General features: G+C 41.0%; 2 protein-coding genes across 2 annotated transcripts in view; both read right to left on the reverse strand.

The window, feature by feature from the left end:
- Positions 1 to 4,124: 4,124 nt before the first annotated feature.
- Positions 4,125 to 36,621, reverse strand: GUCA1C (guanylate cyclase activator 1C). The gene is given in 5 exon segments (XM_044914050.1): positions 4,125 to 4,233; positions 12,383 to 12,522; positions 16,928 to 16,950; positions 16,953 to 17,076; positions 36,418 to 36,621. Coding segments are annotated over 5 exon segments (600 nt in total).
- A 5,173-nt stretch (positions 36,622 to 41,794) lies between these two features.
- Positions 41,795 to 72,089, reverse strand: part of MORC1 (MORC family CW-type zinc finger 1) — a 170,298-nt gene continuing 140,003 nt past the window's right edge. The window contains exons 22-27 of the mRNA XM_021692684.1: positions 70,038 to 70,104; positions 64,922 to 65,068; positions 57,079 to 57,166; positions 55,453 to 55,506; positions 44,918 to 45,112; positions 41,795 to 41,938 (exon numbers count right to left, since the gene is read on the reverse strand). Coding sequence (XP_021548359.1) covers positions 41,795 to 41,938; positions 44,918 to 45,112; positions 55,453 to 55,506; positions 57,079 to 57,166; positions 64,922 to 65,068; positions 70,038 to 70,104 — 695 coding nt within the window. The remainder of the gene's footprint in view (positions 41,939 to 44,917; positions 45,113 to 55,452; positions 55,507 to 57,078; positions 57,167 to 64,921; positions 65,069 to 70,037; positions 70,105 to 72,089) is intronic.

The following is a 72,089-nucleotide window of genomic DNA, read 5'->3' on the forward strand; positions in this document are numbered from 1 at the left end:
GTATGTAACATGCCAGGCACTGTGCTAGGTGCTTACATATGTTATCTCATGTCATGTCATGTGGAAACTCAGACTTACTGGAGTAAATGATTTATCAAGGTTAGTACAGTTGAGTGAGTGATGGAGGCAAGAATTAAAATAGTGTGCATGTGTACAAGTCTGTGACCTTTTTGCTATATCTCACAAATGAAGTATGCACGCGTAACTCTAGGAAACTCAAAAGGTCAATGCTAGGAGAAAGAGTATAGATGGACACTGGCCGTTTTCAGGGTGACCCTAGAGAAGGGTCTCTCATAAAAGACATGGCTGTGGTTTTTATACCTGGCCATGCATTAGAATCACCAGGGATGGGGCACCTGGGTAGCTCAGATGGTTAAGCATCTGCCTTCGGCTCGGGTCATGATCCTGGGGTCCTTGCTGGGCGGGGAGTCTACTTCTCCCTCTGCCCCTCCCCCACCCCCCAGCTCATGCTCTCTCTCTCTCATGCTCTCTTTCTCTCTCAAATAAATAAATAAACAAACAAACAAAAGAATTACCAGGGATATAAATTTTTTTATTCTGAAAAAGACTTTCAAGTGACTTCCAAGTAGGAAGTCTATCATTAGCCCACTGTTCTATGCATGATGAAGAACCACCCAGAATGAGGGGTAGGAACAAAAAGTAACAACTGGAAACAACATAGAGCTTATAGGTAGCAACCTGAAACTCACTGGCCATGAGTAAAAAAAAAAAAAAAAAATCTGGGCTTCATGCAATTTGTATCAAATACAGTTTGTTCCATAAATTTTGTTTCTAAGTAACTAATAATCTTTTTGAGATACTGAGGTGTCATTCCCTACATTATGGAGGTTTCATGGAATCAAAAAAAAAATGGAGATGGAAGGGACCTCAGAGAATTGTCCCCTCTCTGGAGAACTGAGGAGGCCAAGACCCAGAGGGGCAAATGTCTTGTTGGAGGTCCCAAGAATCCACATGTGGTCTCAGTCCAGCGTTGACTCCATCAAGCAATTCTGCCTCCCTAAATATCTTTCTCAATGTTGTCAGTCATCCTACTGATAAAACTTGGTTTTCTCTGGCTTTTATTTGAATGTCCAATTTTGCTTACCTACAGCTGTCCCCAGAAAAAACTCTAAGTATTAAAAAAGCTATTCCCTGTCCACACAGTTTTAATGATTTAGATTTCTTCAGCAAGCATAAGACCCTAGCTTGGTTTTAAATGTCAAGACTTGTCTGTATTTCATTTTCATGTTTAAAGGTTATTCTAATATAAATGGGGGCTGGGGGTAGGCAGAGCAGGAGGCTCTCTCCAGCCCTCATGTTGTTTTGTTAATGTGCTAATCCTTCCTTTAGGTCTCTTCATTTTGCCTCTTCGTCATATATTTAATTTTAAACAAACCACTTTTCTCATTTAATTCCCCATTACATTTGTGCCAACACATTTTGGAAAGAAAAATAAAGGAAATATTTGCCCCAGTTAAACCATTCTCCTGCCCCCACAGCGTACCCTTGTGATCTAAACCAAGTTCTCTATCAGCAGATGTTTCTCTAGGTGGAATGTTCTGTGTCCCTACCAGAAAGAGCCAAGGCTTAATTGAAGGAGCAGCTGGTCACCAGCCACTGATGTGAGGAGAAAGAAATCATATTAGAGCTTGTTCTTATCTGGACCAGCTGCCATTCATTTCTTTTCCTCTTTTTCTTCCTTTATTTCTCAAGACTTTGGACCAAAGATGCAGGCCATCTTCCTGGTGCATCTTCAAATCTGTAGAGAGATGTAATATGACTTTAATCTCTTTGGGGGTAGGGGTGTCATTTTTATAAGGTTAAGATGATCAAATCTTTTAATACTTTCCATCCTTATCTCTTTTTAAAATAGTGTCTTTCCTTCAAAGCATCAAGGCATTGTAGGAACAAAGAGAAAAATGTGTTGGAGGATGTTGGTTCTCATTAGATGGTTACAATTTTGGTTGGATCGCTGCCTTTTGGTAAATGGGAGTGATAGTCTAGACATTAACCTAAGGTTGTTGAGGTTCTTCACACACTAGGCCCTCCTTGTCATAAAATTCCTTACTTGAAATTTTACTGTAAAATCATTGGGAGGAAACACATGGAATTCTGTTTAAATTAAAAAAAAAAACTACCTGAAAAATTAAAAAAAAAAAAGTCACTGGGCAGTAGGCTCTACTTAAAGCTTATCATCTGAAGGAGGAAGGAATTTATTTTAAAATCTCTAGTTCATTCAAGTAATATGACTTCGTATGTAGATTAGGACTATTTCCTGGACCAGGCTCATGGTGCTAAACTGCAGAGGAAAGCATGAAGAAGGAACATGACCTTGGGGAGACTGACCTTAAGAGATGGAGACTTGAGGGGGGTGCCTGGGTGGCTCAGTCGGTTAAGTCTCCCTCTTGATTTCGGCTCGGCTTGAGAAAGACATTGGAGGAGTGAAAAAGCAAAGGGAGGACACTGAAGAAGGAACACAGAAATGGCTGGAAGCAGCTACCCTCCTAGGCTGGAAGAACAAAGGGAAAATGTTGGAGTTATTAGGACATAGAAGGTTGGAAGGGGGCACTGGGACCCAGTTTTCTATGGAAAGGACACTAGGTGCCTCAGAGGAATGTGGGGGGTGGGGGTTGAAATCAACTGCCACCTGCCAGGATGGGGCTGTTGCTGGGGCAAGACTGTCATGATGTTTTCCTTTTCCCTTCTGCTGCTAGGAAGCTCAGAGTCCACTGTCAGCAAGTGAGTAGAACTTTGTGTCATTATGGCTGTGGTGATTTTTTTTTTTTTACTTTATTGGCAATACTTTTATTTCAACATATATTGTGCACTTCTTTGCAAATTTCCTCAAAATCTTTTGGGAAACCACTGAATATTTCTACGTCCATCTAGACTACCTTCATGTGCATCTTCATCTATACATTCAACTAAAACTTCTCTACCTACATTTATACTTCATTTCTACCGCCACGTATGTCCCATCTATACCTCTATCCAGATTTTTATCCGCATCAGTAACCATGAGGGAGACAGGGCCATCCAAGTCTGTCTTTGTAGTTTCAGTTGTGTGTGTTTAGCCCAAAATCTGAATATGAAAGCATAATTAGGAAGGTCTTAACATGAAGATAGCTCCCATCTGCTCTTCAGCCTCCACTGTGTTTCCATGAGAAAGCCTTGCATTGACAGATGTACTAATGGGCCTGTGATATAGAACCCCAAACTTAAAAAGTTCTAACCCATCAAGAAATCTCATTCATCATTTCATTTTTTGGAAAGGATATAAAAAATGAAATGTCAGAGCTATAATGTCAGGACTGTTTAAAATGTCAAGTGCTTGTTGTTCCATAGCCTGGCTGTCTCCTCTTCTGATCAAACCCCCAACTGGCATAATAATTATAGATGATGCATCACATTTTCATGCACAACTGGACCCAGATTTATAACAAATCAGCGGAAACGATCTCATTGCCCTGCCTGAAATTTTCTCCTTTTACTATATAGCTTAAGACTTTTCCTTTGGAGCAGAACATTATTACTGATTCAAGACAGGATTCAGGGTAAAGAATAAGGGAAAAAAGGGAAGAAGAAAGTTTCTCCATAGACCAGAACTCGGTCATTTATAATACAGAGATACAACGGGAGCCAAGAGACAGCAAACACATTTGCCGAACGCATGTTAAGAAGAATATTAAAGTATGGAGACACTGCCCAGATCATCCAGTTCTATTTCAAGACTCAGATTAATTTAGGTGTGCAAGGAAACATATATGTGAGCTCTATTTTGAACAGATATGGAGACAGTCCTTCAGGTTAATCATGTTTTAATCTGCAGAGAAAGTACTAATATATAGACAGAAAAGCAACAATTCTTTTGTCTGTGATCTTTATGGAAGTCTTCATGGGACTTAAGTGATGTATTCACAAGCCAATACCAATTATAATAAAAACCTGAAATCAATAGCATGTACGTGGGAGAATTTCATTTCTTCTCAACTGAAAGTCTTGTATCCACTGGAAGTCGGAAAAGGCATTCTCACGGCTCACCGCTGCTTCATTTCCCCCTTCCCTAGATCAGTCTTCTCACGTGGTTTGAAGGAAGCCTCCCTTCTGTGTCTGACTGTTTCTCATTATAGATTACTTTCAGTACGTTGGAAAAGTTAAAGCTCTTGGAAACAATCTCCAGAAGATCCTGATCTTTTTCTGTGCCATTGATAAATTCTTCTAAAGTCAATTCTCCTAGAAAATAATAAATGAACAATTAACAAGAGGCTTTGTTCATACCAATCACTGGTGTATACAATATATTCCCAGATACTTTCCTTGATATTCTTCTGACATTTTTTTCACCTCAACCAGACTCTAAATTCTTTGAATATCCTTATATAGAAAAGCATTCAATGGTAGGGTTGCCAATGAAAATGTAGACGACAAAAGCAGACTATTTTTTTTTTAAGAGAGAGAGAGGGAGGGAGAGAGTGCAAGCGGGGGTGGGGGGAGGGGCAGAGGGAGAGGGAGAGAGAGAATCTCAAGCAGGCTCCATGGCCAGCACAGAGCCTGATGCAGGGCTGAAATCATGACCTGAGCCAAAATCAAGAGTCAGACGCTTAACCAACTTAACGACCCAGGTGCCCCAAATACAAACTATTTTTAGGTTGAGAACATCAGCAATGCATTTGTGTTCACATACACATTCACGTCTCTACACAGTATTGATTATTTGACCTTTAATCTTGAAGATATGACCAAGTGATAGGAGCATGAATATTGCTGATTTCTAAGATCAGGAGGAAATGACATTGTGCAAGGCTGTTTTCAATATTCTTCTCTCAGGAAATAATTTCAGGGACTGTCCAAAGCTGTGAGGAAGGTTAAACATTTTTTTAAAAGATGTTATTTATTTATTTGAGAGAGTCAGAGACCGAGAGCATGAGCAGCGGGAGGGAGAAGGACGAGCAGATTCCACACTGAGCGTGGAGCCTGACTCGCGGCTCAATCTCAGGACCCTGAGATCATGACCTGAGCCGAAACTCAGAGTCACACACTTAACCGACTGAGCTACCCAGGCACCCCTAAAAAGGTTAAAAGATTTATTCATTCCATGTATAATTATTGGTCAGCCATTTTCTGATTTTTTTTTTTTTTAAGTAGGCTTCATGCCCAGCATGGGGCCCAATGTGGGACTTGAACTCATGACATTAAGATCAAGACCTGAGCCAAGATCAAGGGTTGCATGCTCAACTGACTGAGCCACTCAGGCTCCCCTCTCATTTTTGATTCCCAGTTTCATCAGCTTGACTTAAGCCATGGCTGCTATGTTTTGCCACTAGCATCATCCTACAAGATAACTTTTCAACATTTTGAGGGGATGGGGGGCTTCTCTGCTGACTCATTTGGATTGTAGTTATGAGCTTTATGGTACTCACTGGATAGCTAGTTCGTGTAAGCATACTCCAAATGCCCCTGTTAATCGCTATCTTGAAAATGTAGAGATCCCATCCTCCCTCTATATTCCCACCAAGCAGAATGTGCAGTGGAATGTGTTGTTTAGTGTTCAAGGTCAGGGGCTCTGGGGATGGCCAACCTGGAGTATCTCCCCTAAAACAGTGTCCAGGTGGCAGACCTTGGTTTCCTTGGAAGTGCTGTCCATGCAAGGAGGGGAGGGGCCCCTGAGAGTTGCTAGGTTAAATTGCTGTAATCCTAAACTTGCTGCATATAGATGCCAAAAGCAGATGCTCTGTCCAGTTGGCCACTGCTAGATTCCCTGTACATAAGTTCCCCTGATAAACCTATGTCTTGCCCCCCATCAGGCTCCCTGCTCAATGGGGAGTCTGCTTCTCCCTCTCCTTCTCCCTCTGCCCCTCCCCCCGCTCATGCTCACTTTCTCTCTCTCTCTCTCTCAAATAAATAAAATCTTAAAAATAATAATAATAATAACCTATGTTTTAATCGTTGTCTCCGGGTCTTTTCTTTGGTCTCACTGGACCACCACCCACCCTAGGCTTAGAGTCTGCTGGGACTTGGCTGCACATGACTGTCTTCAAGTCAAGGGGTAGAGATGTAGTTCCTGATCTCAAAGCGACTGTACCAAATAGGTTTTGTGGCTAGGTAGAAGGGCAGCCAAAGACGAGTCAAGAACATTCAGTAACTAGAGAATGTACATCTGGGGCAGAAAGTCAGCAGGACCTGAAATACTTTTTAGTGGATAAAGTCAAATATACAAAACACCATGAGAGTGATTCAAATATAAACAAGCATATAAAGAATCATCACATTCTCATAAGATACGTTCCCTTTGGTTTCAATGGCAAAATTCTAAAACATGTGTTTTAGAGGGAAATTGAATCTTTGTTCCTTATGTTTTCCTTATGCCAAAGAAGTTTGTGCAAAACCCACAGGGTAGGCATGGAGTCATCTATGTCTCACAGGGAATGTATAACCATGGAATGAGAAAAAGAAAACTGAAAACTGAGAGAAAACTGAAAATGAGGAGTAGTAAGTGTGGGGCTGGGGGACGGGCACATGGTGCGGAGTGGTGGGTCACAGAAACCATAAATAACAACAACAAAACAATCCTATGTTTTGCAAAGGGAAATCATAGCTGCTAAATTCCCCACGCAGAAGTTTTTCAAATTTCTAGGGGCTTCGCATGACCAAAAGAGAAATGAGAGTGCAGATGTGGGAACAGAAGTGCTTTTTGATTGCTCAGGTATAACACTTGTCCACGGTCACCAGTGCTGCTAGAAGGAGCTGTGTCTGAGGGTGTGGAGGGTAGAGTCACCATGTCAGGTGAAAAGCAACATCAGTTACTGGTGTGGCAAAGAAAGAAAAGATGGAATTTCTTTAAAAAACATTTTTTTCTAATCGGGATAGAATTGACATATAACATTGTTTCAGTTTAAGGTGTACAACATAATGATTAGATACATGTATATACTGCAACATCCATCACCTCACATAAATACACTTTACACTTTTTCTTTTTCTTGTGATGAGAACTTTTTCGTTCTACTCCCTTAGCAACTTAGAGGATGGAACTCTTCACTGTTGTTTTTTCACTTTTCTCAAAACCTGTGTGAACTCTGCATATTTGTTTTGTTTATGTTACCTAACCAGTTACCATAAAAAAAAATTCTTTTTGAAATTAAGCCAACTTCTACCTATAGCAACTTATAACTTTTACTATTTCTATTTAAAGTACTTACCTTGAAATTTTCCTCTTTTCCCTCTAGCACTTAGCATTCACTCATTTATTCATCAAACATGTATTAAGCCCCAGCTACAAGTGCCGTTTCCTCCAATGCTATGGTGCTGGAACGTGACAGGTGCTCAGAAAAAGTGCTGACAAATTGCTTCCCTTTATCTGATGTTCTTAAACATTGTTTCCTAATCCCTTTTAATTTGCCTGTGGATTTATGCCCAAACAAATTAAAAGGATGGTTTCTGAATCTGTCTAGAAAGAATCGCCTATGCAGGTCGTCTAGAAGCTTCCCCTCAAAAAATCTACCAGCAAGGAGCCAAAGCCAGTAAGAGGTGACTGAGCTGGAGATCACAGGGCTCAGAGGGATCTAAACCAATGGTTTGAGTTTGTATTATTTTGTTGTATATTTAAAGATACATTTCAGTGTTTGTAGGGCATAATTCAGAAAGTATACAATTTTATTTTTATATGTTAAAATATACATATACTCACCATTTATATCTACATGATTTAGTGTTTTTTGTTGTGTTTGCAGACACCTTCTCTCCTCCTGGGGACCCTGAAGGTCAATGCTCTCCCATCACTCACTACCAATTTCAGCAACTTCATTGATGATAGAGGCTACCTGTGGATATTTTCTTTAGCCTTGTTTTTGCAATCTGGTTATCTTGTTGCTATTCCTGGGTCCCGTGTTTCTTCCCATTAACATCTTATATTACCTTTCATAACAAAACAAAAAATGACCTCCTACCCCCCTCAAAAAAAAAAAAAGGCAAAATTTACTGTGCATGCTCACATTATCATTGTTGCTCTAAGGAAGTCAGCCTGGTTTTAAAAGAAACCAGCCTGCATAAAAGATTTTTTGTCAATTCTTCTAAATGAGAACGTGGTGAAACAGTGTAGCGGCTCTGGGAAATTAGCAGAGACAGGAATGGGGGTGGGTCTCAGGAGATGAGAATGACCAGATTTTCAAGGGCGGACGCCAGTGAAGATTTTATACGACACAGTTTTGTAGTCATAAGCAAGGTGGCACTAGCAGCATTTAGCAGCATTTTATAGCCGAGTTTTTAAGTGCAGGAGTTTCTTTTTTATACGAGAAAACCCGATTCCCCCTTCTCCCCTGGTAGTTCTGCTTCTCAGTTTGAGTCACTGTGACTTCCGTGGCTTTTCACAATGTTCCTTCTAGGTAACTGCTCAATAAAGTGTCTTCATGTCCTGCCCCTGTTTTCTTTTACCCAAAATATCTGCCCAATAATCACCTCTTCCATTTCGTCTTTGGCCTTGTTCTGTCTCTTTTCACTTTCATGGTTTATTATTATGAGCTACTTAAGTCTCCCCTGCCCCTGCGCTATTTGGCACTAGCTTAAACTTGCCTGGACACTTTCTGCACTTGATGTTGTGAACAGATTCTATAAATCTTCCTAAATCAGGTCAAGAATGACTCCTAGGCCGTGCATGGTAGAACGTGGTTGCTATTCTTCCTGCAGGAAAGGCTGCAGAATTCCATGCTTCATCATTTATCCTGACTTGTCTTGCTCTCCTGCCTCTTTTCATTCTTCAGTAACATTGACTATTGAACTTCAATCTTCTGTCATTGTGATTCTCTTCAAGGTTTTCTTCCTGATGCTTTTGTTCATAATATAAGGATAAAAATAGCTTGTTGAATTATTACCATAATACATGCTCGTGATATAAAACTTAAGCTCTACAAAAAAGTGTAATGAAGTGAAAGAAGTCCCCTGTAACCTCTTTCTGTCCCCCCGTTTCACTTTCCATTGGTAATTAACTCCTGCTAATCAATTGCACTTATATTTTGTGAAGTGGCAATGCATATGCACATACATGTTAATTTCCAAAATAGTCTAAACACCTTTCTTCCTACAGATAACATTGCACGTTGTGGGGCGCCTGGGTGGTTCAGTCGGTTGAGCTTCCGATTCTTGATTTCAGTTCAGGTCATGATCTCAGTGTCCTGGGATCGAGCCCTGCATTGGGCTCCCTGCTCAGTGAGGAGTCTGCTTGTCCCTCTCTCCCTCGGCCCCTTCCACCACTATTGTGTGTGCTCTCTCTCTCTCTCCCTCTCAAATAAATAAATCTTTAAAAAAAAAAACATTGTATGTTGTACTTGTTTCTTTTTTATATCTTCCTTCACTTTTCATAACATCTTCTTACCAGACATTCATTCATCTCACAACTATTCATAGAGTAACTGCTATGTGTCAGGAAGTGTGAGCCTGCAAGAAATACCGAAGTACATAAAACAGAAATAGTTCTTGCCCTCATGGAGTTTGTAGATACTCATTTTTTAAATTTTCATAGCATTTATCCTATGCCTCTCTTTTGATTAATCTTCTAACTTTGATTTGCTAACTATCATGATAATCATGTATAGAATACTTCATAGCTGTTGCGTATTTTTTTGTCCCAACATATTTGATGTTGGTCATTCTTTTGTAAACAATTTGCAGTTAAATTGGGATGTTCATATATGTTCCTAAAGTTCTATCCTGTTGTGTTGTGATCTTCTTCATCTTTGGTTTCAATATTCACTGGATTATCAGATACCAATAGTAAGCTTTCTTTTCAGTTTGAAAAATAAAAAAAAAAATATTGGCACATAGTCAACACTATTCTGTTATACTTGTCTGAACATCTCTATTTCTACCAAACTGATGTTTTGATAACAATGATAATCAACAATTTAAAAAATCTTATTCGAGGTATATATACTTAGGTTTGTACAAAGATGAATATACATTTTCCCCTGTGGTGCTTGCTCCCCTTTTATGTGTGAGTGAAACATTTTATTTTCCTGTGTCAAATACTGGCAAAATCCTTTTATGCTTCTACAAATATCAGCCTTCTATGTCTTCATTACTTTCTCTTCCTTGCCTTCTGGTGCTCTGGGCTGTCTTTGTCCAACAGTAGAATTTTAGCGTCCTTTTCTTGATATAGGGAATGACTCAGCTGTCTCTTGATGAGATGATAAGACAATCTCCAATAATTTGCATATAAAAGCAAATTCTATTAGTTTAGTTGTGTATATGCATTTGCCAAGAAACAGTGGTTCACTGTTGTTCCAAAATGCAACTAGTTTATTTGATATCTTCATTGTAAAGGCAATGATATACATCTTTTTTCTTTAATACAAGTTTCCATCAGAGGAAATGATTTGCATGATTAGTTCTGTAAGCTATTCCAGAAACCATAATGTATTCTCTCTCTTTTGACATGTTCTTCCAGGTCAAAGAGCCCATTTCCTTGTCTGCAGGTATCCTTAGTTATTGCCCAAGAAAACACCTTCACTCTTCTAGATTTGCATCCTTTTGCAACCCCCTCTTTTTCTAGGGACTTCCAACCACATTCCCCCATTTTATTGATTCTATTATACTTTGTTTGCGAGGAAACTGTTTAGGTAATAAATAGTGAGTCCTGCATCACTTTCTTGTTTTCTGGAACACATTACCTGTTCCCCCACACTGATAGAAATCAAGCCCCTTCTCAAGGATACCACAATCCTCACACTTCTCCAGTAGAGGTCACCTTTCCTTTCCTCCCACTTCCATCCCTAGAAGCAGGATCCAGAGATATTTTCAACATTCTTGACCTGCCCTTTTGACATTCATTGTATTACTAAGTCTTAAACATTCACAATATCCCATCTATTTCCAGGACACTTATCCTTTGGTCAACGATTTCAGCCCCAGCCTGAAATGTTTTATCATCTCTATTCCAATCCCTGCCATACTCCAGCACTTCTGATTAAAAATTAAACAGAACAAAAAAATTAAAACAGAACAAAACCTACAGCATCTGTCCTGTTTGGTGATCAGAATTTTCAGTTGCATATTTCAAATAAAATTTTCATTGACCTTCTAAGATCTTCCACTCTCCATTTCTCTAATCCATGTCTACCTTCACTTAGTTTCCTTGTCAATTCTGGGTTTTGCAAGCTTTCATGTGAACTGATTTATTTTATTTATTTTTATTTATTATTTAATATTTATTTATTATTTATTTTATCCTCAATCTATATAGACCCAAATACAAATGATTACAAGCAAATGGCTCTGATCTTGGTCAGAAATGAGCATTCTGAATTCGAAATTGAGGTGAGGCAAATGAGGACTGGGTCCTAAGAGGGAGATTGATGCTATTGATACATTTCCAAGTGTTATTCTGAGATTTATACTCTTGTCCAGTCCTTTGGCTCATTCATAATGGCGATTTCATGTGAACTCCCTCCCAGCCTCCTCATCATCCCATCCTGCCAGACTGAGCTGCCACATAAGACTTGGGCAAACTGCCACACTCAACATGGATGTCTACTGCCCTCCAGTGTCCACTACAAGAAGTGACCTATAGCGGGCATGATGGTTCTGTGGAAAAAGTTACCTCGGATTGATGAAAACCATGGCTGGAGTCCCAGTGCCTCATATCCATCCCTTTTCCCCCCTTAAATCACTTATTAACATCATATTTTCCACAATGTCAAACTTTCTGTTTTCAAGGAACATTCCTAGATACGCTGCCTCAATCTCAAATCAATATGCTCCCTTACCGGTTTACTGAGATCAAAGCCATTGGGTGTAAGCACTCCCCCTTCTGGAATGTCTGTGTCTTCCCTTTCACTCAGCCTCTGAAGAAGTTACCTTCTCTGAACTAAAGAGGAACCCAGATTTTAGGGTAACAATAGAAGATGGAGAAATGAGCAGAAAGAGTAGAAATGCAGAAAAGGAACAAAGAACAGAAATGAAGGTAAGTACAACTCTTCCCAGAAGTGTATAGTCAAAGGAAAGGAAAAAAATCTGATAGTAGAGGAAAATCACACAATTGAAGAAATGATTTTTATGGTATGGAAAACTTGAGTTTATTTGCAAGTCGATGAGACGCTTCCAGTAGAAAGGAATAATTACTAGAACATAACCCAGAGCGAACAGCATAGTCCTTCATATCATATTCTTCCACTTTTCTTTCCTTGTACCTCCCTTTACTCTTGTTCATATATCCCTAAGTGTCAAGCATCATGTATATATATATATGGTCAATAAATATTCTGTTGAATTGTACTGACTGGAGAACATTGAATTGGCCAAATTATGAAGCCCAAGTGATATCACAACTAGGATTTTCTTGAAAGGTTCATATTTTTGCCTAAATGGCATTCCCACCCCCACCATCTCCTACTTTGTAAATTAAAAAAAAAAAAAAGTGAGCCCAAGGAGAGTAATTGCCTTACCATCATTATTTATATCGATCTTATGAAACACCAAGTTAGTAAATTCCTCAGGACTCAGAGTTTGCTGGCCATTGAGGGCTTGTACAGCCTGCAAAGAGAAATGAAATCAGGGAGTACAACTTTGCTGGAAGCAAATACATTTTGTGACATTTCTACCCTCAATGTGACAGAATTTGAGGATATGTTCATGTCATTTTGGCTGCCCAACCTGTTCTAGTTGTTAAAAATAAATAAAAAGATTATATGTCAGTTCAGGGTAATGAGGTTTAGAAATTTAATTAACTGGGGGCACCTGGGTGGCTCAGTTGGTTAAGCGACTGCCTTCGGCTCGGGTCATGATCCTGGAGTCCCGGGATCGAGTCCCGCATAGGGCTCCCTGCTCAGCAGGGAGTCTGCTTCTCCCTCTGACCCTCCTCCCTCTCATGCTCTCTGTCTCTCATTCTCTCTCTTGCAAATAAATAAAATCTTAAAAAAAAATTAGAAATTTAATTAACTGAATACAATCTGAAGTTTGATATTATATGGGACGAAGGGATCCATTCAACATATTAGGTCACAAAAGATGCAAAGAAGCCTACTGCAGAAAAAAACTGTAGCGGCCACTGTCATAAGAATTCTGGACCTAGAAAACAAACAATAATCTCAGCTTCAGACCAGTTATAATTGATCCTATGGAGAAACATGAAAGGATATTCTGTAAGCATCTAAGTCCCCTCCAGCTTCTGACACTAGCATCTCTGGTCCTTTTTGCCCTTTTGTAGAATGATCGACTGGGAAGACAGATATGTATGCCTTGGAAGGACACTGAATTTCTCTCACATCCTGCCAGCACCTTTTCATCATAAAGGCTGTCAGGGGACCCAGAGAAAATGACATTTCCAGCTTTCCTAGAGGGGAAATTTAACCATGCTCTCCTTCTCCCCCACCTCCAGGTGATTAAATTAAATGACCAATATTTGATGTAAAAATTCATAATAAAATGAAAGAAAGACAGAGAGAGAGAACGAGTAGTCATCTGGGAATTTGAACATAACTATCTTGACTGAACATGAAGGGATCTTCAGAAAAACCACTGACAACATATTTTAATTGAGGGCATGGTCTGCAATAGGACTATCTCTTCTGCTGCTTCTTAAGCATTACTGAAGCTGAATCCAGGATCAGTCAGAACGAACAGTGGTAATGCACCACTCCTGGCCTTAGCAAGTCCAGGTCTCACGGTTAAATATATGGGAATACTTAGAATAATGGTTACATACATGTAGTATCCTATTAGATGAACGTTTTTAGGGTTTCTCGGTGTCTTGACAGAGGTCCCAAAAGCCTAGAAAATTTGGCTAGGCATCCAGTATTTCCACAGCCTGAAGGGATATTAGACCACATGAATATGTCATAATACAAGATTATGCAATTTCTAGGATTTGTCTGTTACCCATCACTGGGCAATATAAGTGAGACTGAAGGATTGATGGAAGGTTGAGGAGGCCTGAAGGGGTATTTTCGGAGGGAGTCATCAGTGTTTCCTGTGTTTTCCCTCTTCTTACAGAAGAAACATGGTTGGGGGATGGGTCAGGAGGCATGGGTTGTTTCCTTCTTTCCTCCCTCATTTAGCATGTCTGCACTTTCTCCTGCATTTTGATAAGGACCACTTCTGAGCGGGAGCAGGAGGAGGTAGGAGAGAAGGGGGAGCAGGACACCTCTGACTTGGCAGGCACTGTCATGGCTACCGACTGTCAGAGCTCTCTGGATGGCAGATGTTGGAAATCCCCTCTTTCTCTGAGACCATGTTTACCCTTCATTACTGAGACTCTCCTGCAATTCCCTAGATGTGCATCATGCATTTTGATTCCAGCTGACCCCTCGAGGCTCCTTCTATAAGTTCTAGGTCTGAGTTTCTCAACATCTGCACAATTGATATTGCAGACTAGACAATTCTTTCTTGTTCGGGATTGTCCTGTGCATTGGAGAATGTTTAACAACCACCCCTAGTCTCTAAACAATGGATAGCATTTGCACCACACCCTCCTCCACTGACTGCCCAGCTGACAACCAAAATGTCTCCCAACATGGCCACATGTCCCCTGGGGGAGTAAGAGTGCAACCTTGCTCCTGGTTGAGAACCACTCTCTAGTTCTACCTCCAGCTCCCTCTTCTTCTGAGGTGCCCTCACTTCTCCAAGTGGCTCAGCTGGACAAGATCCAAGACAACTCCATGTCAACTTCCCCACCCCCCATATCTGATCTATGAAAAAACCTCCGTCCCAACTAATTCTAGGCATGAGATACTTCCCAAACGGCATCCCTCCACTCCACTGCCATGGTCTGTTTCATATAGATTTCTCAGATTCAAACACTGGAACACAGTGTTCCCCAAACCTCTATGGTCTCCTTAAATTCCCGTGCCGTGGACTTGAAGTCTCTTACCCAAGAAATCCTCTCTAATAATTCTTCTCAAAAATTCTCCTGACCATTTTATGTCTTTGAAGTGAAATTAAGATGTAACTACATCTTTGTAAATTTTGCCTATAATCTAGTACTTCCTTTGGATCTTTTGATGGTTGGGCTGTATTTTATTTCAACATCCTGTAATCATGTACTGAGAGAACTTCTATTAAACAGCATGTATTATTCATTACCCTATTTTTTCACTCGTTACCACAAACGTTTGTTGATACTCATTTTTTGTAAGTACATATTCCATTGCATTAATTTATTTAAAACTTTTCTTCTTTTAAGTCATTTATTTTTAGTATCTTAAGTGACTGTGATGTAAATGATAGGACTTTTATCTTTGATGATGTTAATGATTGTTTTTTCTGACCAGAAATGTTGACTCTAAAATAAAGATAAACTTTTAGCCTCTTGATGCAGATTACCAAATTTCCAGGAATGTTCTATCCATTTATACTCCCTCCACAAGTGTGTAAGGGTGCTCTTCTTATAGTGCCTTTGCCAGAATTAAATCTTATTTTTGTTAATTTTTATTAATTTCATTGGAGACAAATAGTATCAATTATTAATTTCTGCCCTGTGCTTTTATTATTTGTTTCCTTATTTCTTTTTGTTCTCCTTTTAACACTTTAAGAAAAAAACTCAATTAGCTACTTAATATTTCTCTTTTCTTTACTCATTAATGGAAGTTACACATTTTAACTAATGAAAACCTGTGCAAAAACTTCCGTAAGATTTAGACAAAATCATTTTATCCTTTCGTTCCTCCTAATTCTTTTGAGAATTTGATGACCCTCTACCTCTCCCCCCAAAAATGGATAACATACAAGAAAAAATTTGCACTCAATTTCATGGTCTTCGAGGATTCCCAAAGGCCACAGATCCATAGATCCCAGGATATGAACCCTTGCTCTGAGTACTGCTTTGGAGGCATCCCCCAATATTTGTATGCTATATTACATATTTAATTTTTTTAAATAAATTTGAATATGTTTATTTAAGAGAATATTCTAAAATTTACATGTGGTTGGGCAGTCTCTAGAGAATATTCTGGATTCCTAACTTTGTGTTGCAATATGTAATATGTATACAGAATTTCAGAATTTTAATGCTTACAAAATTTAATTACAAAGTGCATCTTAGCACTTTTTTGTGAATTACTTGTGTGAGATTAAAGTGGAAGCAATATTAATATTATCATACTCTTGAATTCTTTGCATATGTTGGTTAACTCTACATTTGATAGTTTTAAATTTTAACAGGTTTGAGGTGTTTAATTATAATCGTAGTTCTACCCATTTATTTTTCTTTACATTGTTGCTAATATTTATACTATGTATTATGTTTGTAACTCAACTCCTTCATCTATAAATGGAAGAATTTGGACCAAATCATTTCTAAGACCTCTGATTCTAATTCTGACTGTGTTATAAATTCACTATATCGCATTCATAATTATTTTACTTCACATTCTCACTTAGGTACAGTGTCCCATTTAATCATCTTTTACTCTAGGATCCATTTCATCTCATACCATGATAATAACTATTCCCAATTCCGTGATGGGGGGGTTGAGATTTATAAAAGGACTCATTGAACTTTAGAGCTGGAAAGGATCCCAGGATCCTTGAGCTACCTATTAGAAATACTTTAGTCCAACCCCCAGAAAGATTGATGCCCAGGTTTCTTTGTTCTTAGTCCATGGCTCTTGCTATACAAACCATCTAGTATTTCAGCTGTTCCTCACAAAACTTTCTGCACAGATGCAGACAAAAAGATAAATTGTTTTAGAATATCATGTTTATTTCATTTTTCATCTCAGTACTCTGCTACATCTGTGAATTTGAACACCAACAAGAAAATGCTGGTTTGCAGGTGCACACTCAGTAACCAATAGCATAGAGAAACTTACATGGCTCCAGTGGTTCCAAATGTATATCCCAAGAGTCTCTAACCACATAGACAACTGTTGCCAGCTCCACAGGGAAGAAAATTACATTAACTATATAATGTCCTACAAAGTTCCTTCACTACTTCACTTACCATGAAGATGTTCAGTAGTTCCTTTTGTCAATAGAACCGTTTCCATCAACATCATACAGTTTAAAATACCATTTTAATTTTTGCTCCATTTTTCCTTGTATAACTAGATTTACAGCAGCAATAAACTCTAAAAAGTCAATAAATCCATCCTATGGAAAGCAAGGTGGAAGGGGAAATCAATATCTAAGAAAAACAATTGTTTTTTATTTGAGAAGTCACGGTTCATGAGCAGGACCATTAGCACAAATTAATACAGCCCACAAGATTTCAGCATAGAAATTTTCCTGGCACTTTGTTAAACAAACAAACAAACAAAAACATGGGTGATGTGTATAGAAACAAGTAATTTTAAATATATAGGTAAGTGTCTTTTTTAGAGAAAATATCTACTCCTTATGTCAAAAAAAGGGAAAAAGTTCTGAAATGCCGTGAGGGAAGGCTGTGTCCTCACCACCAGACATCCTACAAAGGCTGTCTTCTCCTGAGTATCTTCAGGTTTTGTTGCCTACTCAGGAGAAGATGAGGGACCAGTTTCTAGTAGAAAGGAATTACCAAGGAGCTAAATTCTGTACTCCTTTTTAGAGAGCCCGGTTGATCTTTTTGGAATGCTGAACTCCACGATTCCTTTTAAGTATGTCGTTTTCAGTATGAATCAAGATTTATGAGCCTCTTTTCTGTAAAGATTTTGCCATATTAGTCAATCTTAGAAAAGACTGTTTAAGGCTCTCAAGCTTAGGCAGTTCCCCTCATCCTGTTTTAAACGGGTAAAACACTCCCAGTTGGAACAGAAATAGTGGGTATCATTCTTAAGACTCACACCCTTCAAACCTTGCTCAGCCAAACGCTCAACCATCTTAAGAAAGGTGACAAGCTCCAGGAGGTGTGTGCAACCCACTCTCTGCTATGTTCCCGTGGGAGTTCAGACACCAGCATATTCAGCCCAAGAAAACATGTTGTCAGCTGCATCCTCCTTGGAACTTTGGAATGTAGAGTCCTATTTACAAAACAGGATGTGACATAAAGTACTCCCTTTCCCTTGGATATAAAGGGCTTGAGAATTATTGGCCTGTAAAATGGTATGTGTTTGCTTTGAGGCTCAAGCTTTTGTGTCTAGCCTATAAGAAAAGCAAATGAAAAATCACCAGTAGTTCTGGATGTGAAGCAAAGCCTGCTTGCTGGTTAACAGCTTTTTGTTTTATTTTACTTTGCTTGTTTTGTATAGTAGACTACTACAATATCTTGGCTATTCAAAGCCAATGTGCTAATAACTATAGCATTGTCTTCAAATGTATTATTTTTTTTAATTCTCTACAATATATAATAAAAATATCATAAAATATTTTAAAATTTTACTACATGTATTAGATTTTTACATTTTACAGCTTAGATATCTTCACCCTATCAATAACTTTAATACTTCTTATAAGTGATAAGACTTCTACTAACAGTTTGGAGTCTGGTTGAATGAATCTCCTAAAGGAAATTTACTCAAGTCTACAAAACATAGCTGGTTTTACCTTTTCTCCATCAGCCTTTCTTACTGTTTGTTACCACTTCACCATATTAATCCCTAGCCTACTATGGCCGAGGCAAGGGAGATACGTTATCATAGAGTGGAAATGTATTTAAGATGACATCAAGATATCTTCTGATTTGGCGGGACATGACCATTATTTCTCAGTGACGAGACCAGCAGGTGCAGAGGATAGAAGCTGGGTGGACAGTATCCAATCAGGGCACACTGGCTCCCAGGTCTTCCTCCTGCGTCTCTTAGTGCTGACCAATCAATACAACTGTTTCCTGGGTAGTCCTTATGCGTGTTTGCCCAAAGGTTACAGAAGCGTCCCCCCTGAGAAGGCTGAGTTAGCTTGCTATAAAGTTTCCATAAAAACCTTTATTTTGTGAGGGTTTGTTTCACTTCTCGAGTCTTGCTTCAGTGATCACAGTTTTTGGCATCACCTGTATGACGAATGGCAACAGACTAGACTGAGTAATGTTGACTTTAGAACATTTGGTATTTTATGATTAAGCAACAGTAGGCAGGTGGCCCTAACTCCTTCCAAACCAGGCTATGGAAGCTCTGAGCAAACTATTATCAGGAGATGAGCACAAATATTTTCATTGTATGGCTTTAAAATGGACAATCCTGCTAATCTACAACCAAAGTTGATGGTGGGTAAGGAAGGAAGCTTTTCTACTTAGACAAGTGCAGCCTTTGGCAAAATCTCCTGCAAGCAAAACATTTTCTGTCTTTATTTTAGCATTCCATTATGTAATTAGACAAATTCTTAGCAATCTACAGCCAACTCTTCTTTCCAATTATCTTTCTGGTAAGATTTTGTAGAAATTTGCATCAGTGAGACAACTCTGGTGAATGTGATTTAATGGCTTGTGTTAGTGTTGGAGAGAGTTTTAGGTAATGCTTATTCTGTAAATCAGAAGATAAGGCAATTATTGCCTTCGGTTAACCTCTAGTTTTCAAGCCCAGGGTGGGGAGGTGGATAAAAACCACAGAGAAGGTGAGATGTTCCTGCAAATGTGACTAGGAAGAATGCAATAGAGGATGTTCAAAGACTTTTCTTTGAGGCTATCCAAGGGAACACTGTTAAGTTCATATTGCTGTATTTGAGCCACCGGAGTCCTTGTGGCACATAGAACTGTCTGGAGATGTCTGGTACCGATTGGCCTTGCGCCAGAGTAGGGTTCATAAACTCCCTGCATCATAATCACAAGGGGACAATGAAATATGCAGATTCCTAGAACCTGACCCCCAAACAACACCATCAAAACTACTTGGGTTGGGGCCCAAGAGTCTGCATTTTAAAACGCTCCCCAGGGAAGTCTGATGTATCCTAAGATTTGGGAACCACAGACCTAAGCTGTTTTTCTTATAGATGTCTTCTTTTGTAGGCAGTGTTATCATCTAGGTATCTAAGTGGCTGTGGTAATTGTGACTTATTCTCACTTGAATTTATATAACCTTATTAAGACTAATTAGAAAAAATATGACCCACATGGTTCAGTCTCAGAATGACGCAGGCATACAAATCCAGCCCAGCAATCAAAAATTAATTTCAAAATAACAGCAAGTCTTTACTTTCATTTCTGGAACAAACACAAGCTGCAAGAAATGTATGGATTTCTTCACAACACCCCCTTCCTCTCCCATCTGCTCCCGCACATACGTCCTGCTGCTCAACCTTCAGCAATCTCCACTGCCCGGTGTCTTCACAGCCAGCCTGAGCACGAGAACACTTCAGCCTTTCACTCTCCCAGTGTGTCTCATAATTCTGCACCAAAATCCTAAAACATTAGTTTGGCAATGGCAGGATCCTCCTTTGAGGTTGAGGGCAGGGAGAAAATTGGGCCCATTCTCATGAGCCTCAGAGAAGGAGAGTTTGGGAGTATGTGTACAAAAATCATTTGAACCCCAACACGTTTATAGATTTATACATTATGTTCTTGGGGTGGAGTGGGTTAAAGGGAAGAGTTAAACAGGGCCAAGATATGGAAGCATGACAGTTCCTCGGGCTCCAAAAGGACTTTGGTCCATTAACACATTATGAATCATTTTGTAGAGGGCGGTGAAAACAAGAGAGAGAAAAAATATATGGAGACTTTAAATCCAAGCTTTCTCATGGTTTCTAAAATGTATGGGAACTATAAGGCATACTTTTTACATCTATAAAGAAAGTATAAAAAGATAAAAAATATGTAAGACTTTCTGTTCTTTCTTTCTACCATTAAAGAGATGAAACTTTAGAAGTCTAATACAATAAAAAATAAGGAAAACAAAATCTATTCTGTTCTAGTCAGCAGAAAATCCACAGGTGGAATTATGTGGTCTCCAGGCAGGGTTCACAACCTGCCATAAATTACAGTTGCTTTCAGGATATGATCAGTTTGAAATGCAGATAGAAAGTTAAATTATAAAATGTATATGCATATGAATCAATTATTTTATTATTTATTACTCAGTATAAAAGCTATAAAATCTATCGTATATATATTTCAAGCACTGTGCTAGTCACTTTCCAAGCATCATCTCTAATTCTAACAGCAACCCGACAGAGGAGAAAACGGATTTTCAGAGAGGTTAAATAGACGAGTTAAATAACAAAGTTAGGACATAGGTGGATCTAGGATTTAAATACAGTTAGCCTTACTCTAAGGCTTTTTTTTTTTTAAAGATTATTTATTTATTTGAGAGAGAGAGAATGAGAGACAGAGAGCATGAGAGGGAGGAGGGTCAGAGAGAGAAGCAGACTCCCCGCCCAGCAGGGAGCCCGATGCGGGACTCGATCCCGGGACTCCAGGATCATGACCCGAGCCGAAGGCAGTCGCTTAACCAACTGAGCCACCCAAGCGCCCCTCTAAGGCTTTTGTTCTTTGTACCATCCAGTATTTATTGCCCTCAAAACGCATTACAACCGATTTCTTCTTCTGAAAGGGGTGTCCATACAGATGGGACACATTTAGTGCAGCGTGTTGTTCTGGATTCACATGTGTAGACTATTTGGCAATACAGTCGTATAAAGTAAGGTGACCCAATGTCTGAAGATACTACACCTTGGCGCCTGTGCTTCCTTCATACCCAGTGCTGCCCAAGGGACAGCTGGCCTGTGTGGTCTGAGCTGCTTCGTCTCAGGGACACTGTGAGCCCAGAGAGCTCTTGGAGCCACCACTTCCAGATCTCCCTCACCTGGCTTACAGAACCATCTGGCTCAGTGGGACAAAAAGTGTTCTCTCTCCTCTTGCCTCTCCTGCTTCTTGGTATCTTTTTTTTTTTTTTTAATATTTTATTTATTTATTTGAGACAGAGAGAATGAGAGACAGCATGAGAGGGAGGAGGGTCAGAGGGAGAAGCAGACTCCCTGCCGAGCAGGGAGCCCGATGCGGGACTCGATCCTGGGACTCCAGGATCATGACCTGAGCCGAAGGCAGTCGCTTAACCAACTGAGCCACCCAGACGCCCTCTTGGTATCTTTGATGAACACTTCTGTCCATTTGGGAATCCTTAGCCCCCTCGCCCTACCCAAGGATTTAGCCTCCAGCACCCCAGAGACAATAGCCCTCCCGGCCTATGTTTCCCTGGAAATTTCCCCACCTGCCCCTCCAGGAACAGAAGCCCACACACTGGTGTAGCTAACCCTGTTGTGTCTTCACCTCTGCTCTTGGCTATGACTCTACAGTGTCCCTTTGCTCTGCAGCTGGTACTTGCTTTGGCTCAGCATTTCCCCCTCTTCAGGGCCTCACACCTGCATTGCAGCCCTGACTAACCCCTCCATTCTCCCCACTTGGTAAAACACCCTGGTAAGATATCACCGTAGATATCATCTGATATGCCAGTGTGGTCCTGCCATCACGCTCTGTATGCCTGAGAGACTCCAAGAAACAGATATTGAAATGTCATCTCAATATATTTCGAGACATCTGCTTTCGAGTTTTGTCCCAGGGATGGAGGTACAAATTTATAATCTCGGTAATGTCCTTGGGGGAACTTGGCTTCATTTCACAGATTCAAATTGTAGAATTTCAGTTCTAGAAACAGTCCTTCATTTTGCAAATAATAGTAAAAATAACAATCATAATAATCATAATGACAATGACAACTATTTTTTTTTAAGGAGATAGAAGTCTATTGAATACACTGCAAAGGAGCAGGGGGCAGGACAGTAAGGGAGAGGCTGTCTGCTATGAGGCAATGACGAGGGGCTGTATTTAAAGAGGGAAGGTGAGAAGGTCTGGGAACAGATGGAATTTTCCTTTTTTGGTACCTGTGTCCTGGTGTATGTAACCCATTTATCAGCTACGACTTATGGATATTTTGAGGTGGGTCCCACCTAATGGGCCTGTTTGTATCCAGCCAGGGGGTTGGGGATCACTGTGGGCCGTTCTACCTTACTCAGGTTTCCATTGTCCAAGTAGATTGGATACAAGTGGCCTCTACGTTCCCCCCTGACAGATCAACAAGGACAAATCTTTGGCATTTGAGTGGAGGTCTCGTCTTCAGTAGCTGCTTCATGCTGAATGAAGGGCGTAGAGATGCCCCTACCTATAGGTCAACATTGGTCAGTTGGGAATTTAATAGTGGTTATGGAAGACTGAGGCAGCTGGGTCTAGAGTTGCTAATATATGGGCATTTCCTTGAGCAGAGAGGATCATCCACCAGCTTGAAGTTATGGCAGTGAGGGAGTCTTGACACCAGGTGGGGAGACACCAGTGTCTTGAGTCTCGAGTGCTGCTGGTGAGATTTGTAGATGTCAGGCTTAAAGCATCCTTGGATGGAGTGGGAACAGGCAGCCGGAATCAGATAGGTTTTCCTGGTTTGTAATTCACACGTCTCTGCTGATCCTTTTGAATGGCCCTTAGAACCATACGCACAAAGATCATCTATATGTGAGTTTTGTAGCAGTTTCTCCGAAGCTGACCTCAAGTTGCCCAGCATCAGTTTCTAGGGCTTCTCTTCCAGGAAGCCTCCTCAAACGAGGACAATGACAACTATTGATGCTGATGTAAAAGTTGCTACACACACAGGCCAGGCATTGTGCTTTTCACACCTGAATTCAGTTAACCCGAAAAAGGCCCTAAACGGTATATACCAATAAGCACAGCATCCTGGGGTCTATTGACGCCAAGACCATAGGAACAGGATTGTTAATACAACAACTAGGGGTCAGACCCCATACATTCTAGTGCACCCTCTCATTCAGGAAAACAAATAATCCGAATCCAACTCCCCCAGAGTAAAACTACCCCTTCTCACAGCATTAATGTTCTGCTACTTTTCACAGAATCGCTACCTGGGAAGAATTCACAAATTTCCACAGCCCCTCACCTGAAGACATTTCAATGTTTCCATTCTTTCACATGTGACACTTCCCAGTAGTATTTTACCAGCTGTGGCAAGTCAACAGCAACACAGGAACTGAAATGTCTGCCTGGAAATGGTTGCTCAGATGGTCAGGGTAAGGAAACCGCGAGAGTTAGTATAAGCACACTGTATGATTGATCCATAATCATCGGTGATATTTAATTTGCATTTTAGGAGCTGCAAAAAAAACTAGGTAATATAAGGACCCTCTCAATTTTGTCAAACATCTATGAATACTTTTTAAAATAGTTTTGTGAATTTTTGAAATCTGTAAAAGTTATGTTCAGCATTTATGACCTAACCCCATTTTCACAGACAGACACTTACATTAACAACAAACATAGTCTCCATCAGCCATGGAGTTTCTGGAATGTCCTGAAAAGAGACTCAGCTCTTTAAGATGAGAAATATACTGCTGGCTTGGTAGGTCGGTTCTATAACATGATCTTTACGCAGATCAAACAAAGTTGTTCTTGACCACAACTGTACAAAATTCAAGTGTTCTGGGACAAAGGATTTCTCACAGTACTTATCAAACAAGCTCACAATTCTGAATAGGTTTCCTGGGTATCAATCAGGAAGCCCTGAGCATCTGTGCCCAGCACGCGGCCAGCTCGGTGGTGTCTGGACCACTGTGGATTAGAAGCCAGTCTCAGGTGCTTTGGGGGAAGGCAGAACAATTGTCTGAATTGGATCACTTCTGAATGGGCTAACTTTGGAAGACCCACCAGCGACTATAGCAATGGAAGCCTTTTGCAAGAACTTCCTTAGGTAGCCAATGTGTCTCCCTAAGCAATATTGTCACAGATAAAATAAAATCCAGTCTCACCCTAAGTCAGACAGCTTGTTGTCTCCTAAGAATGTTATTTCCCATGGAAAAGCCTGGATCCTTGTCTTTACTGAATAAAAGAGGTAAACAGAGACGGACCAGATGGTGGAGCATATAGACCTGTATTACTTGCTTCAAGGCTGTGTTTCTCTACTATGATGTAACTAAAAGAACAGTCAGAGGAACTGCCTCTGAATTAATAGATGTGGACCCAAAGTCCCTTTTTTAAATATATCCATGCTACGAAGCTCTTCGGTAGCAAAAATTGGCTTAGAGCCCAGCTTTCTAGCACTTTGACAGTGGTCTTTCTGGCATAACTGTGGTGTTCCTATCTGGATGCACAGTCAAACCACCTGGCAGTTTAAAACAAACAAAACATTGTTTTGATTCGGTGGGGCTAAGGTGGAGGCCCAGCCAGGGGTCACTTTAATAACACCCCCAGGTGCTTCTAATATGGAGCCAGATTTGAGAACGACAATTCCAACAGATTTTGTTCAAATACACGAGTTACAACAGCTTACGTTTCAATGTATGTCAGCAGGCACAGTTGATGTCTTTAACGGGTAAAATTCTGTGAGAAGCTCAAGCAACATGTTGATAAGTGATGTTATACACGGAAACGCTTTGTAAATTACAAAGTGTTGACCAAAGATGAGGTATTTTATTATCACCAACAAATGCTTCCTGAGAGCTTCTGAGTTGGTCGTTCAGAAGCAGTAGGCTTGGTCTTTCCCTTTAAGAGATTGCAGCCTCGTGGGCTGGAGTAGATGGTCATGTTTCCAGTAATGTGACTTACGAAGAGCGGCAGTAATGGAGGTCACCCTGCAGGCCAGACAACCTAATACAGTGTCAGAAGCTGCAGGGCAGACAGGGGGTTAATGAGCGGCAGCAATTACGACGCAAGTTAAAAGCCAGGTTGCCTGATCCATTTTTCAAGGGTTCTCACACAGAGAGAAGCGAAGGAACCCACTAACCAGAGGTCACCTGTGAATTTCAAGTAGAGCCAGCGTTCCCGGGCAGCTATCCCGGGTTGAAAAGACGGTTGAAACTCGAAGATGATTCCCATTTAATTAATTTCATTCTGTGACTGGCACCCATTTGAAGGGGCCAATGTGCCCCCAACCAGCACAAAGGACCATCTACAGCACTGGGATCGGTTAAAGAGGAGAAATGGTGGGCAAGCGGCCTCTGCACCTGGAGGTACACCCTTTCATTCGGAAATCGAATTTGAGCTTGATAAAGAATAAAGTTAATCTTCACTGTTGTCAGACGCGTGGGGACTGAGATCAGAATTATCTGCATTTTACAGATAAACGCACCATCCCTTGGTGGGCTATCGTGCACATTTTCCCAGTTTTCTCCTCGTTATTTCACATGAGCTCAGGGATGGTGTAGGTGGGCTAAGTCTTGTCTCGGTTTTAGAACTGACGACCCTGACACACACAGGCTATCTGAGTCTTGTCCAAGATTACACACACGATAAGGGTCAGAGCTGGGATGGGGGCCCGGCAGCCTCACCCCTCTTGTAGAGCCTCCACCGCCCCGGGGGTGGCCTGGGCTTTGTAGTACAGAGATTCACAAAAAGGCTCATTAAAAATAGCAAGGAAGCTAACATCGAAGCTAAGATTTGATTTGTGAACATATTTATAGGTAAACCAGCACATATATTGTAGTAATCATCTATTAGATCCGCCAGCTTGCAACTTACCCTCACTTCTCTTTCTGTAACAGTTATCACCCACGTTTCTAAGAAATCATTCGCCTTCCCTCCTTCTTGATTCCCAGGATTTTCCGAGGAGGTGAATTTAAATACCCTGAAAACTTGCCCTGCTGTTTTGTTTTCTCCTAGCCTTTAAATGTCCCCTAGTGCTGACAACAGCTTTTCTGGCTTAAACCATCACTCCATTTACGGTTTGAGTTCCAAACCCATAAGTTCAGAGAAACCATTTTCTCTCACTCGTAGACCTCGGAGTCTTACAAGGGGCAGAGCACTTTCGATCTCGGAGCTCCCAATGGCACTCTGTTTGGATAAAGCCCAGACGCCTAGATGTGGCCCAGAGTGCCATCCATTCACCTTCACGCCTATCAGAGAGAAAGAATGTCACCGGCAGCCAGAGGGCCGAGGGCTCACTTTCTGCTCGGAGATTCTCCAGGCAAGTCACTACGGGCTTCTCGGTGCTCGGCATGCCTCATTGCTCAGCTGTGATGTAAGAACTCACGCAGTGGCAACAATGGGCTGTCCGGACACGGCAGAGACACAGGTGAGACGGCCGACATGTGGGGTTGCCAGGGATGCTCTAGCAGTGACCCTCTGTCTTGGTGAGGTCCCCACGTACCCTCCCCTCTCCTACCTGGTAAAGAGCCGTTCTCTTAATTGAAATTTGCAACTCCTCTGTTGAAGGTGGAATACCGTAGCAATTTACGGTGCAGCCCTTGGAGTCAGACCGCCAGCATTCCAATTCTGCTGTGTCGTTTCAGGTGAGTGACTAAACCTCTCTGTGCCTCAGTGTCCTCATTGGGAAAATGGGAATGCGAATGTGAAAAATAGTAGCTACGTATATAATATTGCTGTGAGGAATCTAATGACTGTGAAGTGCTTAAAACAGTGACTGGTACAGAAGCATTCAGTAACTGTTAGCATTTACGGGTAATAATTCAAGTTCTTCCCTTCTTCCAGAGTCCCAAAGTGCCTCAACTTCTCCAAAAGGCCTTGCCTAATTCTACATTTTATTTTTGTTTCATCTTTGGATCCCAATAAATGTACCTTGAATAGCTCAGTCCTGCTATAGTTTGTTATGCTGCCTTATTTTATGCTTTGGGCATTTAGTCACCACATAACTTTTATCCTCAACCAGATTGTAAACTCTCTGGGGGTATAGAAAGTCACGTCTACTACCTACCTACTCACCCCCACCCTCACACCACTCCAAAATGCGAGTGTGCTTTTTCTACCGTGCCTGTCCTGCTAGGATAGCACTGGAGAGTTTCCTGCCCCCCATCCAGCCTGCATGTCTAGGGAGAAGCTGGTCCATCGGTCACATCCCCGCGCAGGGTTTAAAACCAGCCTAGAGTACCTGAGACCCATCTAGAATCTTGCAATTAAATAGTATGCTTTGCCCTCTTTCAGTCTTCGATTCTTCACTATCTTTTATTACTTGAGGATGCATTTGCCATCCCACGAGATTCTAAACTCCTTTGAGGACAAGGAGGTGCTCAGTAAATATTTGCAAATGCAGTGGGATAATAATGGGGTGTATTGAGGATGTGATTCTTCTCCTGCTAATCTTTTTTTCTTTATTTTTATTTTTTAAAAATATTTTATTTATTTGACAAAGAGAGACACAGCGAGAGAGGGGACACAAGCAGGGGGAGTGGGAGAGGGAGAAGAAGGCTTCCGGCCGAGCAGGGAGCCCGATGTGGGGCTCGATCCCAGGACCCTGGGATCATGACCTGAGCCGAAGACAGACGCTTAATGACTGAGCCACCCAGATGTCCCTGCTAATCTCTTCTATCATCTAGCCCTCCCATAGTCAGTGAAGATTTTCATTGCCTAAGAGTTAAGTCACTGTAGCAGAAAAGCAGAAAGCAAGTTCATTCTTAGCTCTTGACTCTCAATAGTTTAAGCCATTTAGGATTCAGAGCATAAAATTTATGCCATAAACAAAAAATTGGAAAGAACACATAATTAGAGCCAGTTTTCTCTAGTTTCTCCTGGGTCTTTCCAAACTAGATCAAGATTCCAGAGGCTGGATTCGGGAAAGAAGAGAGAATTGCAAGACTCTGGGGAACGGGAATGGGGAGAGGGCACTGCTCTATGAGGGCCAAGCATGGCTGGAGGTCTGGGTGACAGGAAATACGTCAGGTGGGTGTGGTGGATAGAAGAACAGAAGCACCTGTGGTTCACTCACTGGGCTTGGGAGGAAGGGCTGGATGGAGAATCTGATCACACAGTCCTGAGCCAGCCGAGGAGGCTTCTGTGCCTAGGAGTATGAGGAAGCTCAGAAAGAACCTGACGCAGGAGGCCCGCCGTGCAGACAGCGGCCTTGCGAGTGGGGGCAGGAGGTGAGAGGAGAGATGCAGTCTCAGCAAATACCAGTGTGAACAGCTGCCCCTCTGCCCCGGGTTAATGCCGATTTCGATGCAAGGGCTTTACCTGCAGCCCTGGGAAGGGGGAGCACTCCTTGGTAAAATGGGGGCTCAAAATATAAATTAACTCCATTATGGAAAACTAAAGTTACATTTCCCGAATGCCTGAGTGTGTGAGCTGAAATTCTTAAAAGCTATAGAGGTAGAAAAGAAATTTTAAAATTTCCCTTGAGATAATCACTCTAATTGGGAACTAGGTTATACTTTGGAAGACACAGTGGCCCTCCTTGGTATAAATATGAACAGAAAAGGGAGGGAAGGAGAGAGAGGAATGGAAAGGGGAAAAAAAGTGCAAATATAAGAGTGACGATACTCCATTTGTCACTATTTTATTCAATCACTCAGTAAATATTTGTTCAACATCTATTTTACACCGCCATGGTAGGTTCCTGGTCTGGGAAAGCATGCAGGATCTGAAGGGGATGATTAATGTGTTTTTATCGTTCGTGTTTTGCACTGTTGTTTCACAAGGATGAATTCACGCACTACTCGTACTTAAAAAGAGAGAGGAGAGGTGCAGAGCAAATGGCAGATCTCATGTGAAGAAAGCAGGGCGGCCAGAGTGCGAAGGTACAGGATGCACAGCGCTGCTGGGTGCTTCTCTCATGGCTGGATCTCAGCACAGCACAAGTTAGTTCAATTTTGTCTATGCATAGAGCCCAGAGTGTAGGTTCGTGCCTCGGATGGGAGGCAGTTTCCCGGGAACTGGGCATTTTGCATCCATCTCCAGGTGAAGCCCACGGATGCTGAGGCGAGAACAGTGCCTTGTAGGAGCCAAGAGCCAGCAACATCATCAGTTTCACAGTGTTTCTTGTTTGTTGAGTATCTGTGCTGGCCCAGACCCAGCTGGAATGCTCCCCAGCCTCTCATCCACTTCCGCTTCGGCAGTGAGGCACGTCCCCAGCAAATCAATGGCACAAATGGCGGGGTGGGGGAGGGGAGGGTTAGGGGACTATTAAAGTTGCGGTGACACCGTCAGCGCTGGGAGCCCACCTAACTTCAAGTCCTGCCGTCTCACCCTGTGCGGGTTTAACACAGACCACAAGAGCCACACACTTACACTGTGTCGTACTTTTTAATCAATTAAATGAAAAGGTGTATAATGTAAAACTTTGAACTTTCTGGTTATTTTTTCTAGCCTTTATTTACATCTTTGTAATGATGGTTATTCTGATGTTTTAGATTTATCAATTCTAGACATTATCTGTTTAATTTCCTGTTATAGCAAATGACAGGTCTTTAGTTCCATGACCCCATATATATATCCAAGTAGCGTCCTGGCACCTATTCTATCTTCTGGTGTGAGCTGATTGTTAAATTTTCAGGAAGTTTGCAGACCAACTATTAAATGGTTGGTAGCTTGAAATTGGCCATGGTGGGAGTATTTACGCCATGGAAATCAGCATAGGTTACCAGGGCTTCCCCCACCACCCCGGAGAACTAGTTAAACATTTCCGAGCACACCACAGTTCTTCCTCCATATTCACAATTGTAGTCAAGAGTTTAATTTTAATGACTAGTACATTTTGTTCTCTGTATAGCCCATTGGTGTACCAAAATTATGGACTTCCTTATTTTACATGGAGTTAATAATTGCCTCATCATCATCAGGCTGACACCTCCTGAAACTAATGGACAATCCAAGAAAAGTGTGACAACTAATAATTATGCAATTACAAAGTATTTTTTGCCAAGCAAATGAATCTGAATCTATTCAAGATTTACAGATATGAAGAATAGACAGCTTGATAGCACTAGAAAGCTAGATAGCACAAGAAAGCAATCAACTAAATCCAGAATGCAAAACATTCTACAGAACCAATGACTCACTTTCTCCAGCAAATGAATGGCATAAATGGGGGGCGGGGAGGAGGTGGTTAGGGGACTATTACAGAAAAAAACAGACTTAAGAGTCATAGCCACCAATTTCCACCTATGGACCTTGTTTGGATGCAAACTCAAATCAAGGAACAATAAAAAATATGCTTAAGAGATACATGCATCCCTATGTTTATAACAACATTATTCACAATAGCCAAGATATGGAAGCAAGAGTGTCCATTGATTGATGAATGGATAAAGATGTGATATATATATATATTTTTTTCTTCTTAGATTTAGGAATTTCTTTTTATCCCTGCTTAAAAAAATTTCTCCATGTACACTGTAGGTTGATGTCTTTCTATTTATTGTGCTGGGCCCTTGTGAAACATGTGTCTAATAGGTCTGGGAAATTTTTCTGGGTTGTTTTGTTATAACTTTACATTTTCTCTGGGCTCTTTTCCTGTGACTCTTATTCATTGGATATTAGACCTATTAATCCTAATTGAAAGATCTTATTTGGAGAAATGCTATTTGGAATGAAACAGGAAGGAAGTCAGGAAAGGCTGAATGAGCTAATCTGACCCAGATGAAGAAGGGTGTAAAAGAAGTTTGGACGGAAGTGTCCTAGACACTCCTGAAACCAATGGTTTGACAAAGCCACCAGGGAATCCTTGAGTCAAAGCCTGCTGACAAAGGAATCCTGTGTCTTAGAAATGGGTTCGCCTTATTATTTCTGCCACACTCAATCATTGGTGGTAATCTAAAACCAAGCATGGACTCGGTGCATGCAGTGAAGGATTTCAAAGCAATGCACCTGGGGTCCTGGTCAATTACCTTCCGGTTAGATCTGAGGTGCCAACGTCATGGCCGCTACTGTAAAGTAGGTTTTATTATCACTGTGATGTTGAATGCATTAGTTTATGTACCGTCCCTAGAACACTATCACACACATTTCGAGCATTAACTATGGTTAATTAACTACTGTTGAGGAGTGACAAGGAGACGCCTGCAAGGGTCTGTGATTAGCCACAGGAATTATGCTCTAAACTTTAGGATCTATTTATTTCTACTTGAAGCACGATTCCAACAGGTTTAGTTAACTGGAGTACATAACAAAGCCAGGTTAGAAATGACAGTGTACAAAGAGATTGGAAGCTCATTATTATTAGAACAATCAGAAAGCTGGGAAAGGTGTGTCTGACAACAGGGAAAGAGAAAAACAACAAAAGGCAAACACAACGAAAGCATATATTTTCATGATTTTTCAGCATCAGGAAACTTAGCCCCAGCAACTTCAATAGGCATGGGTGCTTGGTGGTATTTCAAAAATGTAACAACCAGTGTTCATGATAATGACTCTGATATCAAAAAACGTTTCACCGGCACTTTGAGGAGTCAGGAAAAGTATGAAATGCATTTTACAATGATTTCCATCCGGAATAGTTAAAACCGTAGAGAAGCTCCACAGAAAGAGTAAATCCTCCAGGATTCTGGACAGCTGATAGTTTTATCGATCTGATTAAATATACGGCTTTTTTTTGTTTTCCTGTGCATAACTGCATATCATTTCTTACTATCACTTGATAACGAACAATCCTTCTTCTCATTTTACAACCTGATTTTATATCGAGATCCCCACACTTTGTGTGGCATCCGTCATCACCGCCTAGGTTCACTTGCTCGCTAAGCAAACATAAAATCTCTAGGATAAATCGCGAACACCAGCAGAACTCCCGAGTGATTTAAATTAAGCTCCTGAGGTGGGCTTGGCTGTCCCGAGGCTGTCGCGGAGAGGCCACTCCGATGGCGCATGCGCAGACTGCCTGGCTGACCACAGCCCCTGCCTCATTTTGACAGCACTTCTTGTTTCTACCCAGCGCTCCTTTCCCACGTTCCTGTTCTCACCCAGGAACCACCGACACGCAGTGCTTCCACAAACACTGGGCTAACAACAAAATCTCTGGCCTGGGATAGGTCACCAGCTACTTGGAAGAATAACTGAGAAACCCTGACAACAGCTCATCTTCTAACCTCCCAGCAGGACTGCCAGAGTCTGAGAAGCTGCCTTCTAGAACCACAGACCTCCGCTGTGAACGAGGCGGCTTTTAGCGGGCACAGTGGGATAGCAGCCGCTGCACGAAGAGCAAAACATGTAGGATGGCGGAGAGAAGGAGCTGAGACACACACACATAGGCAGAGACACACGGACCACATGCCAACATGCACACAGTTCGGGTCTGGGTCACTTCGGGCTGTTGTAACAAAAATACCGTAGACTGGGTGGTTTAAAGCACTCCGAAATTTATTTCTCACAGTTCTTTAAGCGAGGAAATCCACGGTCAAGGCTCAGGCTGGTTCCCTGTCTGGTGAGAGCCCACTTACTGGTTCATAGACAGCCAGTCTTCTATGTCCTCACATGGAGGAAGACACTCTGGGTTCTCTTTATAAGGGCACTAAGCCCATTCATGAGGGTTCTGCCCTCATGACCTAATCACCTCCCAAAGACCTCCAAATACTATCAAATACTGTCCCGCGGGAGCGGGGGGGGGGGGGGGGTTCGATTTCAACATATGAATTTGGGCGTGCAACGAATAAAAAAGGAAAGCTCATTTAGAATGGAGTCAGGAGGCCAGCAGGGGGCGCTCTCACACCCTACCACTCCTAGTCAATTGCAGACCCACCCGGAAGAGACTGGATCTTGCCTGTAGATAGTTTACTAGCCCAGCAGTAGGAAAAGAAGCGCCCCATCCTCACTCCGCAGCAGTCCAGCCCATGAGATACCATCACAATTCAGACAATGAAAAGCCATTATACTTCAAACTCCCAGTTTACTCCAACCGACTTTTTATTTATAAAAGTCTTCCCAATCTCACCCTTTCCTCTGTACAGGAGTGTTCCTCTCCTTTGTTCTGCAGCCATGCCTATGGTTCTGCCATAGCTTGCTTGTCCAAAATTGCAATTCTCTATTATTTCCAAATAGTCCCATTTTTGCTGGTAAAAATAACTGGCAGTTTTATTTTTAAGGTTAACAGGGGGGACACAAGCATTCAGCTTACAGCCTATCTAGAACATAGTTCAACGTTAAGAACAAAAGCAGAATCTGTCTCATTTTCCCACTGATTTGTAATCTCCTTGGGGGCAGAACTGTTGTTTGTTTGCATCTACACTAAGTAAAATTTATGAGGAGGGAGACACTGTCATGCTAAGCAGGCAGTACGTCATTCATGCTTGATAACAAAGAACATGTCCCCTATGCTTACGAGTCTCTTATTAAGGGTTTGTCTCCCTCTGGTTTCATCTTGTTTTATTCTTCCCAGGTTGTTTTTTTTTTTTTTTTTTTTTTTTTTTCTAACCAGAATCATGCTGTATGTATTGTTCTTTGATGTGCTTGTTGGAGATGTTCTCAGCCTAGCACACTCCTTTTATCCATTCTATATTCCACAGAAATAGATGTTTGGGTTGCTTCATTCTGCTGTTATAATTATTCCCACTTTTGTGCACAAACTTGAGCACAGGGGGTGGAATTTGAGGGAAAGAGTGTCAATTTGAGCCCTTGGCAATCTGAGGTGAAGGCGTGTTGACCTGGCATTGAGCAGGTAGCAGGCCGTGCATGCTGACTCGGGCAGGAGGGCAGCTGGACTGTGAATTTGGGACTCACAGGCCGATGGCATAGTGTGTGACAGGGATGTGGTTGGTTTTGCTTTTAATTTTTGTTTTTCTGGGAAACTCGATCTCTCCCTCTATTCTAAATGAAAGCCTTGCTGGATAGAGTATTCTTGGCTGTAGATTTTTTCCTTTTAGCAGCTGGAATTTATCATGCCACTTTTTTCTGGCCTGCAGAGTTTCTGCTGAAAAACCCATTGATAGGCGTATGGGGTTTCCCTTGTATGTACCTGCTTTCCTTTCTCTTGCTGCTTTTAAAATTCTCTCTTTATCACTACTTTTGGCCATCTTATTTACTTTGTGTCTTGGCACAGACCTCTTTGGGCTGGTTGTGTTGGGGGCTCTCTATGCCTCCTGGATCTAGATTTCTCTTTCCTTCCCCAGATTCAGGAAGTTTTCAGCTATTATTTCTTCAGACAAATCTGCCCCCTTTTCTTGCTCTTCTCCTTCTGGGATCCCTATCATGCGACTGTTATGCTTGACAGTGTTGCTGAGTTCCCTGGGTCTATTCTCATTTTGCATATTCCCCCCTCCCTCATCTGCTTGGCTTGATTACTTTCCATGACTCTGTCCTCCAGGTGGCTGATCCTTTCTTCTACTTCCTCTCACTTGCTATTTATTCCAGATGGGTTGCTGGAGGGGAGTTGAGGGAGGGGGATGGGGTAACTGGGTGGTGGGCATGAAGGAGGGCATGTAATGGAATGAGCACTGGGTGTTGTATGCAACTGATGAATCACTGAACTCTACCTCTGAAACTAATAATACACTACATGTTAATTAATTGAACTTAAATTTAAAAAAAAAGGAAACCCCCCAAACAAAAAACAACAAAAAAACAAAGAACATATCCTAAAAGAAATCTGTTCCCAACATTATTACTAGAACCAAAATAGCTGTTAATTTACCACAAGTTTCATTTTCCCCAGTTCCTGGCTATTACCTCCTTTTAAGTCATCTGCTGTTTTGGTTTGTTGTTGTTTTGTTTTTGGTTTTGTTTTGATTTGGAAAAGGGCTCAAAGAGCTGTGCTAGATTCCATATGTCCCAATGGACAGCCAGTTGTTTTGTTTTGTTTTGTTTTTTAAAGATTTTATTTATTTATTTGACAGAGACAGAGACAGCGAGAGCAGGAACACAAGCAGGGGGAGTGGGAGAGGGAGAAGCAGGCTTCCTGCTGAGCCGGGAGCCCGATGTGGGACTCGATCCCAGGACCCTGGGATCATGACCTGAGCCGAAGGCAGTCGCTTAACCAACTGAGCCACCCAGGCACCTGCCAGTTGTTTTAATTGTATTGAATTATCACTTCTTTCTCATCTATTCTCACACACAGCCTTCTAAAGTCATCTATTTTTCAATGAGCATTTCCCCTTTCCCTTTCATTCTAGATGGCATCAGCCCATTTTGAAATATACAGGTAAAAAAATAACTGAAAGGCACAAGGAAAATTAGGCAGGAAGAATTTGAGCCTGCTAGGTCAGATTGTTACTTTTTTGGCTTATTTTTTTCTACTGCCAGTTTTTTCCCCCTCATCTTTGTATTTTTACGAGTCTTGAAAATTAAATGTGCAGCAACTCCTCAGGAATGAGTAAATTCAAGACAATAGTTGAGTGACAATCTTTAGGAACTAAAATTTATCTGAATTTAAAACTAAATTGTTTTGTTTAGTAAGTAAATTGGTCAGATATGAAAAAGTATTCCAGCATTCCAGCTTCTGAGTACAAACAACATGTTGGCGAATTTGTATTGATTTTACCTGCCAATCTAGATGCAATCACACTTTTTAAAGCAGATTCCTGTAATTTGGTTTTCTATAAAATGTCACCAACGCATTAAATACTTTGAAAACAGTCTTTGTAAATCAATCTGCACTTATTAGATTTATTTAAACGATAGCATTAGAATTCCATGCCGAGATTTAATTTGGTGTTAAAATAACTCCCTACATGAGGAACATTTCCAAGGGCGGAGAGGCTAGTTCCCAATTACTTTCACGCCGTCAGTGCTAAATGTGTTTAATGACTCACTTACCTACAAGCTGTGGGTTCTCTGAAGAGCTCCCTGTTCAGTGAGATGCACACATTTTACCTCAAGCTATTTCAAATTTTCAAAAAGGGGACAATGCAGAACCATAGCCAAATAAAAAGTAAAGATCTTACCTTGTTCATGTCAAAGGTATTATAGACTTGATCAACATGTCGATTGGCCTTTGAATTCAGACCCTGCAGACCCAAGAGTGTCTTAAATTCATGCAGTGTTTGCAGGTCGGATGGATATTCCCTCATAAATTTTCTGTCCCATACAGAGTTCTCTTTAGCAGGAACTGCTGTCTGACCACCAGCTATGGATTCGCTATTTCCCATCATGATTCACAGTCTCCAGCTTTTTCTCAGGTTGTTTTCATGTAAGGTTCCTACCGATTTAGTTCCTCACTCTTCACTAAAACTGGAGGCTAACATATGTCTTTAGAGAGTTACTCTAAACCTCTTACAGTTATAGGCTAAATAAGAATAGAAAGCCAGTGAGATTAACTCATCTGTACAGTTTTAAGACTAGGTCATTTATCGCTAACTGATGGGATTGCACTTACTGCCATTCAGAGACATAGTTTTCTGTGAAGGGCAGAGGCAATATTTTAAGCAAGTAATCTTTGCCATATTGTCAGCCTAAATTATGCCTACATTGTGGAGTGGGGTCTCATGGAAGGAACTCTGAGTTGCAATCAGGAAGCCTGGGCTCAAGGTTTTGTTTACACTTACTGCAGTGAAACATTACAGGCTCAGCGTTCCCATCTGTAAAATAATAAGAAGAATATTTGCCTTTTCATACATAAATATTGTGAAGATAAATTCAGATGAAAAAAAAAATCTTAAACCACAGAAAAATTATACATTCTGAGTACAATTAAAATGTAAAGGAGGTCTACGTCCAGAAGAGGGAAATGGGTAGGAATAACCATATTAGTAGTAGTAAAAACACTGTAGGTGCAGTAGGCAGAAAAGTGCAGCCTGCAGATAAAAGGACACATTAAGCTGTGTCTTCAGGCATTGTTCTTATCTTTTTTTTTTTTTTTTTTGCTGTTCCTGCCTTTTACCCATGCCCTCTGCCTGCTCGTTTTGTCCCACTCCAGTTCCCAAGCTGATCTTGTCTGAGTCAAGCCCCAATTGCAAAGGACTTGAAAATTGAGTGAATGAGCCTAAGAACTCTATCCATGGTCCAGTAATGGAACTGAATTGTCCTGTGTGGTCCTCAAGCCAATCTTGCTGCCAACTGTACATAGAAATAACAGACTTCCATTATTTCCACCTGGGGGTCCTCTGGTCCCAAGCCTGGTTCTCCTCTCCTAACCTTACTCCATTTTTCCCCCAGTTCTCATATTGACTCAGTTCCTAAGTCTGGTTTCTGCCTTAGTCGCTATTCCTTAGTCCTAACTGATTACCTATTTTAAATCCAAGGTTCCCCAAGAACTGGAGCCTTTGGGGCCTAAATGAAGTGCCTTGACAGGAGGTGGGGGTAGTTAGGGTATATAGGATTGATTTTGTTTCAAACATACCAATGTAGACTTTAAAACAGAAAAATTTTGATTCCACAATGACAGTTGAATAACAGGTATTCAATAAGGTTATAGAAATGTGGAACTCATTCATTTGGAATGGGTATTTACTCCAAAGATACAAATGTAGTGATCCAAAGGGGTACGTGCACCCTGATGTTTATTACTTGAAACCATTAGAGTAGATGAGATTCTTCATGCAGAGGACAAAGAAAGAAGATGAGCTGATGAGGATTCAGTCCTGATAGGAAATATAAGGAATATCCTGTTAGGATCTTCAAAGACCATTCTCTGGGAAAGTTCCTGTGCAGATTCTTTCTAAATGTCTGCCAGAAGGATGTTCAGAGGCATTGACTTCTTATCATCATTAACATTTATTAATCACCAATTTTTAGATTAAGAAAAGAATGGCTGGTGATGATGGCAGAGAAAGATAAAGTTTTCAAGGAGCCAAGGAAATCTCTTGTGGAAGGAAGATTTTTGGATAAATCAAGAATACGAGGACCTGAGGTCCAGAAACTGTATTTCTTCATATAAATGATGCTTCTTTAAAATGATTACTTGCTGGTACAGAAAAATATTTAAAACTATTACAAATAGTATAAGAATTCTTATACTGGATACAATATTGATATCCAAACTCAGAAAAGTATATAAAACATTAACCTGCTATAAGATAATGGGAAAAAGACTTCATTTTTAAAAGGTCAAAGAATATATCTAAATTACACTAAGTAAAATTTATGAGGAGATGTATATGAAGTGCTGGATGTATATGAAGAAAAAATTTAAATGCTAATACAGGGCACCCATAAAGACCTGAACATACAGAAAACCGTATTTTGGTCCCGGTAGAAAGACTTGATATTTAAAAAAGGCAATTCTACCTTAATCTATTACACCACCACCCACCAAACAAAATGCAAATAAAGTTTGAGGGGTCGGTGTTGACTAAAAATGCTAATTCTAAGTCTGGATAAGAATAAAACATGCAAAGATACAAAAGAAAATTCTGAAATATAAAATTATTGACTACCCCTACCAAAACTGTAACATGGGTCCAACATGAGAAAAGTTGGAACAATCAATGAAAAATAATAGGAAATTTTTTTTTAACTTGGCCCAAAATGCAAATAGGAATTTAACATGCCATAAAGATAGCACTGCAGATCAGTGGAGAATAGATTGGTTATTCAATGAGTAGTTCTGGGACAATACTCTATCTATCTGGAAACAGATTTTTAGCTTACTCCCTTCACGAAAATAAATTCTAGATGAATCAAAGATTTAACAATTTAATGATGAAAGTCATTATAACAAAGTAAAATTTCCTTATACTTTTAACATTAGAATGTCCTTTCTAAATAATGACTCAAAACCAGAAAATGAAATTAACCCCCTCAATTTTTTAATCCCATATGGCTCGAAACACTATAAAATTTTTTTCAATAAAAAATTAGGAGATGCCTTCTTGGGAAAAATGTCTGTTCATGTCTTCTGCCCCTCAAAAAGTTGAAAATAGAGCTACCATATGACCCAGCAATTGCACTACTGGGTATTTACCCCAAAGATACAAATGTAGGGATCCGAAGGGGTACATGCACCCCAATGTTTATAGCAGCAATGTCCACCATAGCCAAACCATGGAAAGAGCCAAGATGTCCATCGACAGATGAATGGATAAAGAAGATGTGGTATACATATACAATGGAATATTATGCAGCCATCAAAAGGAATGAAATCTTGCCGTTTGAAATGACATGGATGGAACTGGAGGGTATCATGCTGAGCGAAATAAGTCAATCAGAGAAAGACAAGTATCATATGATCTCACTGATATGAGAAATTCTTAATCTCAGGAAACAAACTGAGGGTGGCTGGAGTGGTGGGGGGTGGGAGAGATGGGGTGGCTGGGTGATAGACATTGGGGAGGGTATGTGCTATGGTGAGTGCTGTGAATTGTGTAAGACTGTTGAATCACAGACCTATATCTCTGAAACAAATAATACATTATATGTTAAAAAAAAGAAGATAGTAGGAAGGGTAAAATGAATGGGGGGAAATTGGAGGGGGAGACGAACCATGAGAGACTATGGATTCTGAGAAACAAACAGGGTTTTAGAGGGGAGGGGGTGGGGGGGATGGGTTAGCCTGGTGATGGGTATTAAGGAGGGCATGTACTGAATGGAGCACTGGGTGTTATACGCAAACAATGAATCATGGAACACTACATCAAAAACTAATGATGTAATATATGGTGATTAACATAATAAAATTTAAAAAAATTAGGAGAAAATAGCTGTAACAGATATAATATAAAAAAGATAATTTCCCTAACATAAAAATAGTTCCTATTAATCAGTAAGAAAATACCTACCACCGGGTCATCTGGGTGGCTCAGTCGTTAAGCGTCTGCCTTCAGCTCAGATCATGATCCCAGGGTCCTGGGATCAAGCCCTGCATTGAGCACCCTGCCCTCTCCCTCTGCACCCCACCTGCACTCATGCACACACTTTCTCTCTCTCTCAAATAAATAAAATCTTAAAAAAAAGAAAAACCACCAAATAGAAAAATGGAAAAAAAGCCAAATTTAAAAATTTAAATGAATTTTAAACATGAAAAGATGCTCAATCTTACACATAGTATAAGAAATATACATTAAAGCTACAAGGATATACCACTTTTTACCTACTTGGGTCAGCAAGATAAAAAAAAAGTTTGATAATTCACTGGGTAGGTGAAGGTGTGAGGAAACAGGCACTCATGTTGCTGTGGGAATGTATATTAATAAAATTTTTATGGAGTACTACTGGGCACTATCTATTAATAATAAAACATACATGCCCTCTGACCCAGCAATTCATCTTCTGAGATTTATTTAACATATACCTGCATGTGTGTGAAATAAACATATTTACAGAGATCTGCGCATATAAACCCAAAAGAATGGGAAAAAATCTAAGGGACCATCGGTAAGAGAATAATTAAATAAATTCTAGTATGTCCACAGAATCAAATAATAAGGAGCAGGGAAAGATAATGAGAGACTCTCCATGTACTGAGCCTGACATGGAATGATCTTGAAGGTATATTAACTGTAAAAAGCAACAAAATCTTGGATGCCATTACGTTTGTATTTATAGCTGTATAATGACTTATATGGTTTTATGTACATTGATTGTTTTTGGATGGATTCATAAGTAACTAGTAAAAGCACGCCTCGGGGGAGGAGTAATAAGGTGTCTAAAGACAAGGATGGGGTGCAGACTCTCCACCATATCCCATCTCACACGTTCTGAATTTTGTATTGTACGTATGTACGTAAAATTAAAATTCTACAATTCCACCAACATTAAATGTTTTATTGCTTTTGTCCAAAATGGCAGATATTTCTAAACAAATAAAAATAATCAGTTATCAAGGAAAATATAAAAACAATTCTTACATATGTGTAGTATGTGTTCACATGGTCCTTAGAAGACATGTACTTGTACTACAGCTCAACAATAGGATTATCATATAAATTATATCTTACAGTTTTTGAGGATTTATATTTTCTGCTTTACCAAGTATTGGCTGTCGTGGAGAAAGGGCATAGGGTCTTTCTGTTTCAGCACAAGTTTTAAGAGGAGGTGATTCTGTAGTCCTTTGTACACTGATTTTGAAAACCACTGTTTTCTAGTTTTTATAGTCTTTTAAGTGAAAACAGAATTTAAGCCTAACTGACATTTCTTTCTTAGTAGCTCACGTGGGAATTGGAGAACTCTAGAACAGCGTCTGAAATAACAGGAAGAGTTAGGGAACCAGACTGCAAATGTGTACATTGTAAATCAGTCTCTATTTCTAAAGTACACAATGTTCTTAGGATTACACAGGACAAACCGTACAATAACAGAGTACAAGGGGAAATATGTTTTGAAAAGAATCTTTGTCTTATTAACATTTTAAACGTGAATATCTTTTCTGACTTCTAATTTTGAGAATCACTTTCCGTTTTTTTCTAAAGGGAGACCGTGTCCCACATCTGTAGTCACTTTATTTAAAGCGTTCCGGAAAAGGGGATTATCTTCTTTAAGCAAAGCTTCTAAATACCTGTCAATCTGCTCCTGGTCTCCTGCTGGACTACCCTGGAAAAGAGAATCAACAATCAGAGCAGGCCAAGAAGCTGCAGGCTACACCCCTGTAATATGGGTGGCCTCGGGACAGTCCTCCTTAGGGTTCCTGCAGCAGCAAAACCCACCTGGCCCTGGAATAATGCCCTTCATCTTTTAAAATGTTTTCACCTTTAACCTCATTTTGTGCTCACAAGCAGTTAGGAACTTGGGTCATTTCTTTTTCTTCCTTAGTGGAGGTTAGGTTCAACTGGTTTCCATCTATTTAATTACTTGTCATATTCCTAAAGCCACTCCGCCTCCACCTTGTCCTTCTCTGTAATAGATTCTCGTCTCCCCATTTTTAAAAAATTTTATTTTTTTATTCTTTTAAAGATTTTATTTATTTGTCAGAGAGAGAGAGAGAGAGCGAGCACAAGCAGGGGGAGGAGCAGAGGCAGAGGGAGAAGCAGGCTCCCCACTGAGCAGGGAGCAGGATATGGGGCTCGATCCCAGGACCCTGGAATCATGACCTGAGCTGAAGGCAGATGCTTCACCAACTGAGCCACCCAGGTATCACTCGTCTCCCATTTTAAAAGTTTATGAATCTGGAGTGCCTGGGGGGCTCGGTAGGTTAAATGGCCGCTTTTAGCTCAGGTCAGGATCCCAGAGTTCTGGGATCGAGCCCCATGTCGGGCTCCCTGCCCAGTGGGGAGTCTCCTCTCTGTCTCCCTTTGCTCCCCACCCCTCCTTGTGCTCTCCCTCTCACCCAAATAAATAAAATCTTTAAAATAAAAGTTCATGAATCTTTAGCCTTCTAGGCGAAACAGATGAGTAGGCAGATTTTGACTTCTCTGCCGGTTCTCTTCCTCTGCAGCATCTTTACCCCTAACCCTTGGCTTCCCGCCCTCATCTGTCTCCTTTTCTCTCCTTTCCCCCAGTTCTCTATTTGGGCAATTTCATACTCTCCTTCCCTGGGCTGCTTAGTCCAGGAACAGGTGGGCAAATGCCCCCTCTTCACGGACTTAAATATCACTCCCTCAAGCCCAGCCATGGGCTTAACCTGCTCTCCAACCTGGGCTGACGGATAAGAGAATTTTGAAAAAGGACCTTTCAGAAACAATCCCAGTTTTATGATTGTTCCCAGTCAGTGGCAACACCATCCTAGCTTCTCCATCGCTCACCCAGTTCCATTAACTGTGCTTCTGCTCGGCTCCCTCTGCCCTAGGCCTCAGACAAGTCTGAACTGTACTGAGTCCCAGCTTTGTGACTGGGGCCCTGTCCCTACAGACAAGCTCACCTGATAGTCATGTTCACCTAGATTTTCACTCACTGGCCCTGAGCAATGAATGCCCTGTGTGACCCCTTCTGACACTGACAGCTCTCCGTCTGCTCGGTTGACTCTAATTCTTTGGCTCTGCTCTGTGCCTGGCAAACCAGACTTCCTTCTAGGACTTCCGGCTGGTTCTGTCCCCAGCCTCTGCATGGGCCTGCTCGGTCCATCTGCCCTGGGTCCCCCTCATTTCTCATCTCTGTTCTACACCAGTGCAGTAGGCTCTGGCGATCAGAGGTGGTGGAAATCGAAATTTGAAGTCATGGATGAGAGTAACTCTATGTGGGCAAGGATTCCTTTGAGTACCTCTCCAATGATACTAGATATACTCTGCGGGCTAAAGCCCCTCGCCTCCTTACCAAACTTCGTGAATAAAACAAATTAGTAGAATTCCTCTGGCTACTGTGCGGGAAAACCAGGGGTTTGGCATAGAAGGAAGAGCAAATCATAATTCTTTCATGTTTTTCTCCTAGCCACACATAGATGTGCTATTATGAAAGCCAATAATTTTTTTAAATTTTATTATGTTATGTTAGTCACCATACATTACATCACTAGTTTTTGATGTGGTGATCCACAATCCATTGTTTGCATATAACACCCAGTGCTCCATTCAATACGTGCCCTCCTTAATACCGAAAACCAATAATTTTTATGAACTTTTTTGATATAGAGTAGTATTCGATTTTTATGACACAGAATTTCTTTGGTCTCTTGAGTTTTTGTTAGTAGAACAACCATCATTGCTGAAACCGTACCTTGGTGCCAGGCTCCGTATCAGATCTTTCACACATAAAAAACATTTGCCACCCTTTACAGCCACAAGAACCACAAGAGCTGTTGCCTAGGCCACCTAAGGCAGGGGGAGGGTGGTATCATTTTTGCTGTATACTTAAATTAAGCAAAAATATTTTCTGAGTTTCATTTTGTACTTAATAATATAAGAGAAACCCCAAAGAACCCAAAAGACGTACATTTTGTGAAGGAGGAATGGATTCACCTTGAAATGTTCACAGCCGGGACTGGAACCCAGGTGGCCTGGCTTCAAAGCCCATGCTCATCATGTACTATCCTGATGTGTGCGCATTTCCTGGTCTCTCCCTGACTCCCTTTCCTGGGCAAGGTAACCCTCCACTCAGTCAGGGCTCTCTGTGGGGCACTCAGCTCCTGCCCTCTCACCTTGCATGGCCCAGGAAGGCCCTGTCTCCTGTCCCAGACTCAGGGCCTGTGTCTGAGTACAAAATACCACATGCTTCCTAGGCTCAACTGTTGATTTCTCATTTCTAGCATCTATGGAAAGACTCTTCAACCATGGCTATACATATTTTAATTTTTTATGGATTATATCCAGCCTTTCTACATGCTGTAGAAAGAAGATGGACTTTCCCTCATTAGCTCAATCCATCACAGGAGCCCTGTTCTGTATGCGTTCGTCCATCCAAACAAGATGAACAGCATACTTACACAACGTTTCCTGACCTCTAACCTCTCCTCAAAGATTAGAAGAGACCATTTTTAATTATGTATTGAGATAAAAATTAAAATACTTTGTTGTCTGATAAAATTGGAAAAAATTTCCTACTGGAAATACACAGTTGAGGAGACAGGGTTGATCAAACTCTACCTAGTTCAGTGCTCTCTCCACAAAGTACATTCCCACTACTCCAAATTTTGTTACTTACCAGCTGGAGTTTCTGCAATAGTGCTGCCAGTTTTACCCGAAGATTATTCAGTTTATCTTCAGTAATTTTTCTTTTTTCTTCACATTGTCCCAGAGATATTTCATTAACCACTCCTCTTCGATTTGCATCATAGATAATGGACTGCATTTTTCTCTTTAGTTCTCTTTCATATTGGGCCATGTAAACATTCTGGATCTGGGAATGTTTTTAAAAACAGTTTTAGTATATTTTTCAAGTACTACTTTTCGCCCTAATATCAGAAAGCGATTTCATATTCCAGTTCTGCACGTATGTACCAAGTGTCAACTCTACACCTGTGTATGAAATTTAAGACACGGAGACACCCTGAAGGAACTTGCAATCTGTTGGAAGAGGAAGAAAGACCAGGAAAAACGTGTGATGCTCCAGTAACTATGAGGATGGGAGAAGCACACCAAGGTGAGCTTGGACACCCTCGCTTTGAAATGGAAAAAGAATCCAGTAGTGGTTGGATTTCTCTGCCCACCAGTGATACCAGAGTATGCAAGGCACAAAGGGGGTGGCTGGTAGTGACCCCCTCTCCACAGCACCAGAACTCACAGGCAGTGACAGAATGGCAGGCCACGTAGGGCTTTGCTGGCAGATGATGGCGTGTTATTTAGAACTCATGTCTGTAGCATCTGAAAAGCACAGAAGCTACAGTCAGAGTAATTCCTGTTCTGTGACTTTCTTCAGGTCCCTTGTCCTGATGCAAAGAATATGGTTGTTGACGTACACATGTGACCCTTGCTAATTCGAGTCTTGGTTGTTTCCCACGAGTTCATGATGTGACCAAGGCACTCACAGAGTAGAAAAGGGAATGGAGAAGCCAAACGCTCCAATTTCTTTCTTTTTTTTTTTTTAAAGATTTTATTTATTTATTCATGAGAGACAGAGAGAGAGAGAGAGAGGCAGAGGGAGAAGCAGGCTCCCAAGGAGCAGGAAGCCCGATGCGGGACTCGATCCCAGGACCCTGAGATCATGACCTGAGCCGAAGGCAGACGCTTAACCATCTGAGCCACCCAGGCGCCCAAAACGCTCCAATTTCAAAATGACATGTGTCATTTTGTGTCAACATTTGGAGAGGGCTGGGGGATATTCTGAGAAAAGAGATACAGAGCAAATCCTGTTTTGATACATATTTGAATGTTTCTGTAAAAAGGAGATTGCTGTGTTCTGATATGACTGCACTGCCAGGAAAACTGTAAGGTGGTCTCATTTGTCTTCTGGGTCTACCCTTGCCCCCTGCCCCCACCACATTCACTAATACCTACAGACCCCTCCCAGACACTGTCCATATCAGTCCCTTTAAACATCCATTTCTCCTCTTTCTATAAAATCCTTTAAACAAACAAACAAAAACCTCTAAATATACCGAATTCCATTTAACATTCACTAACCACCTCCTAAATTCAAGGCACTGAATTTTGTTATAGGTGATACAAAGATACAGAAGATCCAGTCCTTGGTCGCAAGAAGCGTCCAGTCTATAGAATGAGATAATGTAAGTATGCAAATACTGTGTCTTATGGGAGAAGCTGCAAGGTGCCCCCAAGCAAGGCACAGATATTTTTTTTTTAAAGATTTTATTTATTTATTTGAGAGAGAGAGAATGAGAGACAGAGAGCACGAGAGGGAAGAGGGTCAGAGGGAGAAGCAGACTCCCTGCCGAGCAGGAAGCCCGATGTGGGACTCGATCCCGGGACTCCAGGATCATGACCTGAGCCGAAGGCAGTCGCTTAACCAACTGAGCCACCCAGGCGCCCAAGGCACAGATATTTTTAGAGTTGAGAGGACGGTATGAATTCCCATTAAAAAGCATTAAGCTGCTTAAAGTACTTAACTTTATTGGATTAATATCAGTAACTTATCCTCCAATTATTTATGCTTTTTTAAAAACATTTTTATATATTTATTTATTTGGGGGAGAGAGAGAACGAGCAGGGGGAGGAGCAGAGGGAGAGGGAGAAGCAGGCTCCCCGCTGAGCACGGCCCTCACGGACTTGATCCCAGAACCCTGAGGTCATGATCTGAGCTGAGGGCAGACGCTTAACCGAATGAGCCACCTATGAGCCCTTATTTATGCTTTTCATGTGTTATTAATTAAGAGGAGTAATTGGACCCTGAATGTAAATGGGCTAAATGCCCCAATCAAAAGATACAGGGTATCAGATAAAAAAAACAAGACCCATCGATATGCTGTCTGCAAGAGACTCATTTTAGACCCAAAGACACCACCAGATTGAAAGTGAGGGGGTGGAAAACCATTTACCATGCTAATGGACACCAAAAGAAAGCTGAGGTGGCAATCCTTATATCAGACAAATTAGATTTTAAACCAAAGACTATAATAAGAGATGAGGAAGGACACTATATCCTACTTAAAGGGTCTATCCAACAAGAAGATCTAACAATTGTAAATATCTATGCCCCTAACATGGCAGCAGCCAATTATATAAGCCAATTAATAACAAAAGCAAAGAAACACATTGACAACAATACAGTAATAGTGGGGGACTTTAACACTCCCCTCACTGAAATGGACAGATCATCTAAGCAAAGGATCAACAAGGAAATAAAGACTTTAAATGACACACTGGACCAAATGGACTTCACAGATATATTCAGAACATTCCATCCCAAAGCAACAGAATACACATTCTTCTCTAGTGCCCATGGAACATTCTCCAGAATAGATCACATCCTAGGTCACAAATCAGGTCTCAACCGGTACCAAAAGAACGGGATCATTCCCTGCGTATTTTTGGACCACAATGCTTTGAAACTAGAACTCAGTCACAAGAGGAAAGTGGGAAAGAACTCAAATACATGGAGGCTAAAGAGCATCCTACTAAAGCATGAATGGGTCAACCAGGAAATTAAAGAAGAATTAAAAAAAATTCATGGTGGGGCACCTGGGTGGCTCAGTTGGTTAAGCGACTGCCTTCGGCTCAGGTCATGATCCTGGAGTCCCGGGATCGAGTCCTGCATCGGGCTCCCTGCTCAGCGGGGAGTCTGCTTCTCCCTCTGACCCTCCCCACCTCATGCTCTCTCTATCTCATTCTCTCTCTCAAATAAATAAATAAAATATTTAAGAAGAAAAAAAAATAAAGTAAAATCAATGCACAGAAATCAGTGGCATTTCTATACACCAACAACAAGACAGAAGAAAGAGAAATTAAGGAGTCGATCCCATTTACAACTGCACCCAAAACCATAAGATACCTAGGAATAAATCTAACCAAAGAGGCAAAGAATCTGTACTCAGAAAACTATAAAATACTCATGAAAGAAACTGAGAAAGACACAAAGAAATGGAAAATATTCCATGCTCATGGATTGGAAGAACAAATATTGTGAAGATGTCAATGCTACCTAGAGCAGTGTACACATTTAAGCAATCCCTATCAAAATACCATCAACTTTTTTCAAAGAAATGGAATAATCCTAAAGTTTGTATGGAACCAGAAAAGACCCCGAATAGCCAGAGGAATGTTGAAAAAGAAAAGCAAAGCTGGTGGCATCACAATTCCAGACTTCAAGCTCTATTACAAAGCTGTCATCATCAAGACAGCATGGTACTGGCACAAAAACAGACACATAGATCAGTGGAACAGAAGAGAGAGCCCAGAAATGGACCCTCAACTCTATGGTCAACTAATCTTTGACAAAGCAGGAAAGAATGTCCAATGGAAAAAAGACAGTCTCTTCAACAAATGGTGTTGGGAAAATTGGACAGCCACATGCAGAAGAATGAAACTGGACCATTTCCTTACACCACACACAAAAATAGACTCAAAATGGTTGAAAGACCTCAATGTGAGACAGGAGTCCATCAAAATCCTAAAGGAGAACACAGACAGCAACCTCTTTGACCTCAGCCGCAGCAACTTCTTCCTAGAAACATCGCCAAAGGCAAGGGAAGCAAGGGCAAAAATGAACTATTGGGACTTCATCAAGATAAAAAGCCTTTGCACAGCAAAAGAAACAGTCCACAAAACCAAAAGACAACTGACAGAATGGGAGAAGATATTTGCAAATGACATATCAGATAAAGGGCTAGTATCCAAAATCTATAAAGAACTTATCAAACTCAACACCCAAAGAACAAATGATCCAATCAAGAAATGGGCAGAAGACAGGAACAGATATTTTTCCAAAGAAGACATCCAAAGGGCCAACAGACACATGAAAAAGTGCTGAACATCGCTCAGCATCAGGGAAATCCAAATCAAAACCTCAATGAGATACCACCTCACACCAGTCAGAATGGCTAAAATTAACAAGTCAGGAAACGACAGATGTTGGTGGGGATGCGGAGAAAGGGGAACACTCTTACACTGCTGGTGGAAATGCAAGTTGATGCAGCCATTCTGGAAAACAGTATGGAGGTTCCTCAAAAAGTTGAAAACACAGCTACCATACGACCCAGCAATTTCACTACTGAGTATTTACCCCAAAGATACAAATGTAGTGAACCAAAGGCTATGTGTACCGCGATGTTTATAGCAGCAATGTCCACAATGGCCAAACTATGGAAAGAGCCAAGATGTCCATCAACAGATGAATGGATAAAGAAGAAGTAGTATATATATACAATGGAATATTATGCAGCCATCAAAAGGAATGAGATCTTGCCATTTGCAACGATGTGGATGAAACTGGAGGGTATTATGCTGAGCGAAATAAGTCAATCAGAGAAAGACATGTATCATATGATCTCACTGATATGAGGAATTCTTAATCTCAGGAAACAAACTGAGGGTTGCTGGAGTGGTGGGGGGGTGGGAGGGATGGGGTGGCTGGGTGATAGACATTGGGGAGGGTATGTGCTATGGTGAGCGCTGTGAATTGTGTAAGATTGTTGAATCACAGACCTGTACCTCTGAAACAAATAATATATTATATGTTAAAAAAAAGAAGATAGTAGGAAGGGAAAAATGAAGGGGGGAAATGGAGCGGGAGATGAACCGTGAGAGACTATGGACTCTGAGAAACAAACAGGGTTTTAGAGGGGAGGGGGTGGGGGGGATGGGTTAGCCTGGTGATGGGTATTAAAGAGGGCACATATTGAATGGAGCACTGGGTGTTATACGCAAACAATGAATCATGGAACACTACATCAAAAACTAATGATATAATGTATGGTGATTAACATAACATAATAAAATTAAAAAAAAAAAAAGAGGAGTATTTGGGAGCAGGGACCCAAATACCACTCCACAGTGGCAAACACTTGCCAATATGTGTGTATTCACACACATACACACACATGCTTACACAATGTATTCCATTAAAGGTGAGACTTAATTGTGAGATTTGTGGATTGCCATGTAAAGAAATCTTAGATTTTTAGAGTCTCAAACTACCCAGACACTTGTGTGGGGACACCAAGAATTAATGTGATGCTGAAATCCTTGGCCTGCCTCTGCCCATTCTTACCTTATTTCCCTGAGTTGCAGGCCTCATTCTTCCAGGAAAACACCAAGCTCATTCCTGCCTCAGGCCCTTCACCCTTGCTGCTTTCTCTGTTCAGTGAGTTCAAGCCCAGCCTCCACAAGGCTCACTGCTTGCCTCAGGTCTGTGCTAAAACATGGCTCAGGTACCCTTTGCTCTGAAATAGGCTGCCCCTTCCCCAACACACACCGTCACAGTCTACCCCCAGGCCCTGCACAATTATTTTATGTTTATTTACGTGTTTAGTAGCTATCATTATGTGATGTTACATTATGCTCTGTTATCTGTGTTTCCTCTAGAACGTAACCTCAATGTAAAAAAGCACTGGTTTTGTTCACCCCCTGTATTTCCCACGTGTGCCACACCATCGGCACTAAATGCGGAGAATTAGGAGAGCAGATGTGCAGCGTTCACAGCAAGGGGGTTTTAAGCACACAGGCCAATCCTGCCCTGAAATCCAGGCTATGTTCTGAAATCTTGGAGGGATACCCACTTTCGAACATCCTCAATTCAACCCACAAGAAGTTGATGACTTCCGGGCACCTGGGTGGCTCAGTCGGTTAAGCATCTGCCTTCGGCTCAGGTCATGATCCCAGGACCCTGGGATCGAGTCCATGAGGGCCGGGCTCAGCAGAGAGTCTGCTTCTCTCTCTCCCTCTGCTCCTTCCCCTGCTCGTTCTCTCTCTCCCCCAAATAAATAAATATATAAAACTCTTTTTTTAAAAAGCACAAATAATTGGAGGATAAGTTACTGATATTAATCCATGTACTTTAAGTAGCTTAATACTCTTTAATGGGGAGTCCTGCATCTGTGTCCCTGCTCAGTGGGGAGTCTGCTTCTCCCTCTGACCCTCCCCCCTCTCATGCTCTCTCTCTCAAGTAAATGAAATCTTTAAATAAAAAAAAAAGTTGATGACTTCCAATTAAGGCAATAACCACCTCCTCCAGGAAGCTTCATAGATGCTTCCTTGTGGGGGTTTTAGTTAACCCCAGGGAGTGCCGTACCCCATGGCCAGAAGGTGGAGTAGGGTAAATAATTCAAGGAGGACAGAGTCATAGATAGCTCAGATGTCACCAGTCACACAGAGTTCTTAGTGTTCAAAGCTCTAGAATTTCACAGCTTTTGCCATCTGAATGAAAGCCAGGGAACACATTTTGATAAAAGCAATAGTAGCAAGAAAACAAACCAAAACAAGTAAAATTAAAAAGAAATCTGAAAAACATTATTGCTTATCAGCAATATTGATAACACTTGAATGGATGTGAAGGGCGTTATGCTAAGTGAATACAGGCAATCAGAAATTGACACATAATATATGACTCCATTTCTATAGCATGACTGAAATGACAAAATGATAGAGATGGAGAACCAATTAGCGGTTGCCTGGAGTTGGGGTGCTTGTTTGTGTGCAGTGTGACTATAAAGGAGAGAACCGGGAGATCTCTGTGGTGGTGGGAGTCTGGATCCTGGCTTTGGTGGTGGTTACACAAATCCACACATATGAATAAAATGAGACACATATTTCACCAACTTCAATTTTGTGGTTTTGATATTCTACTATAATTATATAATTAAGATGTAAGCATTGGGAAAAATGGAAAGGTACATGAGACCTCTCTACTGTTTTGTAATTTCCTGTGTATCTAGAATTACTTCTCAATAAAAAGTTCAGAAGGCAACAGTGTTCATACAGTATGACATTAAGAATGTTTATATAGCCCACTATTTTCAAGGTCATATCTTAGTCTCTCAAAGTTCACAGTTTTCTAACCAAGCAAACGATATTTCCTTCGAACACTACCAGCCAGTTTCCTGATTTATTCTTCTGTCTTTCTCAGGCTAACATTTTCAGGAGGTTTCTATAAAAGGTAGCAATTTTGAGAACTTTCAAAGCTCAATGTAAAAGGACTTCTGGTTGTATTAACCTTTTAATTAGGAGTAGAGAATTGTAACAAGATGAGAGGCTTAGTTCTGCTGGTTAAACCTACTCTTGTAGAGGTATTTGAGGCAGATCAAAAATGGAATTCTTTCCAAACTCCATTAATTCAGAACAGAATTAGGATTTGAAAGAAAGGATATTCAACTGAGATTTTAATTTTCTGCCTTGAACTTAAAAAGTCAGAGTTCTAGCAGCTCTGGAGCTCCAGAATCCTAACAAGTTAGCACAAAGGAAGTCTGGCCTACAAGAGCTATAGATTTTTTACTCTACTTATAGGTATGTGACACATGAGTGTTTATGTGGGCCGGTACTATAGCAAAAACAATCAACCTTGATTCAGTGTACAAATGGTAGGGTCGAGATGCATTCAAAGGTACTGATTGAATGCTGGCAGGATACAGAGTTTGATAAGAAAGAATTGCTAACTTCAAGGATTCTATGATCGAGTTAAGGAGAAAATAAAATACAAGAAACAACTACAATACAGGGCAGAAAGTTTAATTAATGCTAAAATAGTTTTAAGTTTCTCTCAGAACACAGAAAGTCAAGATTAAGTTCACATGGACAGATTGAGGAAGGCTTGAAGTGGAAGGTGACATTGACCAGACCCAACATTGGGTGGGGAGCATTTCAAGAGCCCAACTGCAGACTGGGAGAGTAGACAAGAGTGCTCTGGGAGACAGCATGGGAAAAGGCTCAGAGGCAGGCCAGTCTGGTAGACTGGAACAATTTCATTTCGGATGGGGCAGGTGGTTTGTGAGAGGAAAGAATAAAAGATGGTGGTTTAGGCAAAGTCGTAGAGGACCACCTATGTGGTCATAAATCATCTACTATTAATAGTAGTTATGGAAACCAGGACAAGGTGACCAAAGACATCTGTGACTTATCAAGGATCCTCCTGTGTTTTGATGTAGCCATCTTTATTAAAAGTACGCAGCTTAAATCAAGTTGCATAGATCTGTCCTCTACATGGATTTCAAAAAATGATTTTAATAGTTTTTATAACCATCCACTTAAAATTACCAATCAATAATAAAGTCCTCATGACCAGTTTCATGTTGGGGAAGTCATGATCACAATGATTCTGTATTTTGCTTGCAACAACATCTCTGTTTCAACAGGAAGTCATGGTCTCCTGACTGTTTATCTTGCTTTGATTCTTTGAATTCCACTTGCCCTAAACACTAAGAGGATTCTACTCATCACTTCTGCTAACATGGTTCACCTTGCGTAAATACTTCCCTTATTCAGTCTGGTCTCCAGAACCCAACCACAGTCTGGCTCCATTACTGATCATACAGATACTAGAAAAATATCACTTAGGAACAGACGTGAAAGACACACATAAGCCTGGATAAACTAAGGTGCGTGACAACCTAATTCTTTGCAAATTTCTAAGTTTCATAGTGTTAAGTATTTAAGTCAGAGATCCCTAACCAGTAAATGAAGATCTATGGGAAGATCCAGGAGCCTGACTAGTAATTCTTGGAACTGGCTGCCACAGACTTCCAGTTGGGACAATTGCTGGTGGGACACTAAACAACCTGCCCACCACACACCCCCCCATTCCACTGTCAGCAGCCCCCCATACGCATCTCATCATGCCACATCAAGGTCTCTAGTAAGTAAACAATAATTCTTTTACACCAAAAGGATGAGAAGCTGTGGTATACGTACAGCAAGTTACACACGCAGACCCTGTCACAGGATGAAGGAGCACAGTCTGGGTAAAGGGAAGATGGAAGACAGTGATGCAGAGAACGAGCATGGAGTGGGACACATCTGGGTTCCAATCCTGAAACTGTTACTTACTTGTATCATGAGACTGACTATTACCTTGCTGACTCTCTCAGCAAGAGAGAGAGAGTCTCAGATGGCAAAAGCTGTGAAATTCTAGAGCTTTGAACACTCAGTTATACATGGTTGAGGAACATGTATAACATAAGATAGTGGCATCTACCTCCCAATGTTTTGAGGGTTAATGAGGTATTGGCTTATATAAAAGTTTAGTTTAGTGTCTACCTCTACTGGGCCTTGATCAATCCCTGCTTTACAGTCATGGATGAAAATAATATAGTGCTAGAAATAGGATCAAAAATATATTGAATGAAAACTTCGTCCTGTAATCTAGTTAGGAAATGTGGACAAGCACGTCTTCAAGGCTGAAAATGTTCAGTGACTCCTTTTCAATGGACATTATTCAGGAAATAAACTCACTCTTCAGTTGAACAGGGATGGGAAACCTTCATTTCCATCTGTTTATCACAGTCCACTAGGCACCCATTCAGAAACATCAAAGGCAAATATATCGACAAGGCTGTGAAATTTAGGCACATCCTACACTTCAAATACTTTGTGATGCAGCCTTTCTAAGGAAGAGTCTGGTTTACGTTCTAATTTTCATCTCAAGTTTGTCTGGTTATATATCTTTGGGAACTTACTTCGTAGTTCTATTTCACTTATGAAACAAGAATATCCAAATCTATTCCATTCCCTACAAAAGAGATGAGGCGGTGCCCTTCTTTCTGTTTCTGCTTCCCATGATTCCAGGGGTCACCACCCACCTCCTTCCTAGTCTTTATAGGTTTGCATGTTATTTTTAGTTTTCCAAAAGATGGCTGTAAGCATAAGTACTTTTAGTAGTATTAATTGTTTTTATAACTACTTTTATAATGGAAAAATCATAAACTTAAAAAACTGTTGACAGGATACTAAAAAACAAAAAAAACCAAACAAACCAAAAAACCCCCCGGAGATATCAAACTGTCCAAAATAATTAAAAACTCTAATCTGCAAATGATTTCTGGTTTAGTCCAGTGTCTCAAGGACTTAACCTATTTCTTAAAGACACCGAACATCATATATTCTGTTCAAAATATAGTCCTACTCCCAGTGTTTCATAATCTTTTTGCTGTGGAAACATTTGCATTTTAAAATTCAAAAAAGATGTTGCTTTGTGACATCTGATATGCTACCCATTAATCTTAGTCTCCGTAAGAGAATACAAATTTGATTTCCTTCCAAACCTAACATTTGGAAACGTATATTATTTCTCCTTTGGAATACGGGATCATTTAGAATATAAATGACTACATTTATAAAAAACATTAAAAAGCTTACCTGGTTGAAGCACATTCTCAGCTTTTTGTTTGTCTGCTCTGGGCATTGCTCCAGCTGTTTTTGTAAATAATAGGACAGGATATTAGCTTTTAGAAAATGAGCTGTCTACAATGGAGTTATAATGTGCAAGTATCTAGTATAAAAAACCATCAAAGCCTAGAACTGGCCAACATTGGTACTGGGGTCTTTTAAGCCTGGGTCCAATTAAATTAATTAAAGTATACCTCACCTTATTCCAAAAAAAACAGATTAAGGCAGTTTACATAATAAACAACATGGTTAAACAACTGCAGAAGAAAAAAAAGTGAAGGAAAAGTAAATGACAAAGATTATTCAAGAGGATGTCAAGAAGGTAGCTGGAGTCTGGGTCTCTGGAATGGGAACACCACAGAAAAAGACTGGGGAGTTACAGGCATATGGGATAGTATTTAAAGTCACAGACTTGTCTAGGTCACCTAGAAACAGCACTTAACAGAGAGAAGAAAATGGCCCAGGAATGGGCCCTCAGACGTGCCAACATTTAGAAACCAAAGAGAGAAGGAATTGAGTTGCCAGCAGAAAAGACGGGAGGAAGAAAAGCGAGAAAATGGGAAGTGCGTTGTCACGGAAGCGACACAAAGAAAGTGGTTCAGGAAGAAAAAAGTGGTCAAACTGGGCCGGTCTCTCAGAGGTCAGGTAGGGTAAGAGTGACCACCGCATCTGTCGGCCTAGTGGTCACTGGTGGCCTCACAAGACAGTCCCAGGGAAGTAACAGGGTTGGAACCCTGGCAGGGAGATGGGGAGGGGGAGGAGGAGGAGGTGAGGGTAGAAGGTGAGGGAGCAGAAGCCATAATTATACATTAGAAAATTAAGGGTTTCTCCCCGGGATCAGATTAAAGCATAAGTCACCTCTGTCAAATTATTTGGTGTTCTTTTCACTAACAGTCTTTCCATGTATATCCATCCTCTCCACAAGCAATGCTGAGCATGAAGGCAGAGAAAGCATCCTCCCACCCTCTTGTACCCCAAGGTTCTTCTGGGCTCCAGGGAGCACCTTCTGGCAGCCCCAGGCCTGCACAGCTCACTCAGCCTCGCCACAGGCTGCAGTGACTTAGCAGCCTGCAGACAACCCATATGAGCCCAGGTAGCTGAACAGAGTTTTCTTTCTAATCCTATATGGCACTGTCCCTGAAAGGAGGTTTGGTAAATAGAATTTTCTTCATCTTTCCCTGTGATGTGTTAATGATTTTAGTAAGACTAGTGCTCTGGGCACCTGACACGGCTGACCCACCCAATCCTCACCTCAGCCCCCCATAACGAGTGGTTGAGGAACATGTATCCAAGCAATAGAAACTCTATTTTTGGTGTCATGGAGGGAAGTCAGGGACCAAGTCCTGCTTCTTTTCATCTCTGCAACTTTCTGTTCTCGGTCTGTAAGATCTTCCCGAAGTTTATCTGAACCTTTGCCACACTGGTTTTAAATGCAGTTTTCATTCTGAGTCATCCATGTGGTATAAAGATCCCCATCTTCATTCACTTAAACCATTCTAGGTCCTCCTCCCGGTAACACTTTACAATGTGTCTTCAATGAAGATTAAGGTCAGGCTATTCTGTCATTCCCTCAAAGTTCCAATAAAGCTGGCTTACCTCAAAACTTGCTGCAAGTTCCTCCACAGATGTGTAGCCAAATTCTGATGGTAGCTGATATTGAGGGAAAAAGTACTGAAGAATCTCCCTAGGAATGTGAGCAGACCGGAGATGGTCATATACAGGGAACAGGGATGCAGTGCTCACCTGTCAGAACTGCTGGGGGTTAAACATCTTGGCAAAGATGAACATTCATGCCCACCAAACTGTTTTAACCCGTCATCAAAGTCTTCCCCAAGAAGCATAGACTGGGGAAAGGGAAGTGGGCGTGGCTATAAAAAGGCAACAGGCGGTATCTTCGGGGTGAGGCGACTGTTCTGTATCTTGACTGTGTCCACGCCAACATCCTGTGATAGCGTTACCACCGGGGAAAAGTAGGTAAAGGGTACAGGGCATCTCTCTATATTATTTCTTACAACTGCTTGTGAACCAATACTTATCTTAAAATTAAAAGTTTATTTAAAAAAGAAAGGAAGAAAGAGGAAGAACGAAAGCGGAAAGAAAGGAAGGGAAAGGAAGGGAGAAAGAAAGAGAAAGAGAAAGAAAGGAAAGGAAAGGAAAGGAAAAAAAAGAAGAGAAGAGAAAAAAGAAAAGAAATGAGAGTGAGAGAGAGGAAGGAAGGAAGCAGGCGGGCAGGCAGAAAGCAGGCATGGGCTCACAATGCCCATCCATAATCAAGCAGCCCAGAAAAGCCCTGCACCTACTTGAGTGTTCTCCTTGCAGAAAACTTAACATTGCAAAATTTCTGAAGGAAAGACACTGTCTCCTGACTTTTTTTCCCCCTAAGAAAGCCAAAGAATTCAATTCTCCAGAATAATTCCTTTCATCTGGGGCTCTGCTGCTACTCTTAGAAATCATACGTGGACCCTGTTCTTTCCAGTGACTGGCCATTGTTCTGACAGGTGCTTCATTTTGCCAAGAGGCAGTAGCGCCCCGCCCTTGTAGGGTGACAGCTTTTTTGGGATTAGTCACCCAGATGATACATATCTCATTCCTGGGAGAATATGAAATCTAGAAATTTATAGCTACTCTATCTTAAAAGTGCATGGAGTGTTCTTGTGTTGAAGGGTTCTAAGAACCTCATGTATATCATCCAAGGGATTTACAAAACTTTTCAACTGTAAAATAATACGGCACACAAAAGATAAAATAGCTGTTTCTTACATAATTTACATTCCGAGTTTTTTAAGAATATTATGTTTTAATATTCATTTATAGTTTTAAGGAAATTCAATCCAAACGTTAAAAATCCTCAGCACTACACAATGTCAAATATAACACACACACACACACACACACACACACACACACACACACTCACACTCCTCAGAATTATTTGCCCAGTTAGTAAGAAGGTGAGTGAGTTCTGGGCATTTGAGATGAGCAGAAATCAGATGGGATGGAGAAGAGACCTACAAGTGGAGTCCCGAGGAAAGGTGACCTGTGGTCACCACTAGGGCTGGTTTGGTGGGACAGAAGCGAGGAGGTCTTTTACACAAACCAGCCCCTTCTCTCTCTAAATCCAGCCTCCCTTCCCCCAACACACGGTTCGAGCCTCTCCTGAGCAACAGTCCTTGTCATGGTGGGTATAAATGCTTTTGGGTTTAGATTTAGAGCATATCAACCATCTTCTGAGGAGGTGCTTCCAGAGAAGCAAATTTCAGGTGGTGGTAGCACTGGGTTGGGACTGGGAGAGGGTGAAGGGGAGGCTAGGGGAGAAAAAAGTTCTAGTTGAGTTCTGAATTATTCTCAACCTCGGCGATCTCTGCATCAGAATTTACACCACACATCATCTATCATCTAAATAATTTCTCACACAAACATACTAATATTTCTAAAGCTAGATACCATTTTAAAATAAAACACAACTTTATATAAAAGTTTTACAGCTTCTGCCATGTTGTATTTTCTCAATACACTCAAGCTCAGTAGTCCCCCAGATATTTCCTGAACCCCACCACCACATAGCTTTTACCCAGTGGCCCCTGCCAGAGCCTGGCATCTGCTCCCATGCTAGGAACCCGTACGTTCTGATTTCATGGAATTCAGCCTCATGGGGAATGCAGGCAGGGAAGCAAGTTTTTCTAGGACAGTGTGATAAATGCTGGGATGAGAATGGGAATGCAGCGCTATGGGCACCGAGATGAGGGGCCCTCCCCATCATGGGGGGCCCCGGAGGAGGAGGAGGAGTTAGCCAGCTGTGGCGCAGGAGGGTGGGGGCGCATGAAGCATGCATTCCCGGCCACTGCACTACATGCTGGGGACAAGTGTTTTCTGGCAATAGTGAGCCCCCTGGTCACATTCAACCACTCTTTATAAAGTGCTGGAAGTGTACTAAGTGCTACTATATGCTTGATATATGTAACTTCAAGTCATCTTTATGGAAACTCTTTGGTTGAGGACTTATTCTTACTTTGAGCCTCTCTGGTTTCCTAATGATTAAGGACCTCTCCCCCGCCCCCCCGCAACAGGCCCTAGCAGGTGCACTCTCCTTTGTCTCTCTCCCTCCAGGGTCTCTGCTTTCTGCCTTTGACTCTCTCTTCCCCAGAGCTGCTGCTAATTAGCTTTTCCCTCAGGGATTCTGTCCCGTAAGACCTACAAGACAGAGGACAAATTATACAGCTCCTGTGGTCTCCAAGCACAAACACACAGACCTCTTCCTTTTCCTGAAAAATTAATTCAGAAAAACTGTTAGATGCTGTTAGGAAACTGTAAGACACCAAAAATGGCAGAAGCACAAGGTCTGAATGTAGTTAAGAACTCTTAGAAAATTCCTTCATGTATTATCTTGAATCCCTTTCTTCCCTGGTATCCCTTGCCGGTATCTTCTTTTGTTCCTGGGAGGTATCAAACCTCCCTCCACTCACAAACTTCAGGTTTCCCTTAGGACATAGCGATCCTCTAATCCAGGAAAGGTACTGCCAGGAGTGTGCCAGGAGGCGCTCAGCACCAAACTGCAGGAATAAAGTGGGGTCTGTTCACCGGTAGCCACTGAGTCAGATGGATACTGTGCTGTGGGGGACTCGTGAATCACGTGCCACCTTCTCAACAGGACTCTTGTCCCACAGGAACAGCCCTTCTTCCCTTGGAGCATCTACTCATAGCTCTGCCCTCAGACTTGATAATAAAATCAGGAACATGTCTTTGTTTAACACTGTCTCTCTTCTCAAGACTTTAAGAAATAGCCTAAAGATCTTCCAGAGCTGTTACTAGCATCCAGGATTATAGGAGGTCCTCTGCTCGGATGCCCATCTCAGCTGAATTCCTATAAAATCCATACCCAAATGTGCAAGTCCAATCTGGAAGTTTTTAAAGAGTTCAACCAGGTGGGCGCCTGGGTGGCTCAGTTGGTTAAGCGACTGCCTTCGGCTCAGGTCATCATCCTGGAGTCCCAGGATCGCGTCCCGCATCAGGCTCCCTGCTCGGCAGGGAGTCTGCTTCTCCCTCTGACCCTCCCCCTTCTCATGTGCTCTCTCTCATTCTCTCTCTCTCAAATAAATAAATAAAATCTTTAAAAAAAAAAAAGAGTTCAACCAGGTGAGCTACAACCCTGAGTCAGCGCTGTTTCTGTCTGTGATGGCCAAGCTTGGAAGCGCTGCGGCTGAGGGTCATTTCCTTTTCACTCCCCAGTCCTATTCCCTTCCCAACAGAGTAGCTTTTTCTTAAGAAAAATCTCCTACTTGCATTAATACAGCTCCATTCCCTCTAGACATGAGCAGTAAAACACAGAAGTACCTGGTCACCCGGCTGCTCTTTTTAAAAAGTAACCAAGTTCATAAGCTCGGGCTTAGCTAAGAAAAAGAGCAAGCCTCTTACTGAGGTAGATTGAAACTCTCTTCTCCAACCCAGTGAAAGAGAAAGATGAGGATGAACAGAAATGGCATAGCTTAATTTCATAAAACCTGGAATCAGATCACGTTTTTTGACAGACCCCCAACTGCTCATGTATTCACTTTTGTGGGTTTTTCTCTTGCTTCGGTAACTGGCAGCCACCTGTAACAAGGGACTTCCTTTTTAAAACTTATTTTTGATACTTTTAAAATTTAAGCTAACACAAAGCATGTTTGGGCTTTTACGGAGTTGAAATAAATGAAGTCTGCCTCATTATCAAGTTTACACACACAACAATGAACTGAAACAAGGTGCCCGAGGGTTAGCAGTTCAAAGCAAGGACTATGAGACTGTGAGGATTGAAATTCCAGCTCTACCACCCAAGAGTTATGTAATGCTGGGCAGATTACTCAAACTCTACCAACATCAATTTTCTCATCCATAAAATGGGGATAATAAAAATCTAATTACCGGGCTGTTGAAAGGTTTAAGTGAGTTAACATATGCAAAGCCCTTAAGACAGTGCCTGGTACACCGGAAGTGCACAATAAATACATATTATTATTATCATTACTATTGAGAGTGAATTGAGATTTAATACTACTCTAATATTAGGATCATCTAATACAATTTAACAGTGTGGATCTGAGTTTAGCTCATCTACCTCTGACTTAACACAACTCAGTCATACCCCATAATCTGAAAATATTTTAATATCCAGCAATACTACTCTCTGCATTTTACATTAATCCCTCTCAACTTTATTAAAAGTACTCTTTGAGGGGCCCTTGGGTGGTTCAGTCTGTTAAGCATCTGACTCTTGATCTCAGTTCAGGTCTTGATCTTAGGGTCATGAGTTCGAGCCCTGTATTGGGCTCCATACTGGGCATGGAGGCTACTAAAACAAAAAAAAAGGTATTCTTTGAATACCTACTAATATATGCTAGACAGGGTGTGGAAAATCCAATCTGTTTTCAAAGATGTTACTATATTTGGGGATTAAATAAACTAATACACATAAAAAGTAACATAAGTCAGAAAACACTAAACTGAGCATAATCAGGTAATGAAAATGAACAATGAAAACTACTATTTTTACTAATTTATTCCATTAACATGAAATAAACAGAAGTGGCCGGACTCTACTTTGGCAGTGTGGAAAGGTATAAGGCTGAGGTCATGTCCAGAGTGAACCATGTGGAGGGAAAGGGCTCTATCGACTCTCTTTATCGTGTGACAAGCCAGGCAAATCTGGGGAGGGATGGTCGGTGTAAAGCACATGGAACCCTCCACGTTCTACACAATCAGCCACAATCCTCATGCCCCGAGACATGTGAAGTCTAGTTAACACAAGGAATAACACGTGGACCAGATACAGAATAGTGCAGCACAGGGGGTAAGAATAACAAAGAAGACAAGAAATCTGTTTCATCCGTGAAATGTGAGAAAACATACTGCATGCTGCTAAAGGTGAAAGAGAAGATTGATAAATGAGGAGCTCATTGTGTTCCAGTTAAGCTTTGTGTTCTGTACAATTCTTTTTCCACTTAATATTTTTGTAAAACAATCACCACAAAAAAAATGCAAGCCGGTACCAAAAAGAGCTGATTTATTAATCCATTTGGCTTTCAGAGTGTTCAGTTGATAATAGCGTGATGATTTCAAGCACCAAAAATTCTACATGTTCATTAGGGAGATGGTTTCCGGGAAATTTTAATTTTCTAGTGATGCCTAATTATAGAAGTGAATGTACTTTAATGTCTTAGTACACTCAATCACATTATCCCCTTTTTGATCACACGTAACATTAAAATTAATAGTAATGATACACTTAAATGCAGAACAAAGATGAGCCAAGGAAAAAATTAGGAAAATGATGATACACAGTGGCGCACCCAAACTCTGCTGCAACACAACCAGACAAGGCTCTCCAGATCTCAGTGTGGAGAACAGCGAAGGGTGTGTATGTGTGTGTGTGTGTGTGTGTGTGTGAGAGATAAAATGTATACATACATACACACACACACACACATATATATACACATACATATATACGTTTCTGTATGTATATGCACCTGCATCTGTGTGTGTATAGAGTGGTTCAGAGCACGAGACGACAAATCAGGGAGCCTCGGCTTAAACCCAGCCCTGTCCTAGTAGCTGGGTAATTGTGACTTTGGGTGTATTAGTTTCTCTAAGCTTCAGTTTCCTCATCCATTAAAAAAAAAAAAAAGAATAATATCAACCTCGTAAGTTTGTGGGAGTAAGGAGCTAATATATACATGATATTTGAGTGAGCCTAAATAATAATAACAGCTCAAAAATGATAGCTATTATTATCAAGAAGCAATATCCCAGTCATTGGACATGTGGGCACATTCCTATATATAATTTATTGCATACCACCTGGTCTTAGTGCTCAATTGACATGCTTGAATCTTGGAACCAGTAAGGAACAAACCAGGATTCAAATCTATGGTTACCCTACTTCAAAACTGAGGAGCTTACATATTACTTCTGGACAAATGCTGACAGAACTGGCTGGAGAATCCCATTCTTGAGGGACTATACCGTAGACCATGTCAGTATGAGACTGATTATCCATCCAGATCACTGGATTAGTGGCCTTTTTCAACTTCAACATCTGTACAACACTGAGGTCTGACCTGCTTCCATCCCATTCCCAGGCTAGTGGAGGCTTGCCAACTCAGGTGCCAGGGCAGATTTAGTGATCAAAACTTAAGTGTTAAGAAATGTATCACTCCAGCTTCATTTCTTGGTCAACAACTTGTCTCTGGATCCCTAGTATCATTAGTGAAGATGTGCCCTGATGCAAAGTCCAAGCAGATCCACCTACATATAACCAAGAGTACCTCCTCCTTTCTCCTAGGGCAGGACAGATGCTGGGAGTGTGTTTTTAAGGGACAGGTGGGACCTTCATGCCCATGTATGCAGAGCCCCACAGCCCTGGATGTTGCTGCAGAAATTTCCATAAAGCCCAGGACAACTGCAGAATGGAGTTCAAGTCCTATAGTGGTTTGCAGTCTCCTTTCACACACAAGACCAAACCCTGGGCCTGAGTAGAAGTTGTAGTTACCTTTCTCTTTGCTAACTCTCTCATTCCATTCTTTGCCAACTCTCTACTTCAGGAAGTTTTTGCAGTCACTCACTGATTAGAAAGTCAAAGTCACAGTCCGCATGGAAAATACGATTCTAACCAGGGCATGTGGTGTGTTCTCCTTGGCCGAAAGCCTCTTACTTTACAACGCAGGACACTCACAGGCTATGAACCCTAACCAAACCAACTGGCTCCACTAATTCCGTGGTGTTCCTGCTCCTGCCCCCTCCCTCTCCCTCTGTTACCTATTTTAGAGCACTCTTCTGTATACTAACTTCTTTGGCTTGATTGTAAAGCCTCCTATCATTGGTCCCCAGTTGGAAAAATTCTGAATCCTGGACTTTATTCCATCTCTAGCTGCATCCTTTGAGAACTGAGATCCAAACATCTAAATCCCTCATTTACCCTGCCCACAAATGTTAACCTTCTACACTGAACCAGAAAGTAAAACTCAATTTCCCTTGATAAGTTTCGTATCTAAAGCTACAAAAGGAGACTTTTCAGAAGGCCATTACAAATGTCATGAGGGTCCTCACCAGGCAAAAACCAAAGAAATAAAAAACGAAAGAGGAAGGCATGGGGGGCGGGAGGAAGAAATTCAGTTAGAATTCTTCATAACATCCAGGAGAGAACTAACATTCCCCCATACTGCCCGCGCACGTGACAGACCGCCTGAGGACAGGCAGTTAGCGACTGCGGTTCTATTTCAAGAGACAGTTAACCTGTGGTGTATCTGCAGTGGTATAGTTAGGAGACAAGTCATAAAGTCATTCTACGGAATCTTCTTGATAACTTTACCACCCCATGGGTGGGGGGAAAGAAAAAAGACCAGGAGTCGTCACTGCTTAGAAAGTTCAACAAAACGCATGGAAATATGTTAGCAAATATCTTTACCTTAAATTAGACGCCAGTTTTCTTACAGTTTCCTTGACAGATGTGCTTTGAGAAGACTCTTTCAGTAAAGCAGCAATGTGACAACAACCACTCACAGTGAAGCTGGTGTTGTGTCCAGGACTTGGACTTAAATCTTCCATCAGCGCGCTGCGCAAAAACAAGCCGAGGCTTATCATTTCAAAGCAGGAATCGTATTAGGTACCAATGAATTCGGAAACATTAATAGACGACAAATGAACTGTTAATACACAACAAATGAGAGCAAGGCCATAAATGTCATGCTAAAAACTGTCATTTAGGGAGTTACAGAAAATCCATTCTCAACTAGAAAAATTACTATTTATTCCTGACAAGTCTTGTTTCAAGGTTTTGGGGGGAGCCACAATTAAACAGAATTGGCGGTAATGTATTCTTAACAACGGTAGTCACATACCATTTGTCTCATTTGCTGAAAGAGGCTTTTAAACCAAAGTTCTATGTTAGCCTGGGGGAAGGTACATACAGAAATAAAACAAAAAGGGGCAAAGTCAGTTGAAAGAACTATTTGGTCAAGATCTGAAGGAAAAAGGGTGTTCCAGGTGAAGTGTAATGATCCTGGGTAGAAATGAAGCAGGGCCGCTGGGGTGGAGTGTGCGGGGAAGGTGGGGGGTGGGGAGGGGGCTGGGCCGGGGGCCGGAACTGGAGTTTATTCTAAGCAGAGCAGGCACGACCACCGAAGGGTTTCTTGCATGGAAGCAAGGTGATCTGCTGTATGTTTTAAAAGGATAACTGGCTGCAGCATGGAGAGTAACACACAATGAGGATGCTCAGAATCGTGCAGTGTGTTAAGGAGACCCAAAGCTTTCAATATTGTGGGAACAAAAAACGTTCAGGAGGGCTGGGGGACTTGCAATTTGGGAGACAAAACTGTGTAGGCAGGTAGGGGTCAGATCACGTAGGGATTTGCTTGTCAAATAAGGAGGGGGTTTTTGTAATCCTTTCATGCTAAGTGTTAAGACCACAGCTCTGGAGAGTTTTATATGTTTATACTGTATGGGTCATTCAAAAATTGGACAAGAGTTAATATCAAATAGAATGTGTTTCTACTGTCAACAGCTTTTTGGCATTAATTCTCCTAACTTCAGTTGATATTTTATTTAAGGCTAAGAACATTATAACTAATGCTTGTCTCTTAAAGAATACTTATACAGGGGCGCCTGGGTGGCTCAGATGGTTAAGCATCTGCCTTCGGCTCAGGTCATGATCCCAGGGTCCTGGGATCGAGCCCCGCATCGGGCTCCCTGCTCGGCGGGAAGCCTGCTTCTCCCTCTCCCACTCCCCCTGCTTGTGTTCCTGCTCTCGCTGTCTCTCTCTCTGTCAAATAAATAAATAAAATCTTAAAAAAAAAAAGAATATTTATACAGTATCTGAAGCCTATTAACTGTAACTTCCTTTATGCTGAAATTTTATTAAAGTAGTCCTCTAAAAATTTTTTTTATCATTTTTTGGGATGCTGAAAAATCATGCTGGCGCTGGGGGATAAAAGGTAAAATGCACTACACCTGAGCACAGAGTCCTCTCTGAACCTGTTTCTCTTCCTGCCAAATAATAATAGTGCCGACCTCCAAAGGAAAGGGAAACGAAAGTGAAAATGAACTTTTGGGACTTAATCAAGATAAAAAGCTTCTGCACAGCAAAGGAAACAGTCAACAAAACAAAGAGGCAACCCACAGAATGGGAGAAGATATTTGCAAATGACACTACAGATTAAGGGCTGGTATCCAAAATCTATAAAGAACTTCTCAAACTCAACACCCAAAAAACAAATAATTAAATCAAAAAATGGGTAGAAGACATGAACAGACACCTCTCCAAAGAAGACCTACAAATGGCTAACAGACACATGAAAAAATGTTCATCATCATTAGCCATCAGGGAAATTCAAATCAAAACCACATTGAGATACCATCTTACACCAGTTAGAATGACAAAAACTGACAAGGCAAGAAACAACAATTGTTGGAGAGGTTGTGGAGAAAGGGGAACCCTCTTACACTGTTGGTGGGAATGCAAGTTGGTACAGCCACTTTGGAAAACAGTGTGGAGGTGCCTCAAAAAATTAAAAATAGAGCTACCCTATGACCAAGCAATTGCACTATTGGGTATTTACCCCAAAGATACAGAGGTAGTGAAAAGAAGGGCCACATGCACCCCAGTGTTCATAGCAGCAATGTCCTCAATAGCCAAACTGTGGAAAGAGCCCAGATGCTCTTCAACAGATGAATGGATAAAGAAGATGTGGTCCATATATACAATGGAATATTACTCAGCCATCAGAAAAGATGAATACCCAACTTTTACATCAACATGGATGGAACTGGAGGAGATGATGCTAAGTGAAATAAGTCAAACAGAGAAAGACAATTATCATATAGTTTCACATATTTGTGGAACATAAGGAATAGCATGGAGGTCATTAGGAGAAGGAAGGGAAAAATGAAGGGGAGGGAATCAGAGGGGGAGACGAACCATGAAAGACTATGGACTCCAAGAAACAAATTGAGGGTTTTAGAGGGAAGGGGGGTAGGGGCATGGGTTAGCCCGGTGATGGGTATTAAGGAGGGCATGTATTGCATGGAGCACTGGGTGTTACATGCAAACAATGAATCATGGAACACTACATCAAAAACTAATGATGTGGGAGGATGGGTTAGCCTGGTGGTGGGTATTGAGGAGGGCACATTCTGCATGGAGCACTGGGTGTTATGCACAAACAATGAATCATGGAACACTTCATCTAAAACTAATGATGTAATGTATGGGGATTAACATAAGAATTAAAAAAAATAAAAATAAATAAAAAAAAAAAAACTAATGATGTAATGTATGGTGACTAACCTAACACAATAAAAAAAAAAGAAAGAAAAAAGCACTGGAAATGACCCTGGCTCCCTGACACTGTGCCTCACTTGATAGCCCTAAACCAGCTCTTTCCAGGCTTATTTTACTTCAGAAAAATAAATTTCTATTGTACTAAAGAATAATAATAATAATAATAATAATAGTGCCGACCTCAGAGAGATGTGCTGAGGATTAAACAAGACATACAAAGAATTCAGCCCAACCCCTACACTTAGGAAGTGCTCAGTAAATAGCACCTAATTATTATTGTTATTATGATCATCTTTATCCTCACTACCACTATTAATGAGTTTGATAAGATTCTTCCACGAAGACAGTTTTAATTGGACCACAGTTCTAACATTTCATGTTGTATATACAATTCAAAGATGATTTTAAAAAAAAGACACACACAACCTCATACAAACCTGAAAGCAACATATAATACACACACACACACACACACACAATGTGTTTTAGTTTTTGGATGAATTTTAAACTTTAACTCAAACTTTAATAAATAACTCTAGGTTAAAGCACTGTCCATAAAGTGGCACAGCAACCACATGAGGGGGAAACTGCCTCATTTAGTCAATCAACAAATATACTAACTCTGAATCAGCTGCTATTCTGGACACTAATGACACAGAGGTGGGCAACACAGCCTTATTCTTGTGGAGGGAATTAGCTCCTAGTGAAAAAGATAGAAAATAAGCAAGCTAGAATGTAACACATTAAAAGAAACAGATGAGTCAATAAGATACTTTAAAATAGTAGTAAGTACTCTGAAAAAAACCATGCAGGATGCTAAGATCTGATAGTGTGCCTTATCAGGAATGGGACAGGCTATTTTAGATGGAGTACTATGGGAAGACCTCTCAGACACCTGGAGTTATGATGAAGAAAAGATATGGCCCCCGTCCTTATGGGAAGACAGACTTTCAGACGGACAATTCCACTTGACAATGATCAGAATACGGCTGATATTTAACAGATAATTAATTTTTTAAAGATTTTATTTATTTGAGAGAGAGTGAAAGTGAGAGAGATCACAAATCTCCAGAGAGGGAGAAGCAGACCCCCTGCTAAGTGGAGAGCCTGATGTGGGGTTCGATCCCAGGACCCTGGGATCATGACCTGAGCTGAAGGCAGTCGCTTAAATGACTGAGCCACCCAAGCGCCCCTAACAGATAACTACTGAAGTTGAAGGAGTTATGACCACTCTGATCACTGCATCAGTGGCTCTCTGAAACCTTGAGTTTGCCTGTGAGAGTTGGGGGCCCCAGAGGAGAGAACACTTGAACTCGAACTTGAAGGAAAGAGTAGTAGACTGGTGTACAGCTTGCAGAGGGCAAAGGAAGCAGTGTGGACAGAGATGCAAGTGTGATAAAACAGGACCCAAAGCAACTCAGAAATTCTGGGAAACAAAGTGGGAGCTCCAGGAAGGGCCAGGAGTGAAGGGGACTTGTGCCGTGCTAAGGAATTTGTAACTTATCCTGCAAGCGATGGGGCCATGAGAGGCTTCTGAGTAGAACAGTGAAGTGAGGGGATTTGAGTATCAGAGGGACTCCTCTGTTAGCAAGTGCAGAAAATCAAACTCCTCTCTGTTTTTTCCGACACTCAATTCAATGTGCTCTTATGCAAAAAGAGCCCAAGATTTGGATTCATAGACCCTGGGTCTAAATGCCTGGAAAGCACCTTTGACAAGTTTGTCTAAGTGAGGGTAAGAGTTTGCTTCCTTGAAAACATTCTTTGTTTTATTGGGCATCCAAAATATTCAGCTGATTTTATGTTAAAAGTGACAAAAGTCTCATGTCAAGAAAATTCTAGCATGCAATAATTATCATATTACATATATGTTTAACAGTAAGATAATGAGCCACACAAAAAAACAGGTTCCTGATTGCATATTCACACCTTATACATATATGACATTTTCAGTTCTTTGACTACATTACAGTAATTTGAATTAGTTGCTCACTGTGAGTAGGAAGTTAAGCCTGTTCCATTTCATTATCTCCAAATCCTCACAAAAGAAAATAAAAAGGTTTGGGAAAAAGGTAAGAAACCTAGCCGTATTCTATTCTTTCTTGTCTCCTTTGTAAATTTGGTTCCATTCTTAATTGCCTTTGCTTGTTGCTATTATTTTCTTTCTTCTTGTATTTAAACATTGATAATTACTTTGCAACAGTATAATTGCACTCACTTAGAATTTATGTAATTGCAGTACACTCACCTTTCCCGGTTAGGTAATGAAGAGTTTCTCTTTATTTCTGGAGTATCACTGCACGGCTCCTGTTTTTCTTCAAAAGACAGACAAAATGAAGACAATCACATTTTGATGATCACACAGTAACGTGAACTGAAAGAAGTGTCGACAGTTTATTAACTACTTATAGATAATTTGGCTTTGTATTCCAAACATCCTCTTGTAAAAAATGCACCAATATGTTCTTTATGCAACTTATAATAACCTTTTAATAAAGTGTAGATGGTGTATCTAATAATCCAAGAGCCTTTGTAACTTGTTTTTTTGTAAGTTATTTTCATGATGCTTATTATCTGTGACTGGTGTGCATGGGGTGACTGCTTGGGGCCGTCAGATTCCCTTCTCTCACCAGACTCTGCCCAGACAACCTCCTGTCTTCCCCCTAGAATCCCGTTCTATTCCATTTTAGGTTCCAGTTCAAAAGCATCCTAACAGATCCCAACCCCAAACATGTCTCTAGTAGAGAGTCGAACTTTAAAGCAGGAAGAGACCTGGTGTCATCTAGTCAACCTTCTCACTGAGGGAACCTCATTATTGTATGTTCAGAGAGGTTAGTGATCCGTTACAGTTCACAGAAGAGTAGAAATGCTCTGACTCCTTGGATTGGTTTTAAGAGTGTCTTGGAGGCAGTAGACGCAATAAGTCAACGTGTCATTCTTCCACCTGTCTCTAGAATTCATTGTGGTAACTGTCCACATATCTTATTCCACCAAGTAAACCCTTGCCAACACGTTGAGGGCCATCAAAGGCCAAGTGGAATAGCACAGCGACAAAGGAAGTTTTAGATGGTGGGTGGATGGCTGAGGATCTGACTCCTTTAGGTACATATAAAAGAGAAAGCACAGAGGTTTTCTAAGCATACTGCAGGTGCTACTGGTTTTACTCACTGGCTTGCACACAAAGTGAAATTTTTTTAGCCCAACGGCCAACTAATCTATAATTACAGTCATTTAAAATCATTTCACAATTTGTTCTTTCCAAACCCAGGATGAATATTTGAAATTAAATATTAATTTTAGGATCAAAATTGTATTAACAATTTTTCCATTACGATTTGGAAATCCAACAGGCACGTACTTGAAATCATGTTAATACTTTAAAACTTCTATAAAAGACTGGCTTTAAGATTAAGAAAGCCTTACAAAAGAAATACTGACTGTGGAATTGCAAATTATCCTAATTAAGATGAGAAATAAAAAACTGTGATTTCTTAGGGACCTCACTAATGGGTTCAAATATAAAGATGTGCATGGATGGCTGATTAGGTTACCTGAGTAACAAAGTATGAAGGGAGAGCTTATGACCAAAAGTGAGCACAGAGTGATACCATGGACCAATACAAGGACTGGGAATGATGAAGCCAAAAGGAGCTGAGGCTTGTCAAAGAGGCTAAGAAAAACTTTAGAACTTATTTCAGAATAAGAGGAGGACCATGAAAATGATGGGCTTGCTGCTCAGGCCCAATGGTAGAATATTAAAATAAAAGAGAGAATGGTATGATAATAATAATATAACACATAATAAAGGGGTTGGTCATAATAATGAATGGACGCTAAGAAAACAAAATTTTGAGTCCAGTTTGCTTCCAGCTTCTCTATCCAAAGAAATCGGTTTTGGATTGAATATTATAAGATGGCAACTCTAAGTTTAAAAAAAGCTCGTCTCTCACTTGAGACAAAAGATGTCCCATGGGGATAAAGGAACTAATGGATATGTTGGTGAACTGGTCTATGGGGAATCAGGAAAAGCAGGAAAAGGACTACATAATTGAAGATAGAGAACTGTCATCATAATTTTCAAAATACAGTCCGAATAAAAGAGCTCATATCAATCTACTGCAAATTTCGAAACAGAATTCAACACAGAGAGTGGTCCAAGTCTACTGCTGGAGATGTCAGGCCGTGTGTGGCGGAGCTGGGGGGCCTCTCCTTGGGAAGGGAGTGTCTCTTGGCTCTTCCAAAACACACGGGATTGGCAGCTCACTCTCCACCCAGCCCTCCTCCCACTTCTGGAACAACA

This window comes from Neomonachus schauinslandi, chromosome 1 (assembly GCF_002201575.2).
Source record: "Neomonachus schauinslandi chromosome 1, ASM220157v2, whole genome shotgun sequence".
Lineage (NCBI taxonomy): Eukaryota > Metazoa > Chordata > Mammalia > Carnivora > Phocidae > Neomonachus > Neomonachus schauinslandi.